The 72,089-nt window shown below is 40.9% G+C and overlaps 1 protein-coding gene and 1 non-coding gene across 2 annotated transcripts; one reads left to right on the top strand and one right to left on the bottom strand.

The window, feature by feature from the left end:
• The first annotated feature begins 22,598 nt into the window (after positions 1-22,598).
• On the top strand, positions 22,599-22,701 carry LOC133793229 (small nucleolar RNA R71). The gene has a single exon (XR_009874684.1). It is a non-coding gene; the product is annotated as a small nucleolar RNA R71 (small nucleolar RNA).
• Positions 22,702-38,450: 15,749 nt separating this feature from the next.
• LOC133788508 (carbamoyl-phosphate synthase large chain, chloroplastic) lies at positions 38,451-44,408 on the bottom strand. The gene is made up of 3 exons (XM_062226021.1): positions 42,798-44,408; positions 40,454-41,146; positions 38,451-40,293 (listed from the first exon to the last, which is right to left on the bottom strand). Exons 1-3 carry the CDS (start codon positions 44,133-44,135, stop codon positions 38,734-38,736), a joined length of 3,591 nt encoding a protein of 1,196 aa, XP_062082005.1. The 5' UTR covers positions 44,136-44,408; the 3' UTR covers positions 38,451-38,733.
• Positions 44,409-72,089: the final 27,681 nt, after the last annotated feature.

Here is a 72,089-nt window from a genome sequence, read left to right as displayed (position 1 = left end):
TTACTCATCAGTCACTCATCTGGTTTATGTTAATGACTTACTCATTAGTCACTCATCTAGTTTATGTTAGTGATTTACTCATCAGTTACTCATCTGGTTTATGTTAGTGACTACTCATCAGTCACTCATCTGGTTTATGCTAGTGAATTATTCATCAGTCACTCATCTGGTTTATGTTAGTGACTTACTCATCAATCACTCATCTGATTAGGGCTTCATGCCCCAACATGATTATCAGAATCTCAAAGTGTTAATCACTCATCTTATCAGGATTGACTTGATAGTCATCCATACAAAGGGCAGGGTCCACAATCATTATCTGGACTTATTTGCATGCATGAATAGGGCTATTATTGCTAGGCATGCACATTGTGATTTAGTAACATGTTATTGCTGTTCATGAGCATATTGAGTTTTCTTGCTGAGCTTCGGCTCACGAGTACTATGTTGTACAGGTAAAGGCAAAAGAAAGTTGGACCATCCTTGAGTTGGAGAGCTTAGGTGACGATGTGTACATATGCGGCTGCTCGACCGCCACGGTCGAGGGTTTAAAGAGGAACTCGGGTTAAACCCTATTTTGCCGCTTAGGTCGGCTGATTGTAAATCTTTTGATGTAATTAATCTCTAAATTATATTTTTGGGATCCAAATGTATACAGTAAACGTTTTAGTAAAACGTTGTATCTTAACCAAAAATTTTAACCCTAAACCACTAATCATACTTAGTTACACGATTATGGCCAAATGACTAGATTAGCGAGTTTAGCACTATTTAAAATGCACACCGTAACGGTCCTTGGATAGTAGGGAGTTACAACCTCATGGGTGATAGGCCGACCACCCTATAGGGGACATGGCTAGGAATCTCCTCACCAATGCATTTTTTGGTTTTGTTTTTTTCACTTTCGGAACATATGTTGAACAAATGTCCTAGAAAAACTTGAGCTTGCTTAGTACTTAAGGTCATGCCCTCATTTCTTGTGTATACCCCGATCGGTATGTATTAGATGCCCCCTAAGTGATCATGGGTTTTAAAAGCCTTGGTCACTTGCTACCTGACCATGCCTTGCTTCGAGCGTTTAGACACATAGTACTATCCTTTTCATCCAATGATGCAAGCAGCAAATGCTTGTCCCTCCTTGGTAGTCAGGTGATGGTTTCATACTCAGTAGTAATGATACCTATACACAGATGCAGATTGTGTAGCAAGTGTCGATCACGATCTACATAATCTCTCATGTACTCGTTATAATGATTGTAGACAGAAGTGTCTAAGTTGGACCAACCGGGTCTAGATGGGCTAATCGAACCTGTAACGAGTCTTAGATCAAATTATCGATCAGTACTTCAAGGACCAGATTTGATTATGATATGATGATGGCGACTAGTCCTCAGACCAGTCTCTTTTGTTGATTGTATGGGCTGATAGGTTCCTCAAGAACCAGGATCGAACATAATCAAGAGATTTAGCGACAAGGTCCTAGGACCTGTCTCTTATTTGGATCGTATGGGTCGATAGGCTCCTCAAGAACCAAGATCGAACATGATCCATAATTTGGCGACAAGGTCCTTGGACTAGTCTCTCGTTTGGATCTTATAGGTTGATGGGCTCCTCAAGAACCAATATCGAACATGATCCATAATTTGACGACAAGGTCCTAGGACCTGTCTCTCTTGTTGATCATGTGGGTTGATAGGTTCCTCAAGAACCAGAATCGAGCATGACCAAATAGTTTGGCGACAAGGTCCTTAGACCAGTCTCTTATTTGGATCTTATGGGTCGATAGGCTCCTCAAGAACCAAGATCAAACATGATCCATTAATTTGGCGACAAGGTCCTAGGACCTGTCTCTCTTGTTGATTGTGTGGGTTGATAGGTTCCTCAAGAACCAGGATCGAACATGATCAAATAGTTTGGCGACAAGGTCCTCAGACCAATCTCTTATTTGGATCTTATGGGTCGATAGGCTCCTCAAGAAAAAAGATCGAACATGATCCATTAATTTGGCGACAAGGTCCTAGGACCTGTCTCTCTTGTTGATCATGTGGGTTGATAGGTTCCTTAAGAACCAGGATCAAAAATGATCAAATAGCTTGGCGACAAGGTCCTCACACCAGTCTCTTATTTGGATCTTATGGGTCAATAGGCACCTCAAGAACCAAGATCGAACATGATCCATTAATTTGGCGACAAGGTCCTAGGACCTGTCTCTCTTGTTGATCGTGTGGGTCGATAGGTTCCTCAAGAAAATAGTTTGGTGACAAGGTCCTAGGACCTGTCTATTGTTTGGATCGTATGGGTCGATAGGTTCCTCAAGAACCAAGATCAAACATGATCCATAATTTGGCGACAAGGTCCTAGGACCTTTCTCTCGTTTGGATCGTATGGGTCGATAGGTTCCTCAAGAACCAAGATCGAACATGATCCATAATTTGGCGACAAGGTCCTAGGACCTGTCTCTCGTTTGGATTGTTTGGGTTGATAGGTTCCTCAAAGAACCAAGATCGAACATGATCCATATTCTAGCGACAAGGTCCTCGGACCTGTTCCTTTTTTAATGTAATTTAAAAAATTAAGAGAAACTTAAGAAGTTAAATTCATTCATTAAAGCACAAAGACTGTTACATAGATAATTTGAAAAATACTACATTTGCAAATTAAAACTTGTGTCGCTGTTGGACAGCTTCACTGATAGTATCGGCGGAGGTGTTCGCCATTCTAGTAGTTTTTTATTAGTTCTCCATTCAATCGAGCTATCTTGTACGTCCCTGGTGGGATCACCTCCTCCACAAGGTATGGCCCTTCCCAGTTAGGTCCTAGTACCCCTGCTATAGTGTCCTTAGTGTTTAGGAACATTATCCTGAGTACTAAGTCCCCAACTTGGAATTTTCGATCTTTCACTCTGGAGTTGAAGTATCTGGCCACTTTTTGTTGATGTACTGCTACTTTGAGACTTGACTTTTCTCGTCTTTCTTTGATTAAATCGAGAAAATCTTATATTAGTTGATGGTTCCTCCCCTGATCGTATGTCTCTCGTCTATGTGATGGAGGAGTGAGCTCAACTGGCAACATGGCTTCATACCCAAACGCCAAGGAGAATGGAGTATGCCCTGTCATCGTTCGATGTGACCATAGGACCTCTGGAAGTAATTCTGGCCAGGCTCCTTTGGCTTGTTCAAGGCGTTTCTTTAGAGTTTCTTTGATAGTCTTGTTCACTGCTTCTACTTGGCCATTAGTTTGGGGGTGTGCTACCGAGGAAAAGATCTTTGTGATTCCATGCCTTGTACAAAATTCGGTGAACATATCACTGTTGAATTGCGTCCCATTGTCCGAGACTATCTTCCTTGGTAGGCCAAATCGACATATGATTTTCTTTACCACAAAGTCTAAGACTTTCTTCGAGGTTATGGTGGTGAGCGGTTCTGCTTTAGTCCATTTGGTGAAGTAGTCCACAGATATAACAACAAATTGGACTCCTCCCCTTCCCGTAGGTAGCTTTCCGATTAGGTCGATCCCCCATACAGCAAAGGGCCAAGGGCTTTGCATTTGTGTTAATTCGTTAGGTGTCGCCCGGGGTATCTTGGAGAACATCTGGCACTTGTGGTATCTTCTGACATACTACATCGAGTCTTCATTCATCGTTGGCCAAAAGTATCATTGCCTTAGGATTTTCTTTGATAGGCTCTGCCCCCCAGCGTGATCTCCACAAAACCCCTCGTGTACCTCGTTCATTAACAGCTTTGACTGGTCGGGTATAACGCACCTTAGCAGTGGTAGGGAGTACCCTCGTCAGTACAGTACCCCTTCAACTATCATATATCGTGCAGCTTGTCTTACCAACTTCCTTCCTTTGTTTTGATCACTGGGTACTACTCCTTGGTTGAGATAGTTAATAATAGGGGTCATCCATGTATCTCCTAACTCAACAGGTAGTGCCTCCTGATCGGTTATGCTTCTTTCCTCCAAGTATTCAACGAGAGCAAAATTTAGGGTGTTTGCATCTTTGGCACTGGAAAGCTTGGCTAAGGCATCGAAATTGGCATTCTGTTCTCTTGGGACTTGTATAATTGAGTATTTCTTGAACTGTGCCAACAAGTCCTTCACCTTGTTCAAGTACTGCACCATCCTTAATCCCTTAGCTTGATACTCCCCCAAGTCCCTGGTACACCACTAGCTGGGAATTGCTGAGTATCTCCAGGGACTGTGCATTTACATCCCAAGACAAGTGTAATCCTACTAATAATGCCTCGTATTCAGCCTCGTTGTTTAAAGTGTTGAATCCAAATCTGAGAGTGCAATGGATCTGATGATTCTCCAAAGTGATCAGTATGATTCATGCACCTGAGTTGTGTTCATTGGATGCTCCATCAACATATAGCTTCCATACAGGAGTATCTCCTTCCTTCTCCGTATCTCCATTTTTCGATTGGTAGGAAGGGTCTTCAAGGTTGGTGTCTTCGACTATGAAGTCTGCCAATGCTTGTCCTTTTATCGCCATCCTCAAATGATAAGTGATATCAAACTATCCTAGTTCCACTGCCCACTTGAGTAATCGTCCCGAGGCCTCTGGTTTTTGAAGAACCTGTCTCAGCGCTTGATCAGTCAAGACTCGGATCGAGTGAGCTTGGAAATACGGACACATCCTTCGAGAGGCAATTACTAAATAGTAGGCTAGTTTTTCAAGAGGGGGATACCTAGACTCCGCACCTACCAGCCTTTTACTGATATAGTATATAGGGTGTTGTACCCCGTTCTCTTCCTTTACCAAAGCAGCACTGATTGCATGCTCGGTGATTGCCAAATAGATGAATAATACTTCACCACATATTGGCTTCTCTAGGATGGGAGGTTAGGCGAGGTGTTCCTTCAGGGCTTGGAAAGCTTCCTCACATTCCTCGGTCCATTGGATCTTCTCGTTGCCCCTTAGTAAGTTAAAGAAAGGGACACATTTGTCCGTAGACTTTGATATGAACCTACTAAGGGCAGCTACTCTCCCGGTTAAGCTTTGCACTTCTTTGATTGTGGTAGGTGACTTCATGTCGATCAATGCTTTGATCTTCTCGGAGTTAGCCTCGATTCCACGTGAATTGACTATGTATCTGAGAAACTTACTAGAGCCAACTCTAAACGAGCACTTGAGAGGGCTTAACTTCATGCTATTTTTTATTAAGTATTGCAAAACATTCCTCTAAGTCTTGAACATGCCCTCCAGTTTCTTTGGACTTGACCAACATGTCATCGACATATACCTCCATATTTTTTCCGATCAAGTCTCGGAACATGCCATTCACTAAACACTGGTAGGTGGCTCCTGCGTTCTTCAAGTCGAATGACATCACCTTCTAACAGTACAATCCCTTGTCTGTCCGGAAGCTGGTATGTTCCTCGTCGAGAGGGTGCATACTTATTTGATTATACCCAGAATACGCATCCATGAATGAGAGTATTTCATGTCCTGCCATTGCATTGGCCAGTTGGTCTATTCTTGATATGGAAAGAAGTCTTTGGGGTAGGCCTTGTTCAGATCTGTGAAGTCCACACATGTTCTCCACTTCCCATTTGGCTTTGGGACCAGCACGGGGTTTGATACCCAATCTAGGTAGTAGGCCTCCCTTATAAAACTATTTTCTTTGAGCCGCTCGACCTCCTCCTTCAGGGCTTGCGATCGGTCATTATTAAGCAATCTCATTTTTTGTTGCACTGGTGGATAGTTCTTGTCTATATTGAGAACAAGACTTATCACGGACGGAGAAATTCCAACCATGTCCTTATGTGACCAGGAAAAGACGTCCTGGTTTTTCTTCAAAAATTCTACTAAACGTGCCTTAACTTCCACCTTTAGCTCCTTCCCGACTTTGATTACTCTAGTCGGGTCCTCCTCATCTAGTAGGACTTTATCAAGATCTTTGACTGGTCCTACCCCCATGACATCATCCCCAAAGTGAGGATCGATGTCATTTCCCTCGCTTTGGGAAACTTGCTATAATAAAAAATCTTTGTTAAAAGGAGCCCTCGACTCCAGTAGAGTGTTTCTTTCAACATCAACTTCCACGTTGACAACCTCGGTTCCTTCATTCACTTCGTAGCATGTTACTATCATGTTGTTTACACATGGTCCTTTCTTTGCCTCGACCACTGACGCATTATAGCATTCCCGTGCCTCCCTTTGGTTTCCTTGTACGTATCCTTGCCCTGCGCTTGTGGGGAACTTCAAAGATAGATGCTAGATAGATACTGCTGCGTGTAACGCCATCAGGAGGGGTCTCCTGAGCACCACATTGTAAGTCGATGAGAAATCTACCACCACAAACTTTGTCATCACAGTCTCGTGCCTGGGGGCATCCCCCACCATGACTGGTAGTCTGATAGTTCCTGCTGGTGCTAGGCATTCTCCCGTGAACCCATGACCGTGAGCTTCATCTTCTCGAGGGATGATTTGTAGATGATATCTAATGAACTACCCGTATCCACCAAGCATCTCTTCACTCGGGCATTGGTGATTTGAATGGTAAGGACCAGAGGGTCATTGTGGGGGTACCTCACATGCCTGGCGTCATGAGAGTTTCACATTCATACTTTGGATTTTTTGGAGACTACTCCTCGACTGCCATACACTGGGAAGACTCCCCTACCTCATGTTTGAGGGTCCTTGCATATCGCTCACGAGCATTGTTACTATTGCCTGCTATGTGGGGCCCTCCACATATGGTATCCAGTGTGAAGTCTACAGCTGCCGGCTCCAGTCTTGGACTCATCGACCTTCAGAATTCTGGATTCCTGCTTGGGGTTTCGGTCTTGCCTCGGTACCTCGAGAGTTTTCTTGATCAGAGAAGAAACTCTATCTCATCCTTCAATTGTTTGCACTCGTTTGTGTTGTGCCCATAATCATTATGGAAACGACAAAACTTATTCTTGTCCTTCTTTCCTTCTGAACACAAGGGTGGTGGCTTTCGGTATGGTACCTCCTGGTATGCTGCCAACTAAATCTCAGCCCTTGACGTGGTCAGGATGGTATAATTGGTGAACCTGGGCTGGTATGGCTGATGCTTAGCTTGTTTGTCGGTGGGTGTTGACTTAGCGCTCTTTTCTCCACCCTGCTCGGCCCCTGAGGTATTCCTCTTCTTACCGTTGCCCCCACTGCCACCCTGAGGGTTTGTGCCGTTCTTATCTGCCTTGACAGTGGTCGAATGGTTTATGTCTTTTTCTTCCTTCATGATAGCATCATCTAGCTTCATGTATTTGTCGACTCGGTCCAGGAACTCCTGCAAGGTGTTGATAGGGTTCCTGTGTATACTATCCCACAAGGGACTACAATAAATTATTCCTACTGAGATGGCAACGAACTTCCCTTCATCTCCTACCGTGGATTCTCGGTTTTCCTCTCTCATGAATCTTTGAATGTAGTCTTTCAGGGATTCATCTTTCCCTTGCTTGATGTCAGCTAACTGATTGGCATAAACTGGTTGAATCCGCTCGGCACTAAAGACCTTGTAGAATTCTTTCCTGAACTGCTCCCAGGAAGTGATGGATCCAGGTTTGAATTTCCAATACCATTCCTGAGCCGAGTCAGAGAGAGTGGTAGGGAATACCCTGCACCTATAATCATGCTCCACACCGAGTAACTCCATTTGATCCTCAAACTTCCCAATATGTTGTACTGGGTCCTCCTTCCCAGTGTATGTTGGGAGTTTCAGGGTCTTGTATTTCGGTGGTGGTTGAGCAGCTTGGATATTACCACTGAAGGGACTCCCACTTCTATGTGGCAGCTCGATATTGGAAGGTTTCTTTGTCAGACCCTGGACAGCCATGACGAGTGCATCTATTTGAGAGTGCACTGCTGATGGATCACTGCTCCAGGTAGGGTAGACGTCCTTGGTACCCCTTCCTGCACGTTGGTCCTCCTATTGATGACTTCCCTCAGATCCTGAGGTTGTGCGTCTTTCCCGAGCCTATCGAACACCGTATTGGTGTTGTTCATTGGTTCCTTTCCCTTGTGAGACTGAGGGTGTCAAGGTGGCAGGTCCGCCTTGCTCTTATTGGTGCGACCCTACCCCCGAGCCTCTCCTCCTACATGACTTTGAGATTTTGAGTGGCCATTGCCATTCCTGTCACACCTCTCAGATGTTTGACCCTCATCTCCTGCGTTGTTTTGTCGGTCCCCCTGGGAGGGGCCTTCGGGTTGGTAATACTCCTACTCCGAGATGAAGTGTTATTCTTCTTAGTCATGGAGGAGGCAGTCTTGGACTGCGCCTCTTCATCCGGTCTCTGGGAAAGTGGTTTTGAGAGTGTCCTTGGGGTCCTACTCCTCCCTTGGGACTCTTTGTTACTGTTGTCTCGCATTCTTGCTGCTTTGGCTTGAGCCTCCCTCACCACCTGAGCAGCAGCTTCAGCGTTAGCTCAGGCTAACTGAGTAGCCGCCTCCAAGGCCACAGTAGCCTCCTGGTGTCTCCAGTCAGCTTCCTTGTCCCTCTGGATCATTCTCTAGACCTGCTCATCTATCTCCCGTCGTTGTCATTCCATAGTCGTCCTCTGAAGGGAAATTTCTGCTACAAAGGCCTCCTGCCTCGCCAGAAATTGCACCATCTCCTCTTGGTGAGCGTCCCGTGGATCTTTCGCATCAGGTTGATCTCCAACCTCCACATGAGGTTTGTTAACGGGATCTATGGGATCCTGGGTGGTGGAATCCCTAGGAGCAGTCTTCTTGGTCTGACTGGATTTTAGAGGCATCATAAAAATGATGAAAGTGTGTTTCTTAATTTCGTACTCTCAATGAAAGCACCAAAATGTCGACCTGTGAAATTGGCCAACGGTCGTATGTATAGTATACGACACCTTTTGAACGAAATAAATATAATAAACGACAGAGTATTAATATCTTAAACAAACACCAGAAATTTTATAGTGGTTCAGCCCTATTCTAATGAACAGTAATAACCTAATCCACTGAGCTTTTAGTATTGAATCACTCAACAATTACATTGATGAAAAAAGGTATTCACTCGTTTCTGATTTGCCCATAATTTCTCCCCAAATTTTCTTCAGATCTCAAAAATTTCAAAAAAGCGATCCTTTGAAATGAAGCCTTGGGTCCTTTATTTATAGTACCCAGGGGCTGTTACATGACCAGTCTTACTGGGATCATGGTTTGGTACATGATTATCAGGTAGTGGAGATATGTGTCCGCCTCCCCATGATTATGAGATTGTGGGTATTCTCGTTGTTTCTCTAGATCGTGGTGGATAATGCACGATAGAAACCTCTAGGAAGATGTTAAGTCTCTGTTGGTATATGAGACTTAGGTGCTAGGTCTGACGACCTGAGCTTGGGTGCTAGGTCTGTGACCTTTTGGGTGCTAGGCCTATTGATCTCAGTTTGAACGAGAGTAAGTATTTCTCAGTGAAGTGTACTTGGGGGTTTAGGCTGACCACCCAGGTGGTTCTTGAGTATGTCAGGCCGACCACCCTAGGGGTTGGGGTCAGGCCAACCACCCCTAGGGGTCCTTGGGCATACTGAGGCCGACCACCCTTGGGGTAGGGATCCGGTCGACCACTTCTAGAGGGTCTTGGACACACTGGGGTCGACCACCCCCGAGGTAGGGGTCATGCCGACCACCCCTAGGGCTCTTAGGCCTACTTAGGCTGGCCACCCCTAGGGGGTTTAGGCTTGGTTGACTTCCCTATAGGTCTTGGACCTATCTTTTTTGTCTGTCGGTCTTTTCTCAATACTTTGTTGTTTTTCCCCGATTTGTGATGTCACGTGTCGCATTTTATTCGCCACGTCATCCTCGTATTTTTTAGGGATAATAGATATAATGCATGACATAAATGTATTAAAAAAATTAGAGCAAAACATTGTCTATAATTTTAATAAAAGCTGGTTCATTTTTAAAATATATATATAATAGAATGAATTATAGTTCTACTGTATATATACATATTTATATCAATAATCTCAACATATATGTCATATAAACACAATATTGACATAGATATATATTTTCATGGCTACATGACATATATATAAATTACAATAATATTCAAAAATAAATTATTAATAGAATAAAATAATAATAGAAAAAGTCATAGTGTATAGTAGTATATATGTATCAGCTATTTTTAGTTTGTAATATATCTCCCAATGTCCTTGATGAATTTGATGAAGAAAAAGAGCTTCAATCACTTATAAAAAACAAACTTCCACACAAATTTATAATATAAAAAAATGACATGTATGACTTTATTTTTTAAAAAAAATCAATATGATTTAATTATTTAAATTATGATAAAATATCCTTAAAATATTATATTTTAATTCATTTATTTATTTATTTTTGTTTAAGTTTATGCTTGTTCTAGTTTTAAATTTGACAGTGACAACAAGAGATTATATAATATATGTTTAATAAAATATTAATATTATATGTCAATTTTTAATTTAAGTTTGTTGACGTGGTTCTTCGCCAACAGGTAATTAAGAAAAGAAAAGAAAGGGATTAGTGCTTAGGTTGAACCGAAACGGATATATGATCTTTGAAAATGAAATGGTGACTCAAAGTACGTTTTTTAAGTGGTTCAAAGGTTAAAATCCTTCTACTCCACTAGTCAGTATTATTACTATATACTGGGTATTTGATTACAGGGTATTTCTTACAATCGAGAATCCAACCCCCTATTAACTCCCAAGGTCTCCATATTTATAGGAGAAGGCACCTGGGAGTTGGTAAGAAGGTCATCCCGTGATCTTCTTACCTATCATGTCAACTCTGTGACATTCATGATTAATTCCTAAACCTGACACATAAGTGTGGTCAAATCAATAGGTAAGGGGATAATGGGCCGCATGACCAAACCAGTTGTGGGAATTTGAATACGCACGTTCCTACTGCGTGTCCGAGAAGTCAGGGATATATCCAACATGTGATGTCTGATATATGCACGTTTACCTTGCGTGGTTGACTTTATAAGGGGTCACAGCCTCCAACTCCAGCTCGTATCACGAGCTGGATCTTCACTCGACCTGCGGCCTTCCGAGTCTAGACTCAATCCTTAGGCAATCTTGGCGAACCCTTAGGGTACCCCGAGCTAAGGAGGTAGGACCTTACGATGGCAGCTCCGGTCCTGGGGATTTCTGCCTGGTAATCATGATTAGGCCGTACCTCAGCTCGCTAATCAGCCCGTGGGAAAATCAGGGCGTACATCTGCCCCCCAAGCCCTTGCTCGTGGTACACGACGTCGTGTAAGGCCACAGTAGGGGCTTTTAGGCTTCCCCATGAACTCTTCACATTCCACCTTTTACGCAGGCGCCTAATACGTGGAGCATCATGGTTGGGGACGGTACGTCTTCCGAGAACCGCATTTAATGGCCTGGCCTATACCCAGCCGTCGTTTCGTATATCGAGTGGAGGGCCTTGGATCCCACATCAGGGCCATCCAATGACCCTCTTTATGTGACCCTTCACGTATATAAAAGGGGTGGCCACCCTACGCATGGGACACCCTTTCATTTGAAATTTCTCAGAAATTCTCTTCTTCTTCTCTCTTCATCTCAGAAGAAAAACCCTCTTTTTTCCGTCTGCCACCCTCAGCGTTCAAGAAGCTCAGGTGCAAGGACTCCTTCGAAGCTTTGGAAAAAAATACTTCGACGAAGCTCCAACCTAGGCGACTCCTACACCCACTTTCCAACCAAACACTCTGTAAGTCTCCTGACTGTGCATGTTTTGAAAATATTTTTCACTGTAGCTTAGGTAAATATTTACTGTAGCCGCATGCAAGGGTTTACTGGTTTTTGTGGGTATGAAGGGTGAAAGCCTTTTAGGTTAGGGTATTTTTGCAGTAGGAAATCATTTAGGAGTATGGTTTACAGGATGCCCTTTCTGGGGAAAATTTATGGGCAGGATTTTTGGTATTTTGGGTGCAAAATCGGGTAGCTTAGGGGACACGCTTCTCAGGCGGTTTTACCTTTCATGCCTATTGGAAATTTCCCTCCAAGGCAACATTTTAACCTAACTCTCCTGACACACGAATTCCGAGTAATCGGGGATCTGTTGGGAGCACAGGCGCGTGTTCATAGAACCGCGTGGTCTCACTCTCCATGAGCTGGGCATACATCAGCTCGTGCAAAGAACATTTGATTTTTCCTCATGCTTGGGTCGCCTTTTCTGAAATCTTTTCTTTTGTTTGCTAGGCGACCAGATGGCACCGAAGAAGAATGCTCCAAAGAAGACCGATGGTAGCTCGTCCTCCCAGCAAGACAAAGGAAAAGCGGTGATGCCCGAATCCCCGATCCCCAACTTTGGGCTTGCGGTGGAACAGGAGCTCGAGGTGGCTCCTGGCGCGTTCATTGAGGCAGAGAGGATCGTCTCAAAGATTACCGACCAGACGAAGGTCAACAAAATCTTCCTCTCCCACAACATCAGGCTGGGGAGAGCATCAGTGATTGCCCGACCTCCTGCGGAAGGCGAGCGGAGTTGCGCGCTGCTCGACGAGGCATTCGCGGCCTAGAGCGACGAGCACTTCAAGGCGGGGGCCTTCCTCCAGTTGGACCAGTATTTCGCTGACTTCCTCAATTTCGTGAGGTTGGCCCCATTCCAGCTCCCCCCCAACTCTTATCGGTTGTTGGCGGGGTTACGATATTTATTCTTGAAACACGAGTGGGAGGTCCCCACTCCTGCGGATATTTTGTACTTTTTCTGCCTCAAGGCCAGCCCGGAGTAGCGGGGGCGAGGCGACGAGTTTTATTACTTAACCCGATTCCCCAACACGGATGCGGTCATCGAGCTGCCCAGCCACCCCAACGACTTCAAAGATCAATTCTTTATGTCGACGGGGTTCAGAAACTGCGAGCTCCACTACTTCAATCGTCCTCGTAAGTGCTTTTTAACCTTAGCTCGTAAGTTAAGTGTCGTTTAGCTCCTCCTGTATCCCTTTCTGACTTAGATTAATCCTGCAGCTATCTTCACGAGGACAGAGAAATCTGTGACCCTCGGGGCCCAATACGAGACACTGGCGGGCTTGCCCCCCAGTGAGAAGGATTACCGCGTGCTCGTAACAGACGAGACGATGGTGGCCTGCAAGCTGATTTTCCCCAATTAGACTTTGAACCTAAGGAGGCCCCGGGGGCTTCCCCCAGCTCGCGACACCAGACCCACCATCGTAGAGGAGGTCGCGGGAAATGAAGATGAGGAGGACGAGGTTCCCCTCATGAGGAACAAGAAGCGGGCGTTGGAGGTCGCCCAAATAGCGGGCGAGGAGCGGATCCGGTCCGGAGCAGTCACGGGTCCTTCTGGCCAAGGTAACCCTTACATGTTTAGGAATTTAGATAGGGTCATTGCTGACCCCCGGCTAGCTAGGTTCAATCCCAGACAGATCGTTCAACGTCACCGAAGGGATCCGGGCCTGGATACAACCCTGCTCCACTGTGTCGACCAGCTCGTGCTGGACTACCAAGATAGTCGGCCTAGGGGTACCGTAGTAGTAGATAACACCCTAGCCTTTAGGTCGATCCTATTCGAGGAGTATGGGACCAACCTTCGGTCATGGCCATCACTCCAGAGGGGTGCCGTAGCTCCGGGACTTAGGCAATATGTAGAGGAATCTAGCCCAGAACCAGAGTCGGATCCAGAACTTGCACCAGCTCGGGAGATAATCGACTTAGATTCTCCCGCGGAGCTCCGGAGCCGATGGTCATAACCATAGGTTCTTCTAGCTCGGGGGGTAGGATCCCTTTTAGTATATATAAATACGCTTGAATCTCTCTTTGCTTTGCTTTTGAATGGCTGTTAACTTTTGTACTCACCTTATCTTTGTTTTGACAGAAGAGATGTCTCAGCCCGACGAGAGTCTGCGAGGTGCGTTCGCCGGGGGGAACCCCTCAACTGGGGCCTCTGGGCCAAGAATGAAGAGGCTCCGGACGTCTAAGCACACCGCTGGGACCCCCACCAAGTCTCCTGCAAAGGAGAAAGAGCAACCCCCGGCTGCCCAGGTCGTGGGAACGGTTCCTCCTGCTACAGGGGGAAGCAACATGCCCCCACCCCCTCCGCGAGCTCCGGCCCCCACCCGGGACGCAGGGGCGGAGCTCGAGGCTTCGGTGATTGTACCCTCCGAGGTACGCATTCCAGCCAATCCCCAGGACCTGGAGAAGATTCTAGAGGCCTTCCGGGGAACAATGTATGAGTCGGCGAACTACGCCGTCAGCCACATATACAAGTTCAACGAGAAGGAGCTTCGGGCCATTGAAACCAGGAGCCCGGTGGGCGTGCTGGAGTCTTCACTGGGCATGGCCATGACGGTAAGCTCACCTTACCCTTTTGTGGTTTTTGATTTTTACACTTTGCCCTGTTTTTTCTTTCTTCCTTCTCTTTTTTCTAAGGCAATTGCCTCTCCACTTTCACAGAGTGCCGTTGCCCTTCATCGGAGCATCGCCAGGACCAAAACTCAGCTCGAGGAGATGAGGAACGAGCACCAGACGGTCGTGGCCACCCACCAGGCTTCTCTGTAGGCGGCTAAGGATGCCTTGGCGGCGTCGCAGGCCGAGCTGGAAGAGACTCGCCCGAAGCTTCAAGAGCTCGAGACCGCCCTCGCCACTGCGCGGGCAGACCTAGATGCCGCGAAGGCAGAGGCCAAGGCCGAGCTGGCGAGCGAGCGGGCAACTTCAGAGGCCGCCATGGAAGACATGTTCTACCATTGCTGGGCTTATAACCAGGACGTCGACTTCTCCTTCCTGGCAGCGAACATCTGGGAGCGCTTGCTGGTGAAGTTTCAAGCTCACCTCAATAAAGAAGCGCCCTCCGAGGCCGGGGAAGGCTCCGGCGCAGCCGAGCAGGGCGAGACGGTGACCTTCAAGGGGCCACCTGGTGGAGCTTAGGGCCTTCCTCTCTCATGCCCTTTCCTTCAATATTTTTTAATTTTTTTGTGTAACCTTTGCATGAGGTGCTTCCACCTCGAGACAATTTAACTCAATTTTATTTTTAATTGATTTACTCCCCTTTGCCTCTACGCATTTTAGTTACAATTTTGAAAAACTTAGTTCGCGTTAATCTTTATCTATATCTCGAGCTCTTTAGGAAGAACAACGATCGATAGATTTAAATTAACTTCTAAGTTTTTTGACCTGGTTTTATCCAAGAGCTTAATTTGAAAACTTAGTTCGTGTCAATTTTTATCAATATCTCGAGCTCTTTAGGAAGAACAACGATCAATAGATTTAAATTAACTTCTAAGTTTTTTGACCTGGTTATATCCAGGAACTTAATTTGAAAACTTAGTTCGTGTCAATTTTTATCAATATCTCGAGCTCTTTAAAAAGAACAACGATCAATCGATATGAATTAACTTCTAAGTTTTTTGACCTGGTTATATCCAGGAACTTAATTTGAAAACTTAGTTCGTGTCAATTTTTATCAATATCTCGAGCTCTTTAAAAAGAACAACGATCAATCGATATGATTCAACTTCTAAGTTTTATGACCTGGTTATATCCAGGAACTTAATTTGAAAACTTAGTTTGTGTCAATTTTTATCAATATCTCGAGCTCTTTAAAAAGAACAACGATCAATCGATATGAATCAACTTCTAAGTTTTATGACCTGGTTATATCCAGGTACTTAATTTGAAAACTTAGTTCGTGTTAATTTTTATCAATATCTCGAGCTCTTTAAGAAGAACAACGATCAATCGATATGAATCAACTTCTAAGTCATTAAGGGAAAGGGTCTTTCGTGGTTACTTTAGATTACACTTGAAAAACATGTACAAACATCAGTATGGCGGAGGAGGTGGTGGAGGTGGCCACTGGTATGGAGTGTATTGGGGCGGAGGAGTGAAGTAATTCTCATCAGCGGAGCTCATAGTCCACCTCGTCACTAACGCATTCAACTCCTCAATGTGAACTCGCCCGTACTCATTTTGCTGCACCATGAAGTCATTATAGTGCTGATTTTGTGCATGATGCGATTGGATTAAGTATTGATTTTGCTGAATAAGGTAATCCAATCGATCATGCGTGCGCTGTGTGTGCTCATCAATCGGTCCACCAATTGCCAAATTCGAGGGCGGGTTACTAGGAGCGGCTTCATCTGCTTCCCCCTCCTCAGCTGGATCAATGTCCACTGGTTCATCAGCCCGGCTACGCTTGTTTTGCTGGCTAGAGTTAGGTGGCGTTAGAGAGGCCGAAGGGAATGCCGTAAACATAGTCTGATTTATTGCCCCCATTGGTCTCCGGACTAGATTGCTGTTGTAGACTGGTACCTCATAAGTGTTGCAGAGGGTCGAGAGGAAGGTACCATGGGCAACACCAGCTGTAGTATTGAACCTGCTGATGTTGCGAATGCTATAGCGAATAATGCGACCCACATCAACTTTCATTTGAGTCATGATAGCATATACCAACAAACAGCGCTCTCTATCAATAGAAGACAGATGAGAAGTCGGCAGTAAACGGGCACTCACAAAATAAACCCACGCCTTCGCAATTGGGTTTAGCTGCCACCTGTACAACTCTTTGGGCTTTCCATTATGATAATTGAAACGTGCCCCTTCCATACTCAAAACGGCAGCCACAGCGTCATAGTATAACTCCTCAAAGTGGGCCAACTGCCAATGCTCATCCTCTTGTGCAGACAATGAGGGAAGGCCCAGTAATTGGTTAAATGCATAAGAAGTTGTAGGCACCAATTTACCCCTGATAAAATTGTTCTGTTCTGCATCTTGATATGAGAAATTGGCAAAAAATTCATATATCTGAGAGCAATTGGCTAAGCCCACATAAGTTGAGTCACATAGGAAACCCCAATTACGGCGTACTATTTCAGCTTTTATCATGTCATAAGCAGGGTTTTGTACAGCAGTGGCCTCATTAAGCTCAAACCCCCTTTCCCTTACCACCGATCTCTTATGAATTTTTTTAAATAAATCAGCTACGTCCTTATTGACAAATAAATTCGTGTCATAATCAGCTGGGGCAGGTGGTGTTGGTGGTGGTTGAGTGCGCGAGGAGGAGACTTTCTTTGAGGAGGTACCTCTAGGGGGATTTCTCTCGGGACCCATAGTTTCTTTCAAACAAGAATAAACAAAACCCCCAAAAAGGTTTTCAAGACTTTGAGTTCAATTTTCCTTAGGTGTCACTCCCCCAAAACTTATGATTAACACAATCAACAGCACAAACACTAATTCCCAGATAAACAATCGACAAACCCCTTAAACGTCTCACAAGAAAAGCACAGAGCAATCCACAATACCACAATGCAAACTATTCTCCAATCAAAATCACTAGAATAGGTAAGATACACTTACTTGAATGGCACAAAAGTTCTTCTTTTTATCTCCTTGGCTGATGGAAGTCTCAAGAAATAGAGAGAAAAAGATGTTTTGAGTAGGAGAATAGTTTCTGAAAGTGAGAATGAGTGAGAATGTGGCCAAATTAGGGCTTTTTATCCCAAATTCGGACTCGGGCCGCGACATTACATTGACCATGCCGCGGCCCGCATAAAATCTCCAGGGTTCAATGCCGCGGCCCTCTCATACCTATGCCACGGCCCGCCTTGATATTCTGGGAAAACTGGGGTTCAATGCCGCGGCCCTCCTCATCCATGCCGCGGCCCGCCCCTATACTTCAAAAATCCGTGGGCCTCTGGAACCCCCAATGCCGCGGCATCATATGGCTATGCCGCGGCCCTTAAGGATTTTCTATTTTTTTGATTTTTTTGATTTTTTTTTATTTTTAAATTTTTTTTTTATTTTTCATGTTTTTCACGATTCTAAAAGTCCAAAAATAAACCAAATATCCAATGTTTACAAATACAAAAATAAAATAAATAACAAGTAAAACATAGGATGCCTCCTACAAGCACTGTCGTTAACGTCATTTAGCCGGACGCTGAACCCCTCTTCAGAGAGGCTTCAGAAGGAGGATAGACTTCGCTTGATCAAAACTACCACCCAAGTATGGCTTCAATCTCTAACCGTTGACTTTAAAGGAATCACCTGAATTGCCCCGAACTTCCACAGAACCATATGGAAAGACTTGGACGACAGTGAATGGCCCTGACCATCTTGACTTCAATTTGCCAGGAAACCGTCGCAGTCTTGAATTGAAAAGAAGTACCTGCTGCCCTGGTTGGAACTCCTTTCTGATTAAGTTCTTGTCATGCCAAGCTTTTGTTCTTTCTTTATAAATCTTGGCATTCTCATAAGCCTCATTTCTGAACTCGTCAAGTTCATTCAGTTGCAACAACCTTTGATCACTAGCGGCATTCCAATCAAAATTCAACTTTTTCATAGCCCAGAATGCCCTATGTTCCAATTCAACTGGCAGATGACACGCTTTACCAAACACCAACCTGTAAGGAGACATGCCTATTGGTGTTTTGAATGCAGTTCTATAAGCCCAAATCGCATCATCTAACTTTTTCGACCAATTTTTCCTTGAACTGTCAACTGTCTTCTCAAGGATGCTCTTTATTTCTCTGTTTGAAACTTCAGCTTGCCCATTTGATTGAGGATGGTAAGGCAAAGCTTTTCGGTGATAAACTCCATAACGAGCCAACAATGCATCCAATTGCTTATTCACAAAGTGTTTCCCTTCATCACTAATCAGAGCTCGGGGAGTGCCAAATCTAGTAAAAATATGTTTCTGCAGAAAATTAAGCACAGTTTTACCGTCATTGGCTCTAGTTGCTGCAGCCTCCACCCATTTGGATACATAATCCACTGCCAATAGAATGTATTCATTGTTATAAGATGGTGGAAAAGGCCCCATGAAATCGATGCCCCATACGTCAAACAGTTCCACCTCAAGAATCCCCTGTAAAGGCATTTCATTTCTCCTCGAGATATTACCAGTTCGCTGACACCTATCACAAGCTTTGACAAAAACATTGGCATCCTTGAATAATGAAGGCCAATAGAAACCACTTTGTAATACCTTGACTGCTGTTCTTGATGCTCCAAAGTGCCCTCCGCATTGTTGAGTATGACAGTGATTAAGAATGGACTGCATCTCTTCTTCAGGAACACACCGTCTGATAATCTGGTCAACACCCTCCCAATAGTAGTGTTTCACCTCAGAAAAGAATTTCTTTAATTGCTGCTTTGACATTTCAGGAGGCACAATCTTGGCAACCAAGAAGTTCACTATGTCTGCAAACCAAGGGACAGCTAAAGTGTCACTTACCCCAAACAACTGCTCATCAGGAAAGTAGTCATTGATTTGCACTGCTTTCTTATTTTCAGTCTCCTCCAACTCAAGTCTAGAGAGATGATCAACCACCACATTCTCGCTGCCCTTCTTGTCACGAATCTCCAAGTCAAATTCTTGAAGCAAAAGAATCCATCTAATCAGACGAGGCTTGGCATCCTTCTTCGACATCAAGTATTTAATGGCGGAGTGATTAGTGTAGACAATCACTTTGTTACCAATCAGATATGGTCTGAATTTATCACAAGCAAACACGATAGCTAGCAACTCTTTTTCTGTAGTGGCATAATTTAGCTGAGCATCATTTAGAGTCTGACTAGCATAGTAAATAGACCTGAACACCTTGTCAATCCGCTGTCCCAGAACTGCCCCCACTGCGTAATCACTGGCATTGCACATCAACTCAAAAGGCAACTCCCAATTCGGAGCTATCACAATTGGAGCAGAAATAAGCTTTTCTTTCAAGAAATTGAACGCCTTCAAACATTCATCATTAAAATCAAAGACAACTCCGTTCATAAGCAGATTTGAGAGAGGCTTGGACACCTTAGAGAAATCTTTGATGAATCTTCGATAGAACCCAGCGTGACCAAGAAAACTTCTAACTCCTTTGACTGAAACTGGTGGAGGCAGCTTTTCAATGGTAGAAATTTTTGCTCTATCTACCTCAATTCCCTCACTTGAAATTTTATGGCCAAGAACAATCCCTTCTTTCACCATAAAATGGCATTTCTCCCAATTCAGCACCAGATTTGCCTTCTCACAACGACACAACACGTTCTCCAAGTTACCCAAACAGAGGTCGAATGATGAACCAAAAACAGAGAAATCATCCATGAAAATCTCAATACACCGGTCTACCATGTCTGAAAATATGGCCATCATGCATCGTTGAAATGTTGCAGGGGCATTGCATAGTCCAAATGGAATTCTCCTGAAAGAAAATGTGCCATAAGGACATGTGAAGGTTGTTTTCTCTTGATCCTCTGGTGCAATAGCAATCTGATGATACCCAGAGTACCCATCCAAGAAACAGTAGTAGCTATGGCCTGCCAGTCTGTCAAGCATCTGATCAAGGAAAGGCAAAGGAAAATGATCCTTTCTTGTGGCCTTATTGAGCTTGCGGTAGTCTATACAAATCCGCCACCCCGTTACAGTCCTTGTTGGAATGAGTTCATTCTTCTCATTTTTCACCACAGTCATTCCACCCTTCTTAGGTACCACTTGCACAGGGCTCACCCCTGCGCTATCATAAATTGGGTAGATTACCCCAACATCCAACCATTTAAGAATTTTCTCCAACACTACTTCCTTCATAGCTGGATTGAGTCTTCTCTGGGCCTCTATGGATGGCTTGCTATTCTCCTCCAACAAAATTTTATGCATCACTGTCGATGGGCTGATTCCTCTAATATCTGCCAAGGTCCACCCAATGGCCAATTTATGCTCCCTTAGAACCCTCAACAGTTTCTCCAATTCTACCTTTGACAGGTCAGCAGACACAATGACAGGTAAAGTTTCATTCTCTCCCAGATAAGCATAGCGCAAGTGATCTGGGAGGACCTTTAATTCCAACTGCGGTGGCTGCTGAATGGAGGTTAGTGGTTTATCAGTCGCATCTGCTAGTTCTTGAAACTTCTTCCAATATGGTAAGAACGAGTTGATCTAGTTTACACATTCTCTTATCTCAGCATCATCATCATCGTCGCCCTCATCACCCAATAATACTGCCTCTAAGGCATCACTGCTCACCCTTCTCTTGGAGACTGCCTTTTCTATCACATCCACACTAAAGCAACTGTCACTAGCCACCGGATACTTCATAGACTTGAAGACATTAAAGACCACCTCATCTCCTTGAACTCTAAGCTTAAGCTCTCCTTTGTGAACATCAATAAGAGCTTGGCCTGTGGCTAGAAATGGCCTACCAAGAATAATTGGGACATCTGTGTCCTCCTCCATGTCTAGAACAATAAAGTCAGCTGGAAATATGAACTTATCCACCTTCACAAGAACATCCTCAATGATACCTCGTGGATGTGTTAACGATCGGTCTGTGAGCTGTAAAGTGACAGTTGTTGGTTTTGCCTCCCCCAAACCAAGTCTTTTAAACACAGATAAGGGCATCAGATTGATACTTGCCCCCAGATCACATAAGGCGTGCTTACATTCAAACTTGCCAATGGTGCAAGGTATGGTGAAACTCCCCGGATCTCACAGCTTTTGGGGTAATTTCCTTTGTAAAATAGCACTGCACTCTTCAGTGAGCGCTACAGTCTCATAGTCCTCCATTCTCCTTTTCTTTGACAGAATCTCCTTCATGAACTTAACATAACTGGGCATCTTCTCCAAGGCCTCAGCAAAAGGAATGTTTATGTGCAGCTTTTTAAACACCCCAAGAAACTTAGAAAACTGTTTATCAAGTGTAGTCTTTCTAAGCCTCTGAGGGTATGGAACTCTAACTGGCTGCTCAATAACAACTGGCGGACTCTGTTCTGACTGTTGATGGTCTTCAGTAACCCTTTCTGAATCAGACTGTTCACCCATCCCTTTATTCTGAACCACTGCCTGTGGAGATCTAGGCTGCGTAGTTTGCTTCCCACTCCTTAGAGTAATTGCCTGTACTTGCTCCTTGGGGTTTACTTCAGTATTACTAGGCAAGTTTCCCTGGGGTCTGTTATTCAGCATATTGGCCAACTGCCCAACCTGTGTCTCAAGGTTCCGAATAGAGGATCTGGTCTCAATCATAAATTGAGTCTGAGTATTAGTAAGAGTCAACAAGGCAGCTTGTAGTTCATTAGGCCTCTCAGGTTGAGGCATTGATTGTTGAGGCCTAAACTGTTGTGATAATGAAGCTTGATTCATAGGTGGCTGAGACATGTTATTATGAAATTGGCCTTGAAACTGAGGTTGTTGGCCTTGATTATTCTTCCATGAAAAATTGGGATGATTTCGCCACCCAGGATTGTAGTTGTTGGAAAATGGATTATTGAGTGGCCTTTGAAAGTTTCCCACCGCTTGAACTTGGGCATGATCCATTGAGGTGTTATTATTTATACAGATAGGGCACTGATCGACAGAATGAGCACCACCACACATTTCACACCTCACCGCCATCTGAACCGCATTAGCAGATACACTGCTCTGTTGTAACTGCTTGGTCAGAGAGGCTACTTGCGCTGTTAGAGCAGTGATTGCATCCAGCTCATGCACCCCAACTACCTTTCTGCCTCCAGATGATCTTTCCTCAGACCATTGATGGTTGTTTGTAGCCATGTCCTCTAACAGCTCATAAGCTCCAGTTGCACTCTTGCTCATAAAAGTGCTACCTGCTGCAGCATCAATAATAGTTCTGGTTGTTGGACATAAACCATTGTAGAAATTCTGTACTAGCATCCACTGTTCAATGCCATGATGAGGACATCTTCTCAGGAGTTCCTTAAACCGTTCCCAAGCTTCATACAGTGACTCCCCATCATTCTGTGCCATCTTCACAGAATTCTGGGCCTCTCTCTTGTTCTTTCTGATTTGATTGCAAGATTTTTCAATCTCGGGATTCAGAGGAACAAGTGTGGCTTTTCCTTTTCTACCACGCATATACCAAAATTCACCTGAGAAAGAAAAATTAAGCACTAAACAGATTAGAAACAAGATAAATAAAAATCAAATTAGAATAAAAATTAATTAGACTGATATTGATAATTATTTTCAGTCCCCGGCAACGGAGCCAAAAACTTGTTGCGATATTTTTGCTATGCAAGTGCACACAGTCGCAAACTTGTAATAAAATGGTAAAACCAAGTATCGTCCTCAAGGACTGATTTATCAATTACCAGTCAATTAATTTCTCGTTCTATTTGATGAATTGAAATTCTTGATTTTTGTAAATACACCAAAAGAAACTATAAATTGCAGAAACAATAATTAAAAATTGAATAACAACTAATAGAAAAACTTTTTAATTTAATCACTGAGAAACAATTAGGATATTTAATCTCATCAACTATCCTCCCTATTATTCCCTAATGCAAAGTGTGAATTCTTCTTCTTTTGACCTAATTCAATTAACAAGTTGATATAGCAGCCTATAATCATACTATGAATTATAAACTCAACCTAGGTGACAATTTTCTATATTTCTATGGTAAATTGAACCACACAGATAGCATTAATCTCACAACTTAATAACAGTTACACAATTAATTCAGATACTTTCGTTCTAAATTAGAATTATGTCCAATATAATCACAGCATAATTAAATCTCATTTCTCAGATTTTGACTTAAAAACATAAGTAAATGACTAAAGATGGCCAATCAATAATCAATCTATAAGAACAGGTTATATGGAATTGAAGAAGATTGAAGAAGAATAATATAAAAATTGCATTAGTTCATAATAGGGATTCAAATAATTCAATTAAACATCCTAAACAGAAAATTAGTTCCTAGCCATAGTGCTAATCACAACAGAAATTAAAGATAACACCAAGAAGAAGAAAAACATGTAAAAATACTCTAAGCTTGAGCCTTCCAAATCAGTCTTCTATCCTTTCGTCTGTACCCCTTTCTCTCTTCTTTTTCCCATCTTAAAAACCTAAGATTTCGAATTTTAAAGAGGTGGGCCGCGGCTCTACATACACTATGCCACGACCCGTGTCCAAATTCCTGGGCAAAAAGCCCTTTCCATGACGCGGCCCTCTGAAGCCATGCCGCGGCCCGCACTGACGATTTCTGGGCAAAATGCCCATCTATGCCGCGGCCCGAGGACTTCCTAGAAAAACAATGCTTCTGTTTCCCCCCTAGCCGCGGCTCCACTTTGCTCATGTCGTGGCTCTTAAGGGATTTCTCAATTCTTCAAGTTTTCATCCCAAAATTTCACCAACACTTCCAAATTGTGTTGAGAACCCTTCTTTATCAAAATATGATGAAAAACTTGATTATTTCTTCCCTTTCTTTGGCATTTTCTTCCACATGCTCAATTCTTCCTGATATTCACAAAGACAAACAAAGAAAGCATAAACCCGCACTAAATGAAAGAAAAACGAAATAAAAGACTACTAAAAACATCACCAAAACATAACAAAAACTAGACTCAACAGCGACCTGAATATATCCAGGTACCATATGCCCCCCCAAGTAACTGGGAAAGGGTCTTTCGTGGTTACTTTAGATTACACTTGAAAAACATGTACAAACATAAACAAAAAGTTGATTCTCATTGCGTAATACATGAAAAAGGGCCTTTCAGGCCTTACAAGTGAATCATTGATAATATTTCTTTAAATGGATGGCGTTTCAAGTCTGTGGGACTGCCCCTCCATCAAGCCGAGCTAACTTATAAGTTCCCTCCTTAATGACCTCGATGACTTGATATGGTCCTTCCTAGTTCGGTCCCAAGACTCCATCTTTGGGGTCCTTACTGGCCAAGAAAACTCTCCTGAGGACCAGGTCGCCAACGCTAAAGGCGTGATTCTTGACTTTTGAGTTGAAATAACGAGTGATTTTTTGCTGATAATGTGCGAGCTGGAGCTGCGAATCTTCTCGTCTTTCATCAATCAAGTCTAGGGAAGTGCAAAGTAGCTCGTGGTTGCGATCTTGGTCGTATGCCTGGACCCTATGCGAAAGCACCTTAATCTCCACAGGTAGGACTGCCTCACTCCCAAAGGTCAAGGAAAAAGGAGTATGACCTGTAGGAGTCCGATGCGAGGTCCGGTATGCCCAGAGAACCTGGGGGAGCTGTTCTGGCCAGACCCCCTTCACTTCATCCAGTCTCTTCTTGAGGCTCGCCTTGAGAGTCTTGTTGACAGCCTCGACCTGGCCGTTCGCCTGAGGATAGGCCACGGAGGAGAAACTTTTCACAATTCCGTACCTTTCGCAAAATTCGGTAAACAGGTCGCTGTCGAATTGAGTCCCATTGTCGGAGACAATCTTCTTGGGTCGCCCGAATCGGCAGATAATGTTCTTAATCACGAAGTCAAGGACTTTTTTGGAAGTTATCGTTGCCAAAGGTTCTGCTTCAGCCCACTTCGTAAAGTAGTCGATGGCCACCATGGCGTAACAGACCCCGCCCTTTCCACTAGGGAGGGCGCCAACTAAGTTGATCCCCCAAACTACAAACGGCCATGGGGAAGAGACCATCTTCAGCTCGACTGGGGGAGCTTGGGCAACTGTGGCGAATCGTTGGCATTTGTCGCACTTCTTCACGTATGAGATTGAGTCTTTGGACAGAGTTGGCCAGTAATATCCTTGCCTCAGGACCTTTAAGGCCAAGCTTTGCCCCCCAGTGTGATCTCCGCAAAAACCCTCATGCACTTCCTGTAGGATGGCCTTTGCTTCGCTTGGAAGAACACATCGTAGGAGAGGTAGGGAGTGCCCACGCCGGTATAACACCCCGTCTACTATCGTATACCTGGGAGCTTGATACAGAACTCGCCGCGCATCATTACGCCCTTAAGGTAGCTTTCCTTCGACAAGATACTCAAGGATGGGAGTCATCCAGGTCGGCTTGGCGTCGATCATCTCGACCTCCGCCCTGGCTTCCTCTATACTTGGTTTCTCCAAGAATTCTATTGGCACTAACCCCAGGGTTTCTGTCTCCCCAGAGGTGGCGAGCTTGGCGAGAGCGTCTGCGTTAGCGTTCTGCTCCCGAGGTATCTGTTCGATCGAGCCCCGCCCGAATGCGGACAGCTCAACCTTTACCTTCGCTAGATAGGCAGCCATCTTAGGTCCCCGTGCTTGATATTCGCCCAGAACCTGGTTTACCACGAGCTGGGAGTCACTGAAGCACTGGACGGAGCTCGCCTTTAGCTATCCTTAGCCCGGCCAGCAAAGCTTCGTATTCGGCCTTGTTGTTGGAGGCCTTGAACCCGAACCTCAGCGCCGAGTGGAATCTATGTCCTTCAGGGGATATCAAAATGATTCCAGCCCCGGAGCCGTTCTCATTGGATGAACCATCCACAAATATTCTCCACGACGCCTTGGCCGAGGTGGCCTGGGGCGAGTCTTCTACAGGATCCTCCCGGAATCCTGTGCACTCGGCTACAAAATCGGCCAGGGTCTGACTCTTTATAGCAGTTCGCGGAGTGTACAAAATTTCTAACTGGCTAAGCTCAATTGCCCACTTTAACAAGCGTCCCGATGCTTCAGGTTTTTGCAAAACTTGCCTTAAAGGCTGATCGGTCATGACGTGTATTGAGTGGGACTGGAAGTACGACCTGAGCTTTCGCGAGGCCGTGATAACGCAGAACGCCAACTTCTCCATCAACGGGTACCAGGATTCAGCTCCGAGAAGTCTCTTGCTGATGTAGTAGACTGGCTTCTGAATCCGGTCTTCTTCCCGGACCAACACGGCACTGGTTGCGTCCTCTGTGACAGCTAGGTAGAGAAAAAGAGGCTCTCCTGCTTTTGGTTTGGATAGTACGGGTGGCTCGGCCAGATGTGCTTTCAGGTCGAGGAAAGCGCTTTCGCATTCTTCTGTCCACTCGAACTTCTTATTTCCTCGGAGCAGGTTGTAGAATGGCAAACACTTATCGATGGACTTGGAAATAAACTGATTGAGGGCTGCCACTCTCCCTGTCAGGCCTTGGACATCTTTTCGAGCAACGATCTGATCTTGTCGGGGTTTGCCTCGATTCCTCGGGTATTGACTATGAAACCCATGAATTTTCCTGATGCGACTCCAAAGGTGCACTTCTGTGGATTTAGCCTCATGCCATACTCCCGTAGGATCTTGAAGCATTCTTCCAGGTCAGAAACATGGTTATCGGCAGTCTTTGACTTGACTAGCATGTCATCGACGTACACTTCCATGTTTTTTTTGATCTGGTCTGCGAACATTCTATTCACCAACCTTTGATACGTAGCCCCGGCGTTCTTCAGCTCGAAGGGCATGACCTTGTAACAATAAACATTAGTTGGGGTCATGAAACTGGTGTGCTCCTGGTCCGCCGGATTCATGGCGATCTGATTGTAGCCTGAGTACGCGTCCATAAAGGACATGAGTTCGTGCCCCGTCGTGGCATCCACCAACTGGTCAATCCTTGGCAGTGGAAAACAATCCTTGGGGCAGGCTTTATTCAGGTCGGAGAAGTCGATGCAGGTCCGCCATTTCCCGTTGGGCTTCGGGACCAGCACGGGGTTGGCAACCCAAATTGGAAACTTGGCTTCACGGATAAAGCCGCATTTTTTGAGCCGGGCCACCTCTTCCTCCAAGGCTTCAACTCGGGTCGTTCTTAGGCGTCTCTGCTTCTGGGACTTTGCAGGAACGCACTTATCCAGATGAAGTGTGTGCATGATGACACTCAGGCTGATTCCCACCATGTCCTCGTGTGACCACGCAAACACATCCAGGTTATCCCGCAGAATTCTGACCAGCTCCAATCTGTCCTCGCCTATTCGGGGGTCAATATCCTCACTTAAGATGATATTTTCCCCTTCGGCGTTTTGAGGTTTTTCAATCTCAGGATCAGCTAAGGGTTCCCGAGATTCCTCTTCACCACCTTGGATGGCCATTGCCAACTGCCCGGGTTTAGATTTTCCTTTCATGGAAATGCTGTAGCATTCCCTGGCAGCGAGCTGATCGCCCTGGACAGTGCATATTCCCGTGGAAGTAGGGAATTTCATCGCGAGGTGGCGAATGGAAGTGATGGCCTCAAAAGCTATGAGCGTAGGTCGTCCCAAAATTGCGTTGTATGCAGCGGAGCAGTCGATGACCACGAACTCGAGAAGTTTGGAGACTGTCCAAGATCTTTCTCCCAGGGTTATCACTAGCTCGATCGTTCCTATTGCTGCTGATCCTTCTCCCGAAAAACCGTACAGCATCATGGAGGTCTTCTTCAGCTCGGCAACGGTCAAACCCATCTTCTCCAATGTGGACCGGAATAGGAGGTTCACAGAGCTCCCATTGTCGATCAGGACCCTCCTGACTCTACGATTGGCGAGCTGAACTGCCACGACCAGAGGGTCATTGTGAGGGAACTGGACATGGCCCGCATCTTCCTCTGTAAAAATGATCGGTTGCCTGTCCAATCGCTGCTGCTTTGGCTGACGCTGCTCTGGGACGAACTCTACTCCGTTGTGTGCCTTAAGTTCGTTGACGTACCTCTTCTAGGCACCCCTGCTTGTGCCAGCCATATGCGGTCCTCCAGAGATGGTGGATATCTGCCCTCCTACCACGGGAGGGGGGACGTCCTGATCTATCCGAGACCCGGGCTAACTGGCCGGGACTTCTGGAGCAGGTCGACTTGCTGGGACCCTATTTCATGCGTATTGAGCCAAGGGGCCGGCTTGGATGAGAGTCTCAATCTCATCTTTTAGATGCCTACAATCATCAGTATTGTGGCCAACATCGTTGTGAAAGCGGCAAAACTTGGAGGTGTCTCTCTTCCCCTTTTGGTGCTTCAATGGCTCTGGCCTCTTCCAGGGGAGGCGAGTAGAATTAGCTAGGAAAATATTCTCCCTAGACTGGGTGAGCTCTGTATAAGTCGCGTAGACAGGCTTGAACTTGTCCACGGACTTATTCTTCTTTTGGTCGTGCTTGCTGCCTTCACCATTCCCCTTTCTTTTGCCTCCACCGAGCTAGTTATTCTGTGTGACGTTTTGGGTCGCTGCCACGACCTCCGTCCCCACTCCAGTGGGCTGATCAGGGACCTGGCTGGTTCCTACGGCTTCGGCTTCCTCCAAGTTGATCCATTCCTGGGCCCTGTTAAGGAATTCATTAACTAAGCTAACTCCCTTTCTTTGTATGTCTTTCTAGAGATCCCCTCCGACGAGGATTCTAGTTCTCATGGCCATGAGCTTGGAGCTATCATCCGTGTCTCTGGCCTGAGCAGCGACGTTCGCAAATCTGCTCAGGTAGGCCTTCAGAGTTTCCCCGGGCTACTGCCTCACGTTAGCCAGAGAGTCGGCCTGAACGCGGGCAGCCTGGGAGGCTTGGAATGCCCTTTTGAAATCTGCCGAGAAAGTCTTCCAGGAGCTGATTGACTGTCTTTTACCTTGCTTGAACCACTGCCTGGCAGGTCCAGTCAGTGTGGAAGGGAAGACTAAACATCTCAGCTCGGGGCCAATGTTGTGGGCCATCATCAGGGTGTTAAACATCCCTAGATGATCCGACAGATCTCCGTCTCCATTGAACTTGGACAGGTGCGGCATACGGAAACCAGGTGGGTACGTCGTTGCTGCTATGCTGGGGACGAAGAGCTCCATCTCGTCCCCTGAATCATATTCATCTTTTACTTTTTCTGACAGGAGCTTCCTCATCAGCTCCTCCATCTGGGCCAGGCGCTCGAGGGTTTGGTCCTGATGTCCTTGGTTATTTCAGGGCTGTTCAACAGCTCCGGATCCATTGTACATATTTGGTGGATTATTTCCCCTCCTATCTTGAGATAGGTTATTTGGGGCATTCCCGCCGTTACGTACTTCGGACAAGGCCCCCCCCCCCCCGAGCGAGCATGGCTGTCTCCTCCTGTTGGCTCCCCTCTATGAGAGTTAAGGCGATCTCGCAGATCGCCTCCCCAAGTGGCTTGTGGGCTTTGTGCCGAACTTAGACGTTGACGCAGGTCCCCGCCAAAAAGGTCACTCCGGCGACTGCCGGTCCAGTAGCTCCTGCTAGAGAGGCTCGGAGCTCGCCTTTGGTGTTGAGGATCTGGGCTTTCCCTTGGCGCCCTGCTACGTCAGGAAGGTCCGGCTGATGGCGGGTTTCTCCTGCTACTCCCATAGGCTGGGATATCTCGGACGGGCCGAGGAGGAGATGGATATCTGATTGGAGACAGAGGATGTCTAACCAGAAAGGCCATCCTGGTTCCGTCAGGACGGATCAAGTTCGGTGGGGGCCTTTCGGCCCTGCCAACCTGCTGGTCCCGCGCCTGGCGATCTGGACGGGGCGCAGGACAATTGTTGGGGACGGGCTGATGCTACGAGCCCTCCCCGGACCTCTTTCTGGAATTTCTTCGAGCTGCCCTGGGAGCGCTCGAGGCTAGTTCGGAGCTAGGAGTCAAAGTTTTGACCGAACGGCTGTACTGCTGTTGTCTGGCTCCAGGCACTTCTTCAAAGTTTGCCTCTCGATGGTGTGATGAAGGAGTGGAGTTGGCTGTCAGAGGTCTGTCCGAGAGGCTATGCCTGAACCGGTTACCCCAGCGAGACTTGGGAGCCTCGCCTTGCCTCTCTCCGACGTTAGCGTCGGTTGCGAGAGGGGGTAGTCGGGCCAGCACATCTTTGATCTGCTGGTTAGCTATTGCTAGCTGGCTCCTCAGCTGAGCATTCTCCATCTCCACCGCAGTGTAATAACACGAGTTTGTATTAGGTGGCCGGGGCGCCGAACTTCCGGTGTCATCTTGGCCCGCCGGCTGTTTTCCTGGCCGCTGCTAGATTTCAGGAACTTGTTCACCAGGAATGGCGGTATGATGAGCCTCCTGCCCATCATGTTGTTCTGTCTCGTTACCGTGCCTGGATCGAGTAGTCACCATAGTTGGATGTTTGCGACAGTACTAATCGAGCTTGCTATCAATGAAAGCACCAAACTGTTGACGCGGTTCTTCGCCAACAGGTAATTAAGAAAATAAGAGAAAGGAATTAGTGCTTAGGTTGAACCGAAACGGATATATGATCTTTGAAAATGAAATGGTGACTCAAAGTACGTTTTTTAAGTGGTTCAAAGGTTAAAATCCTTCTACTCCACTAGTCAGTATTATTGCTATATACTGGGTATTTGATTACAGGGTATTTCTTACAATCGAGAATCCAACCCCCTATTAACTCCCAAGGTCTCCATATTTATAGGAGAAGGCACCTGGGAGTTGTTAAGAAGGTCATCCCGTGACCTTCTTACCTATCATGTCAACTCTGTGACATTCATGATTAATTCCTAAACCTGACACATAAGTGTGGTCAAATCAATAGGTAAGGGGATAATGGGCCGCACGGCCCAAAACCAGTCGTGGGAATCTGAATACGCACGTTCCTGCTGCGTGTCCGAGAAGTCAGGGATATATCCAACACGTGATGTCTGATATATGCACGTTTACCTTGCGTGGTTGACTTTACAAGGGGTCACAGCCTCCAACTCCAGCTCGTATCACGAGCTAGATCTTCACTCGACCTGCGGCCTTGTGAGTCCAGACTCAATCCTTAGGCAATCTTGGCGAACCCTTAGGGTACCCCGAGCTAAGGAGGTAGGACCTTACGATGGCAGCTCCGATCCTGGGGATGTCTGCCTGGTAATCATGATTAGGCCGTACCTCAGCTCGCTAATCAGTCCGTGGGAAAATCAGGGCGTACAAAGTTTGTTGCTAGATTTTTTAAAAAAAAAAACAAGTTTGTTGCTAGTTGATTGTAAATTATATTATATTATATGTTTAATATGATATTATCTAATATGTGAAGTTTAAGTTTAATTAAATTATATTTAAGTTATAAAAAGTATGTGTTGACGCCGTTTTTCGTCAACTTAATATGTAGAGCAATTAAACAATAGGAACTATGACGCAGATGAATAATATGGTAGAACAACAAGAATTTTACGAGGTTCAGCAGTTAACTCTGCCTAGTCCACGGGTCTATTTTATTAAGACTTGGAGTTTTCTGGAAATCCTTCAGGGATGAATTCTCCAGAGTTTCTCTCAAGATATCAAAAGATCGGTCCCTTACAAATGTTCATGGACTCTCTATTTATAGAGAGTTTTCAGAGTTCATTTCCACATATTTCGGGAAGATACTTCTGCTTATTAATTAAAATAATTATATTAAATACTGTAATACCTATATACAAGGAAACGTCCCCTGAAGACCAGGGGCGAATACTAGACCTGTTAATATTTCTTTAATGTTGGGATGTTACAACAATAAATATCTTTAAACGTACAGAACGCGTTACATCAGATGACTCATTAAATCTTTCGAGGTCAGCAACCAGCATCATGTCGGTCAAGGTTTATTGATAAGTTACGAGCTAGCCGCCTTATTCCAAGACCAGCTCGGACCCGATAAAGACCATCGAGGCTGTTACATTTCGAGCTTGTACTCTTTAAGCTCAGGCTACTTGATCCGAAGACACCCAACAACGGATATATCTCGGTGCTACATTCTTTCGATCTTAGAAATAATTTCAAGGTTAAATGTCTTCGAGGTTGCCATTTTGATTCGAGGGTTTAACATCTGGACCACGAACGTGCATTTTATATATCTCAAGCTCACACTTGACGAGTCCAGCTTTCGAGGTCACAATCTCAGGTCTCGAAATCTGGGTGTAACAGTATAGTTTTATTATTTTTAAATAATTATCATTGTAAAATATCTAAAAAATATTCTATTTTAATTTGTTTAATTATTTATTTATTTTATTTTATTTAAGTTTAAATCATGTACTACAATCTATAATTAAATATAAGAACATTCTATTAAATATAAGAATATTTCGTTAAAATTAACGAAAAAAATAAAAAACGGCTAAAACAAAAAATTTCTTATAGAAGAGATATAATTATACATCAGATTTTAATTTTTGTTTTTGTCTAAAATGTTGCTATATCGTTAAATGTAAAGTGATGAAGTGATTTGGTATGAAATTAACTTTCTCAAAAAATTGCTTTGAAGGCGATGTCTATTGCAAGTCCTCTTTCTTTTACTCCTTTTGGAACCTTTTTCTAATTAATGGTTTCACATTAAAATTGAATTCCCACTTCCCAAGTAGATTTCTTCTCAAATTTTCCTTCTTAATATTATTCTCATTTATATTATTTTTTCAACAGTAATTTTATTAAAATGTAGTCACCTTGCTTATCTAACACTTTTTATATATTTTATTTACGCAAAAAAAGTCACTATCCTTAAATAATTATGTAGAAGAAAGTTTATGTTTATCACCGCAAATTTCATGCTAATTGCCTAACCTTTTTTTTTCTTAGCTTTTAACGATTTAATGGAAGAAAATGGGAACTATCTCACTTTCATTCACTCCCCAATTTTCTTGGACTAATCTTCAGGCTTAATTTCAACCAATGCAAACAAAAAATGTTGTGTTCTAACGATGCATCTCTAGAAATTTAGATAAGAAAAGGTTAAATATATAACTAACTTTATGTGATATGGCATTAAGCATAAACTTTATTCAAATCACATTTTCTTTTATACACTTAAAATTATGTATACATTTCCTCATAAATATATTCGATTTAATCTACACAATGACATCATAAAAAGTTTGATTAAAATTTTAAATATGAATACAAGAAAAATGAATTGATCGAAGTCATTTCTTTTCTTTTATTATCTCTTCTTTTAATAGGCCCTACAAAAGGACTAAACTTTTCATGATTCTTTCCACCATATATATATATAAGGGTAAATAAACTCCTAAAAAATGATAATAATTGAAGAATTAGGTTGAAAGTCACTTTTATTGTTAGGGCCTTCTGTTTAGACAACAATTTATAGTTGTAAATTTGTCAGGTAATTTTTCTTTTCAAATCATATAGCTAAGTTTTAGAAATCATTATTTTTAGGATAAATTTTTTTATATCAATTGTTAAATCACAATTATTATTATTATTATTATTTGAAATTGGCATTTCGAAGAATTGGAATAAGAAGTTTAATTAGTGTGAAATTAAATACAAAATCCTCCACTCTCTAGTGGTCCACGCATGAAAGTAATGATTTTGTAGCCTTTAACAGTATGCCACGTGTGATTTGGGTTTAGCTAAATCAGTTAAAAAGAGTACAACCCTCATTGGTCCGGAATTGAGCTTTCTTTTGCTGCCTCCTTTGAGACACTTGACAGTGCAACCTTTCTACTTCTCTAACTACCACCCAATGAGCTGCCTACCCAAAAAATATAAACCAATGAGCTGCACATTTATTGAGATTGACCCGGTAATATTTTATTAATATTAATATTTAAGTAAATTGCTTAATATTTTAAAATGTTATATTTTTATACTCCATTTTTTTTCTTCTTAAATATATTTAATATTTTTAAAATATTGTATTTTTGTACTCAAATTTTTTTTGGTAAATATATTCAATATTTTAAAAATATTACACTTTTATACTTATTTTTTTATTATTTTGAGAAATATTAAGAAAATAAAGAAAAAAATATAGATTTTTTAATTATTTTTTAAATAGTAAATTATTTCCTTTTTCTTATTCTTTATCAAAATAAATATTTTAAATTAAAAATTAATAAATATTTTATTAAAATTAATAAAAAATGATTTAAAATAATTAAAAACTTATACTTTTCCATCAATTTAAAATATGAATTCTTAAAAAAAAAAGTGAAGAAAAAATATAAATTTTACTTATTTTGATTCATTTTAAAATCTTAATTTTTTTTTTATTATTTTGAAAAAGAATAAGAAAATGAAATTAATTTAAAATTTAAAAAATAACTATAATCATATATTTTCCATTTATTTTCTTATTATTTCTCAAAATAAAAAATAAGTATAAAAGATGAACTTTTCTAAGACATTGAGTATATTTATATTTTGAAAATCTTAGATATTTTAACCGTAATTTACTCTTAATATTAAAGAGCAAATACTACCACACAATAATTAATTTCAATTATATAATTTACAAATATATATTTTTAATAAAAATATTAATAATTAAAATTAATTATATATAATTTTCATGTACCTAACATTATTCATAATTACATATGAATATTCTTTTTACATATACAAAATATATATAAAAAAAATCACCCATGTCATAAGATATTATAATAAAAAAAATAGTGAAATAAAATTTACTATGAACTTTCATTATTAGGTGATAATCTTCTTGTATTAGTCCGTATCATATTTTATGTTAGTGATACTATTAGATTATGTTTACGACCACATTGACTTTCATACTTAACAATTTTTTTTAGATATTTATAGTATAGTTAGATATGTTTGAAGAGGAAAAAATTGCTGTTGGGGAGTCGGCTTTTGAGTTTTTTTCCAATAATATTAACAAGTTGAAATTTCTTCTATATAATAAGTGTGTAGATAACGAAAATTCTTAATTTTAACAGTTTTTTATTTTTTTAATGTTAATTTTAACGAAATATTCTTATATTTAACAGAATATTTTTATATTTAACGATAGTTTGTAAATACTTAAACTTAAATAAAATAAAATAAAATAAATAATTAAAAATTTTAAAATAGGATATTTTTAAGATATTTTACAATAATAATTATTTAAAAATAATAAATAATTAAAAAAAGATATTTTTGAGATATTTTACAATAATAATTATTTAAAAATAATAAAATCATATATTTTATAACTTAAATCAAATTTATTTAAACTTAAACTCACTTATTAAATAATATAATATTAAACATATAATATAATCTACTGTCAATTAGCAATAAATTATTTTTTTTTTTAAAAACTAGCAAGAAACTTAAATTTAAAATACAAGTATAATATTTAATATTATATTAAACATATAATAGTCACTCTCAAATTAAAAAATTAGAACAAACATAAACTTAAACAAAAATAAATAAATTATTTAATTAAAATATGATATTTATTTAAAATTGATACGACATTAATACAAATTTAATAAAATAATTAATAAATTCTATAAATAAAACTAAACAAAGATGTATAGTGCATGCTGCTTAGTTATCATAAATGTATGTACTTTGTACAATTGTATTAATGAATAAAATTTAGTTTAATTCAACAAAAAAATATATCATTTAAAGTAAAATTTAGCCAAAATTCCGTTACTATATATTGAATCCATAAAGTATTTTGGCTTAAATTTCCTAGATTTGCAAGAGTTGAATAGAGCTTCAGAAACAAACAAAAGGAAAAAGATAATATAGAGATTTTTGAGGTGGGGCAAGGTGGGTGAGAGCCGGTCAGCTCGTTGCGCGCATGAAGTAAGAAAACTCTGCTTCATTTTAAGTCCAAAGTTGCCATTGACGATTTGCAGCCCTATTATTCTTATACATTTATAGGAATTTTCTTTATCTGATTAATAAACAATCTTATTAGGATGGGATAATAACACCATATTCTTCCTAATAAAATAATAATAATAAAGTTGGCAACCATTCTTAATTTTTAGTTTTTGGCCAAGTTTTCCACCCATTGGAAAATTAGAGAGAAAAATAAAGAGCTTCAACTTTGCGGTGGAGGCAGTTGGACTTGTGTTTTTCATTCTCTCACACTGAGCCCTTGATTCCTCTCCAAAGAGTCTTTTGCGTGTGGACCTTGATAAATAGAAAAACAAGCCAATCCTTTGAATGTATCTTTTTTATTTTTTATTTATTTTCTAACTTCTTCTCCACTTACAGAAAGATCTATATTATTTATTTATTATTTTCTTCTTCTGAAAAATAAAACCCCGTTCATATTGATACGAGTAAAGTTCAGTTACGTTCAATCCCGGCAGAAACCCACCCCACAATCCCATCATTAGATTTATGACAAAAGGATTAAGTCACACAAAGACATCAATAATATATAGTTATAGTTATCGAAGAAAACTAGTAAAGAAAAGTTGAGTTGGCACATTGGCAATGTTCTAGTAATGGCTAACATTTACAAACGTCGTAATCAGTTTGAATGGTCATGGTGGTGGCGATAATCATACAAGTGCACTAGAGTAATACGGCACTGGTACTTGATCAGTCACCAATTGGTCATGTTGATCAGTTTCAATGGTCTCTGTCTTTCAACACATTCAAGAAGGCTTTCATTAGCTTTTTTTGCATACTTAATAAATGCAATTTCAGCACAATCCATAATTGAGATACTTTTTTTATCAAAAAATGAAATCATCAAACTGTTGGGAGAAGCTTATGCAGTCCCTATACTTACTCCCCCATTAAGGGGTAATCTGATCATTGATTACATATTTATGCCATGTGTGTTTATCAATATATATGACCATGACCAATTCTGAAGACTTTGACCCAGAATTTTCAAACCTTTTTTGTTGAATCAATGATACAAACCTAAGTTGTACACCTCACAAATGTGCAGAGAATGTAACATAATTGGGAATAGATAAACACGAGTGGAAGAACAACTGACCCTTTTAGTGGATTTGGAACTGAAAAATGTGCAACAATTTCAAAATAACATCATCCTAAAATGGATGCAAGTTGTCATTTTTCTAGAGCCTCTTTGATCTTAGGTTCCTATTTCTATATTCCAAAGCACAGTTTGGTTTCAAGAAAAGGTCCACACGGTTTTTTTCCTAAACATATAGTAGCAAGGTCTTTGCTACAACCAGTTTCCCACTCAAGACCGCTAAGAGTAACCTTATATGATCCTAAAATTATTGCTCTGTTTCCACTATCAATGACTTTAGGCCCTCCAAATTAGGTGTGTTAATAGTAATTTGAGATCTTGAGTGGAAGTTTGAGCCCACTTGCCTAGTGTCATTTTCCTCTTGAAGGAAATGGATTCATGGCATAAGCAAGAACGGGCTACTTGTTGAAACTGTGGAGCATGTTTCTTCTATAGCTTATGGGGAAAACAGAGGCAAACTTAACCAAGTCTTGCCACTAAAATCAAAGACATGTGCCAAAGTAAGATGGTCTTGGAATGTTTCAGCAGAGGATGATGGATACATAAGCCAAACATTCCTCTTTAGCTTCGTATGAGGAATGAAGATTTAAGAAGCACATTCTTACTTCTAACCACGTAACAGTAATAACTGTCGTAAAGGGTGGGATGGAACATCAAGAGTAGGTAAAAGGACACAACATATTTTCAACGATATCTAAATATTGATCAGCTAAAATTAATCGAACGCTTGATTTATGTGGATAAGAAGAACAAAATCTGCTCCAAAGTAAAAGATTTAGGTAAGTAAACAGGCAAAATTGTTTGTGCTCCAAACTACTATTTAAAATAATAATAATAATAAATAAGAACCCTCAAAAGGTTAGCAGAAGACATAAAATAATGCTGGGCAGTGTACACGAGGCATTAATGTAGACTATAGTTTATTCTATATTCACATACCAACCAACAGCATTAGCCTAATAATTAACGATGTGGCACCAATAATTAATTGTCATTCTAGGGTCTCTGGAAAGTCCTGCTAATTTAGTTGAGGTAGGTTTGGATTGACTACAATGTACAAAATAAGATTAGGAGCTTAGTCGTAATAGTCTTTGCTTAGACTTCACATTATCCCATAGTTACCAAATGCCCCTAAAAAATCTATAGAGCATATTAAATTTATTTTTGTTAGGCTGTGCTGGGGTGGTGGCGATGAGAATCCAATCTAAGAAAATATTTTATTTTATATAGGGCAAATGTAAGAATTAAGAACAATCTCTTCTAGCAAAAATGTAAGACCATAAACTCATACAGATTGGTACTCTCGTGCATCACCTTCAACTCAAAGTGATTATACAGAAAAATGGACAATCATAATAACCATTTGACAGATTACCAGGAAAATATATAGACATGAAAATCATTCATTAGTCACTAAAAGATTCAAGCTACTTAACTTGAGACAACAAACTAAATGTCTTTTCCAATTAAGGAAGATGCAGTTATCACTCACTGGGCACTAGTGGCACTCTGTACAGTAGAGAAGGTCTTACTATTTGCAGTTTCCGACTCGACATTAAAGAAGTCCTGCAGCGCGATCATCTTAATAGTATTGGTCTTCAAACTCTTGATTGCCTCTGCAGTTGCCAAAGCTCCAGCGACGGTTGTTATTACAGGAACCTTGTAAGCTAGAGCCATTCTCCTCAACTGCCGTCCATCTATCTGATCTAGTGCATCACCTGAACTTGTGATCACCATTAACTGGATTTGCCCATTAGATACCATATCACCAGCATGCGGTCGCCCCTCATGCAACTTTAGAACTCGTTCCACTGGGATGCCTGATAATTCAAGGACATGAGCTGTTCCTGAAGTCGAAACAATCTTAAAACCAAGCCCTTGGAAGGCATTTGCAATCTTTTCCAGATGGGGTTTGGTCAAGTCATTTAAGCTCAGGAACACTGTGCCAGATAGTGGTGGCTTCTGTCCAGCTGCAATTTGCGCCTTGGCAAATGCAATGGGAAACTCAAAATCAATACCCATCACCTCACCGGTGCTGCGCATCTCAGGCCCTAGTAATACATCACAACCTTGAAACTTCTCGAATGGAAGAACAGCTTCCTTTACAGACATGTGAGCAGGGATTACCTCTTCCGTGAAATTTAGGTCAGAAAGAGACTTTCCAGACATGACCAGTGCAGCATATTTAGCCAATGGATGTCCAATTGCCTTGGACACAAAAGGAACTGTGCGAGAAGCACGAGGATTCGCCTCAAGTAAGAAGACATCTCCAGACACTGTAATGGCATACTGACAATTCATGAGGCCGCACACATTAAGTCTCTTAGCCAATTGTATAGTCCATGTCCTGATTGTCTCCAAGCAAGAAGATGGGATGGTTTTTGTCGGAAGTGAACATGCAGAGTCACCAGAATGAACCCCAGCCTGCTCAATGTGCTCCATTATTCCGCCAATGACAACATTACCATAAGAGTCAGCAAGTGCATCAACATCAATCTCAATGGCATCCGACAAATACTTGTCAATAAGCACGGGAAGTTCTGGGTCCACCTTTACAGCATTTTCAAGGTAGGTCGCAAGCTTTTCATCGTTATAGACAATTTCCATAGCCCGGCCACCCAACACATATGAAGGCCGGACAACAACTGGATACCCAATGTCCACTGCAATAGCAAGAGCATCAGCTTCGCTTTTGGCAATTCCTCCTTTAGGCTGTTCAACATTTAACTCCTTAAGAATTGCATTAAACCTTTCCCTGTCCTCTGCTGCATCTATTGAATCTGGTGTGGTACCCCAAATGCGTACATTCCCAGCACCACTAGCACATTTAGGCTTGCACTCATCTAGGTACTGCTGAATTGGTAGAGCCAGCTTTAAGGGTGTTTGACCTCCAAACTGCACTATGATGCCATCAGGACGTTCCAAATCAATAATGTTTAGCACATCTTCAACAGTCAATGGTTCAAAATAGAGACGATCACTTGTGTCGTAGTCTGTAGATACAGTTTCAGGATTTGAATTCATCATAATTGTCTCATATCCTGCTTTCTGGAAAAAAAGAAAGGGACAAACAAAACATTTACAAATTCAGATACAACGGAAAGTCATAATAAGCATTTCTTCAAAAAAAAAAAAAGTCAAAATAAACAAACATAGAAGGCAGCCACAAGTACAATTGTCTTAACATAATTGAAAAAAGAGCACAAACCTGAAGGGCAAAGGATGTGTGACAACAGCAGTAGTCAAATTCAATCCCCTGACCAATTCGATTTGGTCCACCACCAAGAATCAAAACCTTCTTGCTTTGGGTGGGAGCTGATTCACACTCAAAATCATACGAAGAATACATGTAAGGGGTATTGGCCTCAAACTCAGCGGCACAGGTATCCACTCGCTTGTATGCTGGAGTAACACCTAGAGATATCCTCTTCTGCCGAACTTCTATCTCAGTCGACTTGGTGGCAAAAGCTATCTGCTTATCACTGAAACCTCTTCTTTTTACTTCAAAGAAATCATCCTGTGTTAGGTCAGACAAGCTCCGAGCCAAAAGGAACTGCTCTACATCTACCAGCTCCTTAAGCTGGGTGAGGAACCATTTGTCAATGTAACTCAGTTCATAAATGTCATCTATCTTCATTCCCTTCTTCATTGCAGCATATACAGCATGGATACGGTCAGGGTTAGGAACACGTAAGCTATACTTCAACTGGTCTAAGTCCCAGTCAAGTTCCTTGATCTTACCACAGCCCCATCCAGAGTGGCCACATTCCAAGGATCTCACTGCTTTCTGGAAGGATTCTTGGAATGTTCGGCCTAGTGCCATTGATTCACCAACAGATTTCATTTGTGTCGTCAAAATTGGCTGTGAACCAGGAAACTTTTCAAATGCAAACCGAGGGATCTGCATGATTAACATTGGAGAAATAAGTGAAAAAGAAAAAGATGAAAAGAATCAATAAGATATTGATGTGCGCCTCCAAAAAGATGCAGTAGTAGTTATTATCCAAAATTTGGAGGACTGTAATGTCTAGAACCACCAATCACAAGCTCATGACAATAACCATTAGTTTGAAAACAGAATCTCCAAAGTTAGAAGCCTATAAAAATAATTTATAAAACCTGAAGGGAGACAACGTTTATTCAAAAAAGATATTTTTTAACGAAAATAAAAATAAAAATCTATAGCAAAGAAAACCAAAAGCCCCCCTCAAGTACGCTGTGGATAAAATAAAATGTTAACTTCAGTAATAATTAAGGGTAAAAACAGAGAGAGCAAGTAGGGTTAAAATTTGTAGCCCATTTATGTCAGTGGACTTTGGAGTCTGGACCTCCAAAGGCAGCTATCATAATTGCAAACGAGAGAGTTTACTAAAACTACTGACCGATGTCAAGGCCCCTGCTTGTCAAAACCAAATTACAAGAAAAATCAACTCCACTCAACTAACAAAGTGCAGAAAGACACCAAAGCTATACAGAATAGACAACCATTCCCAAAAAACATGTTAAGCGTGAAATAACATGAGAAACAATAAAATAGCTTCAAACACGTACAAAAAAGAGACGTGAAGATATCAAAGTATATTATACTCCCATTCTTGACGCATACATAATAGTATATAAAGCAATGTGCAATATTTCACTGTTAATATTGAGCTTGAGCCAGAGCCAGAGCCAGAGCCAGAGCCTTTTTGTTACATATATGCATACACATAAATACATATAGAGAGAGAGAGAGTTAGACAGACTTCAGACTAGAGAATTGTTTTCTATTTATAAGCATTAAGATCTGAAATTTTGCTCACATTTTCAATGCAAAAAAATGAGGCTAACCCCACCACTATACTGTCTAATCTTAAAATAAGAACTACCAATTACAAGTTAACTATGTCAAAACAGAGTCTACTCTACTATGAAATGAAAAACATGAGCATTGTTGTAGAAAAAACATCAGGCATTTAAAATTAATAAAGTAGCAACGGCAGCACAAACACAATACAAGTTCCAGTTTACACAGAAGCCTCGTTCAATATCACATGCAGTCTCAACAGAAGAGCACCCCCAATATTTAGAATATATATCGTAAAGTCAATATATCTACATGTCTGTGGATATCTATAAGAAATCATACGAAAGAGATGTTATTATTTTTGTTTAGCTCTAAGCAATTGATTAATTACTCCTAAAGCTTTACATCATAATAACACTAGTTGATGAGGGTTTACTTCGGAAACAAAAAAAAAAACATGAAAGCCAAATTATTGGGGGATAACTCTAATTACAATAAAATGCAACTAGATCTAGTATGAGTTGGCGATTAGACCAGACCGAATATGGATAGAACTTATAGCCGATTCATTAAAGAAGTAACACAACTAAATAGACCCTATTGAAATTGTTTATGTTACAAGCACATCCTAAATGATTGTTGTTAGCAGCAAAGTGAAAAATTTGTTCGGCCAAACGGTTTAACCACAGGAATATTTGAGTGAATGTTGATAAAAAATATACATACAGCACACATATGTATAAAAATAAGAAGAAATTATACTTGCCTTTGTTACCACATAATCTATGGAAGGCTCAAAACTAGCTGGTGTCTTCTTAGTGATGTCATTTGGAATCTGATCTAATGAATAACCAACTGATAGCTTAGCAGCCATCTTTGCAATAGGAAAACCAGTAGCCTTAGATGCCAAAGCTGATGAGCGAGACACTCGTGGGTTCATCTCAATCACCATCACCTCGCCATCGATGGGATTAACAGCGAACTGCACATTAGAGCCACCACATTCCACTCCAATTTCCCTTATTATAGCTACTGAGTAGTCTCTCAGCCGCTGGTACTCCTTATCAGTCAAAGTTTGAGCTGGAGCCACAGTGATCGAATCCCCTGTATGGACTCCCATTGGGTCAATATTCTCAATAGAACATATGATAACCACATTGTCCGCCAAGTCTCTCATGACCTCAAGCTCATACTCTTTCCAACCCAATAAGGATTTCTCAACCAACACTTGAGAGGTCAAGCTCGCCGCAAGCCCTGCCTTGCAAATGGTTTCAAATTCCTCCCTATTATAAGCAATCCCACCTCCAGTGCCGCCCAATGTGAACGCAGGCCTTATAATCAAAGGAAACTCTCCAATGTCATTGGCAATTTCAATGCAGTCATCGAGTGTTGTGGCAATCCCAGATGGCGGCGTCTTAATGCCAATGTTCTTCATCGCCTGCTTAAACAACTCCCTATCCTCAGCCTTCTTAATGGCTTCAAGCTTCGCTCCAATCAACTCAACCCCATATTTTTCAAGTGCACCACTCTCGGCCAACGCCACGGCCAGGTTCAGCGCGGTCTGGCCACCCATAGTGGGCAACAGTGCGTCGGGGCGCTCCTTTTCAAGAACTTGCTCGACCAACTCCGGCGTCATCGGCGTAATGTAAGTCCGGTCAGCCAGGTCCGGGTCGGTCATAATCGTAGCCGGGTTGGAATTGATTAAAATCACTTCATAACCCTCTTCCTTCAGAGCCTTACAAGCCTGAGTACCCGAGTAATCGAACTCGCAAGCTTGCCCAATCACAATCGGTCCGGCCCCCAATATCATAATCTTCTTCAAGTCCGTTCTTTTGCCAACATTGGGTGATGGCGCTGCCGCCGTCACCTTCTCATCCTGCTCACTTCGGACCAAGTTAACTCGGTGAGTCAGCTTCTCCAGTCGAACAAATTGAGCTGGCCATGGTCGCAGCTTCAAAGCAGCAGGGGAAGAGGCCTTTCTTGCTCCGAGCCTGCTGGAGCTAAACAATAATCGAAAGCTGTTCGATTTCGAGGAATTCAGGTTCGATGAGAAGAGGGTCGACCTCGAAGATAGATAATCGCAATGATTCACACAATGCCCCATTGTCACCTTTCTCTGTGTAAACTGTGACAATAGTAAGATAATGAACAAGAAACTCAAAATCAAGCCCTAAGCTCAAAAAGAAAGAGAATATTAATTTGAGGTGGATAGTTAACGTTAATGCGGGTGTTAAAACAGGTGGTAATGGTGAAGAGAATAGGTTCCTGTAGCTGAGTGTTCCAGCTGCACTACTACAAGTGTAGAGCGTTTGTTTTGATTGTGTAGTTTGAGTTAAGTGGTACTACTACACAAACAGCACAGACAGCACAAAGGTGGCCGACTTGGCCGTACTTGGCATTTTAGATTACTAGGGTTTTTCTTTACTCTCTCTCTCTCCTATTTTGGTTTTGTTTTGTTAGGCCAGATTGGGCCTCTTACTGTTTATGTGGCCCAAGTTATTCTTCCGGACTAAAACAAGGAAAATTTGGTAAAAGTTGATAAATACCAATTTTTAAGGGTAGATACTAAATATATTTAGTTAAGATATACTCATTATTATTATTATTATTATTATTATTATTATTAGACTTCCCAAATTATCTTTATATGAGCACATAGTTTTAAGTGTTGTTATAGTATCATTATATGTGTAATATTATAATTAAATTAGAAATGCATTCTAATTATAAAGTTTTATATATAAGTGTGACAATTATATTTATAGGATTGTATTAAATCTATAAAAAGTTATTCTTTAAAATGTAAGCAAGACTTAAAATCTAAATCACAACTCTTTAAAATTTAAAACACAAAATTTAAAATGTAAACAATAATCATTTAAAATATAAATCTCAAGACATAAAGTCTAAATCACGACCCTTTAAAAGTTCAACCTCAAGACTTAAAATCAAAACCAAAACTCTTCAAAATGCAAACCACAAAACTTAAATATAAACTACAAAGCTTAAAATTTAAACCACGACTATTTAAAATTTAAACCATAAGACTTAAAATTTAAACCACAACTTTTTAAAATTAAACCACAAGGCTTAAAATTTAATCCATGACTTCTTAAAATTTAAACTACTAGGCTTAAAATCTAAATCACGACCATATAAAATATAAATCATGATATTTTAAAAGCTAAACTACGACTCTTTAAAATTTAAACCACTAGTTTTTTAAATTTAAACCACAATGCTTAAAATTTAAATCATGACTCTTTAAAATTTCAACCACATGCTTTAAAATTTAAATCATTACTCTTTAAATTTTGAATCACAAGCTTTAAAATTTAAATAACGTCTTTTTAAAATTTAAACCACAAGGCTTAAAAGTTAAACTAATAGGCCTAAAATATAAACCATAAACATATAAAATATAAATCATGATCCTTTAAAATATAAACAACGACTTTTTAAAATTTAAACAATTGGTCTTTAAAATTTAAACCACGACATTTTAAAATTTAAACCACAAGACTTAAAATTTAATCCATGATTTCTTAAAATTTAAACCACAAGACTTAAAAGTTCAACCACTAGACTTAAAATCTAAACCACGACCATGTAAAATATAATTCATGACCTTTTAAAATCTAAATGATGACTCTTTAAAATTTAAACCATTAGTCTTTAAAAATTAAACCACAAGATTTAAAATTTAAACCACGACTCTTTAAAATTTAAACCTTAAGGCTTAAAATTTAACCCACGACTTTTTAAAATTTAAACCACGATGCTTAGAAATTATATTTGTACGCCCTGATTTTCCAACGGGCTATTAGCGAGCTGAGATACAGCCTAAACTATATCAGCCACGTGGATCCCCCATGACCGGAGCTGTTGTCGTCAGGTCCTACCACGTTAGCTCGGGATATCCAAAGGTTCACCAAGATTACTTAAGAACTGAGTCTGGACTTCGAAGGCCACAGGTCGAGGGAAGCATCCAGCTCGTGGTACGGGATAGAGTTGGAGGCTGTGACCTTTTATAAAGTCAACCACGCAAGGTAAACGTGCATATATCAGACATCACATGTCTGATATATCCCTGACTTCTCGGACACGTAGCATGAACGTGCGTATTCAGACGCCCACGACTGGGTTGGGCTGTGGGCCCATTATCCCCCTTACCTATTGATTAGACCACACTTCATGTGTCAGGTTTTAGGAATTAATCATGAATGTCACAGAGTTGACATGATAGGTAAGAAGGTCACGGGATGACCTTCTTACCAACTCTCAGGTGCCCTCTCCTATAAATATGGAGACCCTGGGAGTTGCAAGAGGTTGGATTCTATTGTGTAAAGAAATACCCTGTAAAAGAATACCAAGCATATAGCAATAATATTGGCTGGTGGAGTAGAAGGATTTTAACCTTTGAACCACCTAAAAAACGTGATTGTGTCACCAGTCCATTTACAAAGATCATTCATCTATTTCGGTTCAACATAAGCACTAATCCCTTCCTCTTATTTTCTTAATTACCTGTTGGCAAAGAATCGCGTCAACAGTTTGGTGCTTTCATTGAGAGCGAGTTAGATTGGTGCTATCGCAAACATCCAACAATGGTGACCACTCGATCAAGACACGGTAACGAGACGGAACAACATGATGGGCAGGAGGCTCATCATATCGCCATCCCCGGTGAACAAATTCCTGAGATCAGCCAAGCGGCCGGGCAAACAGCCGGTGGGCCAAGATGACACTGGAAGTTCGGCGCCCCGGCCACCTAATCCAAACCTAGATTTTTACACTGCGGTAGAGATGGAAAACGCTCAGCTGAGGAGCCAACTAGTGAAAGCTAATCAGCAAATTAAGGAGGTGTTGGCCCGACTACCCCCTCTTACAACCGACGCTAATGTCGGAAAGAGGCAAGGCGAGACTCATAAGTCCCACCAGGGTAATCGGTCCAAGCCTAGCCGCTCGGACAGACCTCCGACATCCAACTCTATTCCCTCATCGCACCGTCGAGAGGCAAACTTCGAAGAAATGCCTAGAGCCGAACAACAGTATAGCCGCTCGGTCCGAACTTCAACTCCTAGCTCCCAACCAGCCTCGAGCGCGCCCAGGAGAGCTCGAGGGAATTCCAGAAGGAGATCCGGGGAGGGCTCACAACGTCAGCCCATCCCCACCAGCCGTCCTGCGCCTCGTCCAGATCGCCAGGCGCGGGACCCGCAGGTTGGCAGGGCCGAAAGGCCCCCACCTAACTTGATCCGCCCTGACGGAACCAGGATTGCATCTCCGGTCAGGCATCCTCCGTCTCCAATAAGATATTCGTCCCCTCCTCGGCCCATCCGAGATATTCCAGCCTATGGAAGCAGCAGGAGAAACCCGCCGTCCGCAGGACCTTCCCGACGTAGCAGGGCGCCGAGAGAGAGCTCGGATCCTCACCCCCAAAGGTGGACTCCGAGCTTTTCTAATGGGAGCTACTGGACCGGCAGTCGCCGGAGCGATCTTTCTGGCGGAGACCTGCGTCAACGCTTAAGCTCGGCGCAAAGCCCTCAAGCCACCCAGAGGGGCGACCTTCGAGATTGCCTTAACTCTCATAGAGGAGAGCCAGTAGGAGGTGGCATCCATGCTCACTCAGGGGGAGGCCTGTCCGAGGTGCGTAATGGCGGGAACGCCCCAAATAACCTATCTCAAGATAGGAGGGGCAATAACCCACCAAACATACACAGTGGATCTGGAGCTGTTGAGCAGCCCCGGAATAACCAAGGAAATCAGGACAAAACCCTCGAGCGCCTGGCTCAGATGGAGGAGCTAATGAGGAAGCTCCAGTCGGAGAAAGAGAAAGATGACTATGATTCGAGGGACGAGCTGGAGCTCTTCGCCCCCAGCATAGCAGCAACGGCATACCCACCCGGTTTTCGTATGCCGCACCTGTCCAAATTCAACGGGGACGGAGACCCGTTGGATCATCTGGGGATGTCCAATACCCTGATGATGGCCCACAACATTGGTCCTGAGCTGAGATGTTTGATATTTCCCTCCACATTGATCGGACCAGCCAGATAGTGGTTCAAACAAGGCAAGAAACAATCAATCAGCTCCTGGAAAACTTTCTCTGCAGACTTCAAGAGGGCATTCCGAGCCTCCCAGGCTGCCCACGTCAAGGCCGACTCTCTGGCTAACATGAGGTAGCAGCCTGATGAGCCTTTGAAGGCTTACCTGAGCAGGTTCGCGAACGTCGCTGCTCGGGCCAGAGACGCAGATGACAGCTCCAAGCTCATGGCTTTGAGGACTGGAATCCTCGTCGAAGGGGGACTCTGGAATGAAATACAAAGGAAAGGAGTCAGCTCAGTAAATGAATTCCTGAATAGAGCCCAAGGACGGATCAACTTGGTGGAAGCCCAAGCCTCAGCTGCAGGAACCAGCTAGGTCCTTGAGCAGCCCGATGGAGTGGGAACGGAGGTCGTGACTGCGACCCAGAACGTTACACAGAATAACCAGTTCGGTGGAGGCAAAAGAAAGGGGAACGACGAGGGCAACCAGCACGACCCAAAGAAGAATAAGTCTGTAGACAAATTTAAGCCGGTCTACGCGACTTATACAGAGCTCACCCACTCTAGGGAGAACATATTCCTGGCGAATTCTGCTCGCCTCCCCTGGAAGAAGCCGAAGCCATTGAAGCACCAAAAGGGGAAGAGAGACACCTCCAAGTTTTGTCGTTTTCACAACGATGTTGGCCACAATACTGATGATTGTAGGCATTTGAAAGATGAGATCGAAACTCTCATCAGAGCCGGCCCCTTGACTCAGTACGCGCGAAACAGGGTTCCAGTAAGTCGACCTGCTCCAGAAGTCCCGGTCAGTCAGCCCGGGTCTCGGATAGATCAAGACGTCCCTCCTCCCGTGATAGGAGGAGAGATATCCACAATCTCTGGAGGTCCGCATTTAGTTGGCGTGAGCAGGGGTGCTCAAAAGAGGTACGTAAACGAACTCAAGGCGCATAATGGAGTAGAGTTCGTCCCGGAACAGCGTCTGCCAAAGCAGCAGCGATTGGAGAGGCAACCGATCATTTTTACGGAAGAAGATGCGGGCCATGTCCAGTTCCCTCATAACGACCCTCTGGTCGTAGAAGTTCAGCTCGCTAATCGGAGGGTTAGGAGGGTGCTGATCGATAATGGGAGCTCGGTAAACCTTCTATTCTGGTCCACACTGGAGAAGATGGGTTTGACTGTCGCCGAGCTGAAGGCGACCTCCATGATGCTGTATGGTTTTTCGGGAGAAGGATCAGTGGCTATAGGGACTATCGAGCTGGTGATCACCTTAGGAGAAGGGCCTCGGACAGTCTCCAAACTCCTCGAGTTCGTGGTCATCGATTGCTCCGCTGCGTACAATGCTATGTTGGGTCGACCCACACTTATAGATTTTGAGGCCATCACTTCCGTTCGCCACCTCGCGATGAAATTCCCTTCTTCCACGGGAATATGCACGACCCGTGGCGATCAGCTCGCTGCCAGGGAATGCTACAGCATTTCCACGAAGGGAAAATCAAAACCCGGGCAGCTAGCAATGGCCATCCAAGGTGGAGGAGAGGAATCTCAGGAACCTTTAGCTGATCTCGAGATTGAAAAACCTCAGAGCGCCGAAGGGGAAAATATCGTCTTAAGTGAGGATATTGACCCCTGAATAGGCGAGGATAAGTCCGAGCTCCAGGCCATCGAAGAGCTCGAGGAAGTAAGCATCGATCCACAGAACCCTTCACGGATGGTCAAGCTCGGGAAAAACCTCTGTAACAAGAGGAAAGTGGAGCTGATCAGATTTCTGCAGGATAACTTGGATGTGTTTGCGTGGTCACACGAGGACACGGTGGGAATCAGTCCAAATTTCATCATGCACACCCTTCATCTGGACAAGAGCGTTCCTGCGAAATCCCAGAAGCAGAGGCCCCTGGGAACAACCCGGGCTGAGGCCTTAGAGGAAGAAGTAGCCCGGTTCAAGAAATGCGGCTTTATCCTTGAAGCCAAGTTTCCGGTTTGGGTCGCCAACCCCGTGCTGGTCCCGAAGCCCAACGGGAAGTGGTGGACCTGCATCGACTTCTCCGACCTGAATAAAGCCTGCCCCAAAGATTGTTTTCCCCTGCCAAGGATTGACCAATTGGTGGATGCCACGGCGAGGCACGAGCTCATGTCCTTTATGGACGCGTACTCAGGCTACAATCAGATCGCCATGAATCCGGCAGACCAGGAGCACACCAGCTTCATGACCCCAACTAACGTTTATTGTTACAAGGTCATGCCATTCGGGCTGAAGAACGCCGACGCTACATACCAGAGGTTAGTAAACAGAATGTTCACCAACCAGATCGGGAAGAACATGGAAGTGTACGTCGACGACATGCTAGTCAAGTCAAAGACTGCCGATAACCATGTTTCCGACCTGGAGGAGTGCTTCAAGATATTACGGGAGTATGGCATGAGGCTTAATCCACAGAAGTGAACTTTTGGAGTCGCATCTGGAAAATTCCTGGGTTCATCGTCAATACCCGAGGAATCGAGGCAAACCCAAACAAGATCAGATCATTACTCGAGCTTCCCTCACCCAGGTCGCGCAAAGACGTCCAAGGCCTGATAGGGAGGGTGGCAGCCCTCAATCGATTTATTTCAAAATCCACCGATATGTGCCTGCCATTCTACAACCTGCTCCGAGGAAACAAGAAGTTCGAATGGACAGAAGAGTGCGAAAGTGCTTTTCACGACCTGAAGGTACATCTGGCCGAGCCACCCGTATTATCCAAACCAAAGGCAGGAGAGCCTCTTTTTCTCTACCTAGCTGTCACAGAGGATTCAGCTAGTGCCGTATTGGTCCGAGAAGAAGACTGGGTTCAGAAACCAGTCTATTACACCAGCAAGAGACTTCTCGGAGCTGAATCCCGATACCCTTTGATGGAAAAATTGGCGTTCTGCCTTATCACGGCCTCCCGAAAGCTCAGGCCGTACTTCCAGTCCCACTCAATAGACGTCATGACCGATCAGCCTTTAAGGCAGGTTTTGCAAAAACCTGAAGCATCGAGACGCTTGTTAAAGTGGGCTATCGAACTCAGTCAGTTCGAGATTTTGTACACCCCACGAACTGCTATAAAAAATCAGGCCCTGGCCGATTTTATGGCAGAATGCACAGGATTCCGGGAGGATCCTGTAGAAGACTCACCCCAGGTCACCTCGGCCCAGGCATCATGGAAGATCTTCGTGGATGGTTCATCCAATGAGAATGGCTCCGGGGCTGGAATCATTTTGATATCCCCTAAGGGCCATAGATTCCACTCGGCGCTGCGATTCGGATTCAAGGCCTCCAACAACGAGGCCGAATACGAAGCTTTGCTGGCCGGGCTAAGAATAGCCCAGGAGTTGAAGGCGAGCTCCGTCTAGTGCTTCAGTGACTCCCAGCTCGTGGTAAACCAGGTTCTGGGCGACTATCAAGCACGAGGACCCAAGATGGCTGCCTACCTAGCAAAGGTAAAAGTTGAGCTGTCCGCGTTTGGGCGAGGCTCAATCGAGCAGATACCTCGGGAGCAGAACGCTAACGCAGACGCTCTTGCCAAGCTCTCCACCTCCGGGGAGACGGAGGCTCTGGGGTTAGTTCTAGTAGAGTTCTTGGAAAAACCAAGTATAAAAGAAGTCAGGATGGAGGTCGAGATGATCGATGCTAGGCCGACCTGTATGACCCCCATCCTTGAGTATCTCACCGAGGGGAAGCTACCTGAAGGGCGTAATGATGCGCGGCGGGTACTGTACCAGGCCCCAAGGTATATGATGGTAGACGGGGTTCTATACCGACGTGGGCACTCCCTACCTCTCCTACGGTGTGTATTTCCAGGCGAAGCAAAGGCCATCCTGCAGGAGGTGCATGAGGGTTTTTGCGGGGATCACACTGGGGGGCAAAGCTTGGCCCTAAAGGTCTTAAGGCAAGGATATTACTGGCCCACTCTGTCCAAGGACTCGATCTCGTATGTCAAGAAGTGCGACAAGTGCCAGCGATTCGCCACAGTTGCCCGAGCTCCCCCAGTTGAGCTGAAGATGATCTCTTCCCCATGGCCATTTGCAGTTTGGGGGATCGACTTGGTTGGCGCCCTCCCTACTGGAAAAGGCGGGGTCCGTTACGCTGTGGTGGCCATTGACTACTTTACGAAGTGGGCTGAGGCAGAACCTTTGGCGATGATAACTTCCAAAAAGTCCTCGACTTCATGGTTAAGAACATTATCTGCCGATTCGGGCTGCCCAAGAAGATCGTTTCCGACAATGGGACTCAGTTCGACAGTGACCTATTCACCAAGTTTTGTGAAAGGTACGGAATTGTGAAAAGCTTCTCCTCTGTGGCATATCCTTAGGCGAATGGCCAAGTCGAGGCCGTCAATAAGACTCTAAAGGTGAGCCTCAAGAAGAGACTAGACGAAGCCAAGGGGGTCTGGCCAGAACAGCTCCCCCAGGTTCTGTGGGCATACCGGACCTCGCACCGGACTCCTACGGGTCATACTCCTTTCTCCCTGACTTTTGGGAGTGAGGCGGTCCTCCCCGTGGAGATTAAGGTACCTTCGCATAGAGTCTAGGCATATGACCAGGACCGCAACCACGAGCTACTTTGCACTTCCCTTGACTTGGTTGATGAAAGATGAGAAGATTCGCAACTCCAGCTCGCACATTACCAGCAACAAATCACTTGTTATTTCAACTCAAAAGTCAAAAAGCGCGCCTTTAGCATTGGAGACCTGCTCCTCAGGAGGGTTTTCTTAGCCGGTAAGGATCCCAAGGATGGAGTATTGGGACCGAACTGGGAAGGGCCATATCAAATCATCGAGGTCATTAAAGAGGGAACTTACAAATTAGCTCGGCTCGATGGAGGAGCAGTCCCATGAACTTGGAACGCCATCCATTTGAAGAGATATTATCAATGACCCCCTTGCAAGGCCTAAGGGCCATTTTTTATGTATTAAGCAATGAGAATTAACTTTTCGTTTATGATTGTACATATTTACAAGTGTAATCTAAAGTAACCACGAAAGACCATTTCCTAGTTACTTGGGGGGCATATGGTGCCTGGATATAACCAGGTCGCCTTAAAGACTTAGAAGTTAATTCAAATTGATTGATCGTTGTTTTTCTTAAAAAACGCGAGATATTGATAAAGGATTAACGCGGACTAAGCTCTACCCTGGATATAACCAGGTCATAAAACTTAGAAGTTAATTTAAATCGATTGATCGTTGTTTTTCTGAAAGAGCACGAGATATTGATAAAAATTAACGCGAACTAAGTTTTCAAACTAAGTTCCTGGACATAACCAGGTCATAAAACTTAGAAGTTAATTTAAATCGATTGATCGTTGTTTTTAAAGAGCACAAGATATTGATAAAAATTAACGCGAACTAAGTTTTCAAATTAAGTTCCTGGACATAACCAGATCATAAAACTTAGAAGTTAATTTAAATCGATTGATCGTTGTTTTTCTTAAAGAACACGAGATATTGATAAAAATTAATGGGAACTAAGTTTTCAAACTAAGTTCCTAGACATAACCAGGTCATAAAACTTAGAAGTTAATTTAAATCGATTGATCGTTGTTTTTCTTAAAGAGCACGAGATATTGATAAAAATTAATGGGAACTAAGTTTTCAAACTAAGTTCCTGGACATAACCAGGTCATAAAACTTAGAAGTTAATTTAAATCGATTGATCGTTGTTTTTCTTAAAGAGCACGAGATATTGATAAAAATTAATGGGAACTAAGTTTTCAAACTAAGTTCCTGGACATAACCAGGTCATAAAACTTAGAAGTTAATTTAAATTGATTGATCGTTGTTTTTCTTAAAGAGCATGAGATATTGATAAACATTAACGCGAACTAAGTTTTTCAAAGTAGTAACTAAAATGCGTAAAGGCAAAAGGAAGTAAACCAATCAAAAGTAAAAATTGATAAAACCGATTGTCTCGAGGTAGAAAAACCGATTGCAAAGTTACACAAAAAAAAAGAGAATATTAAAGGAATGGGTGCGAAACAGAAAGGCCCTAGGCTCCACCAGGCTGCCCCGTGGAGGTCGCTGTCTCGCCCTCCTGCTCGGCTACAACGGATGCCTCCCCGGTTTCAGAAGGTGCCTCTTGCTGGAGGCGAGCTTTGAACCCCTCCAGGAAGACCTCCCTGTCCGCTCCTAAGAAGGAGAAGTCCCCATCCGAGTTATAGGCCCAGCAGTGGTAGAGCATGTCCTCCATGGCGGTGCTGGAAGCTGCCTTCTCCATTTCCAAGGCGGCCTTAGCCTCCTCGGCCCCGGCCTTCGCAGAGTCTAGCTCGACCAGCGCGGCAGCAAGGGCGGCTTTGGTAGCCTCAGCCTCTTGAAGCTTGGGACGGGCTTCTTCCAGCTCGGCCTGCACAGCCGCCAGGGCATCCTTGGCTTCTTTTTCTTTCTGTTGGGCCGTCTGCAAAGAAGTTTGATGGGTGGCCACAACCGCCTGATGCTCGCCCCTCATATCCTCGAGCTGGGCCTTGGTCCTGGCTATGCTCCAGTGAAGGGCCAAGACGCTCTGCAAAAACGGAGAGGCAACTGCCTTAGAAAAAAGAAAAGAAAGGAAAAACAGGGCAAGGCATGATAATCAAAAATCATAAAAGGGTAAGGTCAACTTACCGTTAGGGCCATGCCCAATGAAGATTCCATTACGCCCACCGGGCTCCTTGTTTCGATGGCCCGCAGCTCTCTCTCTCATTGAAGGGGTAGAAGTGGTTGACGGCGTAGCTCGCCGTCTCATACACCGTCCCCCGAAAGACATCTGGAATCTTCTCCAGGTCCTGGGGGTCCACCGGGATACGTACCTCGGGGGGCCCAGTTGCCGAGGCCCCGAGCTCCGCCCCTGTGTCTCGGACAAAGGCCGGAGCTCGCGGAGGGGGTGGGGGCATGTTCTCCACTACAACAAGAGGTGTAGTTTCCTCGGCCTGGGCAGCTGGGGTCTTCTCTTTCCCCTTTGTAGGGGACTTGGTTGGGGTCCCAGCGGCTTTCTTCGCCACCCGGAGCTTCTTCATTTTGGGCCTAGAGGCCCCAGCTGAGGGGTTCCCTCCGGTGAACATAGCTCGCAGATTTTTTCCCCCGGGCTGAGACATCTCCTTTGGCAAAACAAAGACAACATCAATATGTCAGTAAGCAGTCATGCAAAAACAAGGGGGAAAAAGGCGAAACTCAAGTATATATATACTAATAAGAATCCTACCCCCCGAGCTAGAAGAGGAATCTATGCTCACGACCATCGGCCCCGGAGCTTCTGTGGGGGAATCTAAGACAATTACTTCTCGAGCTGGCGCGGGTTCTGGATTCGAGGCTGTCTCAGGACTAGACTCTTCTACGTATTGCCTAAGACCCGGAGCTACGACACCCTCTCGGAGTGATGGCCATGACCGAAGGTTAGTCCCATACTCCTCGAATAGGACCGACCTAAAGGCTAGGGTGTTGTCTACAACTATGGTACCCCTAGGGCGGCTACTTTCGTAATCCAACACGGGCTGGTCGACGCAATGGAGCAGGGTTTCATCAAAGTCTGGGTCACTTCGATGGCGTTGGACGAGCTGTTTGGGATTGAACCTAGCTAGCCGGGGGTCTGCAGTGGCCCTATCTAAGTTCCTAAACATATATGGGTTACCTTGGCCAGAGGGACCTGCAGCTGCTCCAGATCGGATCCTCTCCTCGTTCGTTCTTTAGGCGACCTCCAGCGCCCGCTTCCTCGTCCTCACGAGGGGCACCTCGTCCTCCTCATCCTCATCCCCCGCGGCCTCCTCCACGGGGATAGGCCTCATCTCGCGAGCTGGGGGAGGCACTCGGGGCCTCCTCAGGTTCAGAGTCTGGCCTGGGGAGATCAGCTTGCAGGCCAGCATTGTCTCGTCTGTCACGAGCTGGCGATAGTCCTTTTCACTGGGGGGCAAGCCCGCCAGTGTCTCGTACTGGCTGCCGAGGATCACAGACTTCTCTGTCCTCGCGAAGATAGTTGCAGAATTATCCTAAGTTAGAAATGGATACAGGGGGGAGCTAATCGATATTTAACTTACGAGCTAAGGATAAAAGGTACTTACGAGGACGGTTGAAGTAGTGCAGGTTGCAGTTGCGAAACCCCTTGGACATAAAGAACTGGTCTTTGAAGTCGTTGGGGTGGCTGGGCAGCTTGATGACCGCAGCCGTATTTGGAAACCGGGTTAAGTAATAGAATCCGTAGCCTCGCCCCTGCTGCTCCGGGCTAGCTTTGAGGCAGAAGAAGTATAAGATATCTGCCGGAGTGGGGACCTCCCACTCCTGTTTCAGGAACAGATATCTCAACCCAGCCAACAAACGATAGGAGTTGGGGGGAGCTAGAAAGAAGCCAACCTCACGTAGTTGAGGAAGTCGGTGAAGTACTAATCCAGTGGGAGGAAAGCCCCGGCTTTGAAGTGTTCATCACTCCAGGCTGCGAACTCCTCGTCGAGCGGCGCGCAGCTCCGCTCACCTTCTGCGGGAGGTCGGGCGATTAGGGTGCCCCTCCCCAGTTCGATGCCATGGGAAAGGAATATCTTATTCACTTTCCCCTAGTCAGTGATCTTCGAGATGATCCTCTCAGCCTCAAAGAAAGCATCGGGCGCCACCTCGAGCTCCTGCTCCACGGCCGGCCCGAAGACAGGGATTGGGGAGTCCGTCATCACCTCTTTTCCCTTGGATTGTTGGGAGGATGAGCTGCCGGCGATCCTCTTTGGAGCGTTCTTCTTGGGTCCCATCTGGTCGCCTAGCGTACAAAAGAAGAAATTTTCAGAAAAGGTGACCTAAGCATAAGGAAGAATCAAGAGAAGTGTTTCCTTTGCATGAGCTGAGGTAATCTCAGCCCGTGGAGAGTGAGACCGCGCGGTTCTATGAACACGCGCCTGTGCTCCCAACAAATCCCCGATTACTCGGAATTCGTGTGTCAGGAGGGTCAGGATAAAAATTTTCCTTGGAAGGAAAGTTTCAGTAGGCAAGAGGTGCAAAACCGCCTGTGAAGCGTGTCCCCTAAGCTACCCGGTTTTGCACCCAAAATACTGGATATTTTAAACAAGCATACCAAAAATCCTACCTAGAAAATTTCCCCAGAAAATGCATCCTGTAAACTGTGTTCCTAAATGGTTTTCTACTACAAGAGATACCCTAACCTAAAGGCTTTCTCCCTTCATACCCACAAAAAACCAACAAAACCTTGCATGCGGCTACAGTAAATATTTACCTAGGCTATAGTGAAAAATAATTTCAAAACATGCACGGTCAGGAGACTTCCAGAGTGTTCTGGTTGAGAAGAGGATGAAGGGATCGTCTGGGTTGGGGCTTCGTTGGAGTAGTTGATTCCAAAGCTTCAAGGGAGCCCTTACACCTGAACTTCTTGAGCGCTGGGAATGGTAGCCAGAAAGAAGAGGGTTTTTCTTTTGAAGATGAAGAAGAGAGAAGAAGAAGGAAAATTCTGAAAAATTTCAAATGAACGGGTGGCCCATGCGTAAGGTGGCCACCCCTTTTATATACATGAAAGGCCACGTGAGAGGGGCCGTTGGATTGCCCTGATGTGGGATCCAAGGCTCTCCACTCGAAAGACGAAACGACGGCTGAGTATAGGCTAGGCCATTTAATGCAGTTCTCGGAAGACGTACCATCACCAACCACGATGTTCCACGTATTCGGCGCCTGCGTAAAATGTGGAATATGAAGAGTTCATGGGGAAGCCTAAAAGCCCCTACTGTGGCCCTACATGACGTCATGTACCATGAGCAAGGGCTTGAGGGGCAAATGTACGCCCTGATTTTCCAACGGGCTATTAGCGAGCTGAGATACGACCTAAACTATATCAGCCACGTGGATCCCCCATGACCGGAGCTGTTTTCGTCAGGTCCTACCACGTTAGCTCGGGATATCCAAAGGTTCACCAAGATTACTTAAGAACTGAGTCTGGACTTCGAAGGCCACAGGTCGAGGGAAGCATCCAGCTCGTGGTACGGGATAAAGTTGGAGGCTGTGACCTTTTATAAAGTCAACCACGCAAGGTAAACGTGCATATATCAGACATCACATGTCTGATATATCCCTGACTTCTCGGACACGTAGCATGAACGTGCGTATTCAGACGCCCACGACTGGGTTGGGCTGTGGGCCCATTATCCCCCTTACCTATTGATTAGACCACACTTCATGTGTCAGGTTTTAGGAATTAATCATGAATGTCACAGAGTTGACATGATAGGTAAGAAGGTCACGGGATGACCTTCTTACCAACTCCCAAGTGCCCTCTCCTATAAATATGGAGACCCTGGGAGTTGCAAGGGGTTGGATTCTATTGTGTAAAGAAATACCCTGTAAAAGAATACCAAGCATATAGCAATAATATTGGCTGGTGGAGTAGAAGGATTTTAACCTTTGAGCCACCTAAAAAACGTGATTGTGTCACCAGTCCATTTACAAAGATCATTCATCTATTTCGGTTCAACATAAGCACTAATCCCTTCCTCTTATTTTCTTAATTACCTGTTGGCGAAGAACCGCGTCAACAATATTACTAGGCTTAAAATCAAAACCGCGATAATATAAAATATCAACCATGATCCTTTAAAATCCAAACCACGACTTCCTAAAATTTAAACTACTACTCTTTAAAATTTAAACTACAAGGCTTAAAATTTAGACTACGATTCTTTAAAATTTAAACAACAAAACTTAAAATCTAAACGACAAGGCTTAAAAGTTAAACCAATAGGCTTAAAATATAAACCACGACCATAAAAAATATAAAACATGATCCTTTAAAATCTAAACCACGATTCTTTAAAATTTAAGCAACTACTCTTTAAAATTCAAATCACAAGGCTTAAAATTTAAACCATGACTCTTGAAAATTTAAACTACAATGCTTAAAATTTTAATCACGACTTGTTAAAAATTAAACCACAAGACTTAAAATTTAAACATCTAGGCTTAAAATCTAAATCACGACCATATAAAATATAAACCATAATACTTTAAAATATAAATCACGACTCTTTAAAATTTAAACTACTAGTTTTTAAAATTTAAACCATGACTCTTTAAAATTTAAACCACACAAGGCTTAGAATTTAAACCATGACTATTTAAAATTTAAACCATAAGGCTTAAAAGTTAAGTCATTAGGCTAAAAATATAAATCACGTCTCTTTAAATTATAAAGCATAACATTTAAAATCTAAACCAAAACTCTTTAAAATTTAAACCACGTCTCTTTAAACTATAAAGCATGACATTCAAAATCGAAACCACAACTCTTTAAAATCTAAACCACAAGGCTTAAAATTTAAACCAGTAGGCTAAAAATCTAAACCATGTCTTTTTAAACTACAAAGCATAACATTTAAATTTTAAACCACGTCTCTTTAAACTATAAAACATAACATTTAAAATCTAAACCACAAGGCTTAAAATATAAATCACTAGGCTAAAAATCTAAACCATGTCTCTTTAAACTATAAAACATAATGTTTAAATTTTAAACTAAAACTCTTTAAAATTTAAACCACAAGGCTTAAAATCTAAACTACGTCTCTTTAAACTATAAATTTAAAATATAGATTTACATTCTATAACTCATAGGTTACACTTTTAGAGTTGTAGTCCATATACAAGGATGGGTGGTTTACAATTTATATTGTGAAGTAAAAGAGTGAGGCAAACTCTCATCTCTTGTGCTACTCAAATGTTGGACCAAACAAAATTTTCTTAAAAACTAAGCCATATTCAGATGAAAATATACCTTTTATTAATTAAAAACAAAATCCAACTATTGTTTCAACCTTTCACATTCTAAATGAACAAATTGCAAAAGAAAAATTATAACGAGGATGAAATTCGTTACTTTTCCATGCTTAACTCAAATGAAATGCAAATATATACTATAGATAATCAGAATAGTTCTTTGTCACATTTAAATGCTCCAATATACCCGAACTGTAAAAATATTGTCACTCCATACACCAATTTGCTCTTTAACGGTCATCCAAGATTTTGTGACATAGACACTGTTATTCTTAGTCCCAAATTGTTGGCTCAAAGAGATATCTGAAGAAAGAGGCAAACCAGACTCTACTGGTTTGACTGAAGTTTGTGCTGCAACCTACTTAAGCATGGAAAGAAAAAGAAAAAGAAAAAGAAAAAAATACTTGAGAGAAAAGTTGGGCTAAAATCATTAACATTTCCATATTGTCAAGTAAACAAAAGACTTGAAGATGTTGAGAATCAATTAATTAGTATACAACAAAAACAAAGACCATGTTTCAAAAACTTATTAAAAAATTTGGGATGTAGGACAGCAAATTTTTTAAATAACTAAGATCAGACTGGGAAGAGAGATGGAATTACCTTATAATTTCATATATGCTTGAATGAAAATAATTTAGAATCTCCAGCACTAATGAGAAATTGATTTACCAAAAGAAAAAAAACTCAGCAAATGAGTTAAGCACCTAGGTATATTGCAGGAAGAGAGCTCTTCTCATACTTTCAATAAATTTTAGATGACAGAAAATAGTTTAAAAGAAAAAAAAAAGCTACTACTTTAAAAGCCACCAAGACAATCACACATACTAATTGGTAGTTTGATCTCATGTTCTACATATATATGAAAACTATTTTCCTAGTGTGTCGCTAAACCTAGTATGATATAACTCAATGTAGTGAAACAATATCAATGATTCCAGATTCTGTAGCAGCTCTATTTATTTTTAAAGAGACATATATCTGTATTAATAAGGAAATAATAATACAAGAACAATGTGAGTCAAAACATGCCAACATCAAACAAAAAACCAAAGGAAATTACAGAAACTAATTCCAGTCCCTAACTAGGTCAGAGAACAAAATGCCCTTAAACTCGTTTACATTATATGATCAAATTGTTATCCAATATCTGATTTTATCCCATAATCTCAACTTCTTTGAAAATCCTTCTATTTCTTTCTAGCCATAAAGCCTGGAAAGGTCTTTTTATAATGTTCCATGTACATTAGACACCCCAAAGACAGCAACAAGACAAAGCCTCTTAAATTTTCATAGAACTGAGGACTTTTCCCCAAAAAAAAAAATGCAAGATCTATTGAAAGCTCTTTTACATACCTAACTACAAATTGAAATTATAAAAACACCATGGTAAAATAAAACATAATAATCAAACAAGCAAAAACATGAAGTCTAGTTGAGAGATTTCATCAAACACATGAAGAGCATGAAAATCATTCAAGTGTACACATAAAAGAAATAATGAATCATCCCAACTACACTAAACGAACATGCAAAATTGTGAAAATGGTCATAAAAAAACATTAATACTCATAAACCAATGGGGAGAAAAAATAAAAAATGAAGAACATGTTGCAAGAATGATAGGAAGAGAAAAAGAACTAGAAATTGGAGGAAGAGAACATGAATGTGCATGGGTTTCTTTTGAATAGAATCGCTGGAGTGGTAGAGGATCACCAAAGTTGCTGGAGTGCTTTGAGCTGTGAATGTTTGAGGAGAGAAAGAGGGTCGAACGTGTGTTTTTTTAGGAGGGAAACCGTGAAATGATAGGGGTATAATAGGTATGTTGATTGTAATATTGGGTATTAATATAAAAAATTAAAATGGTGGGTGAAAATAAAGTGGTTGACTATAAATGGGTACTATGGTAATTTTCTGGGAAAATTTACATTTAACACTTTTTTTTATCATCTTAATTAGAAAAATATCTTCCCTCATCTTAACTACAAGAATACCATTATTTCTACCATTTTTTTGCAAACAATATAATATTATATTACTTTTCTCTCACTTTTCCACAACTTAAAAATAAAATTCTCACTACACCGTTGGTCGTTTAGGCTCAAAAGTGGTACCATCGCGACTATCGCTACCACAATTGTTTCTAGGATTCGCACATTATTTAAATCAGTAGCCCGTGTTAAGATTTTGGACTTTGTTGGGAATCAATTAGGGGAGCCCTAACTGTTATGTCGAGTTAGTAATTACGAGTTGAGTATATAAGTTGTACTGCTCTTACTCGAGCTGAACTAGATATAGTCTGCACCTAAATGCATTGATCCCTTTAACTTATTTTGCATCTTATTGTGTTGAAAGACTAGCAAATTGCTTATTTCGTACTTTCAGATATATACAATCTGAAACTATGTACCCCTTGCTAAATGTATATTTAGCTCAAATTTCAGAGCACAACATGAAAAATCAACAACAAATTAATGAGGTGAAATCACAAATTAAAATTGGGGATGTATACATTTTTGTCTAATTGATCAATGTTGATTCATTAAACCTAATGATCCAATTTTTTATAATGTTTTCTAAAAGATTCAATTGAAGAAATTCATTGTTTGGCCAAATTTTACACAATCAAACCAAAAAAGAAAAACAGGTATTCAAAAAAATATGAAAGAGTATATACTAGGTGAACATGTCTAAATAACTTTTGATCTTAAGTAAATTATTATGCATGTTAGTTGTTCTAGAGTATATATTTTTAATGCATATTGCTTAGTATATTTATATATCAAAACTATTTGTTGTATGTATATTTCTCAACATAATTGATTGTTGTGTTGTATTTTGTGGTAGTTTGTTTTAATAGTTGATTTATTTTTGGAAAATATATGAAATTGGGAAAAGAATATTTTAATTTGTTTTTACGAAACCATATATGGTGTATTATAATTAGGTTGTTGCTAGGTTTATTTAACTTATACCAGATGTAAAAATTTGAAACAACATCAAAATAATTGCCACTCTTAACACTTTGAATATGTTGGGTTTATGTTCTTTTGTAAAGTATAAAATCAATAGCGTCCTTATATCAAGTGAACCTTGAGTTGTGTTGATTTTCAAGCATGGGGAGTATTGATTCCAAATAATTGAAACTATGATAATCTTATTCAAAAGATATCAAGTGAACTCAAGATCAACCCAGAATCAACTACAATATAAAGTGAAGCAACGTTACCTAAAACTAAAGATATAAGATGATTGTAATATACTATTTTACATCAGTTGAAAAGAAATGAACCAGACTTTACAATGTATCATTTGTTTGTGAATACCTTAGAAGAAACATAATCAACCAACCCATTTTCCTTTTCAAGAGCATCAACAACAAATGAAGAAATACAAGAATTAAAAATGGGCCACCAACCTTAGAATCTACTGCAAATAAAACCTCATGCCTAGATGGAAGACATAAAACAAACATTGACATAATTGATTATGCAAAATTAGTTACTGAAGTAGTTGTGGAAGAACTTGAAGCCAATCAAAATCAAGACAAAGAAATTGATAATTTAGAAATAGATATTGCATAAATAAATAACGACAAAGAAACTTTGAAGTCAGTTCTTAGCTTCTTTACAATAGCCAATCATTTCCAATACACGGTACTTAATCATGCTCGATGGAATACACTATTATGTATTTAGATAAAATAAATTACAAATGGTACTTAAAAGCATCAGGAATGACAACACACAAATATTTATCGTCAAAAAGTACTACAAAATACACACAAGTTTGCTCAAAATTAGATTAAATGATTAACACCAAGCAACATCAACTTTAATAGGGGACTACATAAAGTCAAGCTACTTAAACATCAAAACATCATATACCCAGCAAACATTGCATGTGATATGAAAAACATATATGGTATTCAAATAAAATATACAATTTAAATTCAAATGTTAAATTCTTCACTAAAATTGTGGGCGATCATATATTGATAGATATTTTTGCATTTATTCTCCAATAACTATTTATTTTATTGAAAATAAATTTATAAATGATATTGAATAAAAAAGCTATTGATTTCACATTTCTCAAGCTCACGTGTGACTATCTCACATAAACACTATCAATGACCATTATTTTTTCAAGATTATTGCTTGAATCAAATGATATATTTTTCTCGTTGACTTTGAGATGACTAAACTTGTCAAGTACTTTTTCGATGTAGAGTGTTTGACTTAAGATGCATGCCTCATGATTTCTTCTAACTTTGATACCTAGAGTGATATCGACCTCTTCAAAGTCTTTCATTTAAAAAAGTAGAAGAAAAAAATCTCTTTGTTTCTATAATGCATTTCATGTCATTACTCAAAATTAACATATCATCAACATATTCACACACTAAGATGACATAGTCATCAGAGTCTTAGAATATAAATACTTGTGCGTATTGTTGTGTCTAAAACAATAACTTGATCAAACTTTTTATGTCATTGTTTAGGTGCTTGTTTCATACTATATATATAATGATTTGACGAGTCTAGACACTTTATGTTCATTTCCTTATACAACAAAATATTTCAGTTGTGCATGTGGACCTCCTCATCGAGATCCCTATTAAAAAATGTTGTTTTGGCATCCATTGGTGAACATAAATGTTATATATTGATAATAGAGCAAATATAAATCTCGTAGAAGCAGTCCTAGATATCGATGCATATGTGTTAAAGTAATATATTCCTTCTTTTTGCCTAAACCTTTTAGCTACTAATCTAGCCTTAAAGGTTTGTATAATGCCATCGGTGTGGTATTTCTTTTGAAATACTCATTTGCACCCAATTGGTTTGACCATTATAGAAGGTCAAATAATTTTCTGGTGTAGTTAGACATAATTGAGTCTATTTCATCATTTATTGCCTCATTCCAAAAAGCTAAGTCCCTTGAGGACATTGCTTCCTTGAAAGTGTTGGGATCATCTTCTACTTGAAGAACAATAGGATATCTCTATATGACTTCTTCAATATTTCTCTATACTAGGTAAAGTGTTTCTACTTGAGAACATTTCTTATTTGATTCTAATTCCTTAAGCCTTTGATTTCTTCTAGGCAATGTGGGTTGCTCATCAACCCTTAAAAGTGTCTCCTCTTGAGACTTTAAATAAGATGGGTTTTTAAGGATCATTGTCACTATACAACATATTCTTAAAGAACTCAACCTCTCTAGATTCAATTATTATATTAGACTCCAAGTCTAATATTCTATAAGCTTTGTTATTTGAGGCATAGCCAACAAATGCACACCTTATGGCCCTAAGGCTTAACTTGTATTAGGGATATTGGTGAAGATTTTTTTATTTGGTACTGGCCATTCATACACTTCATCCTTAGTTTTTTCCTCCAAAAGATTGCCCATAAACAAAGTTCCTTCACAACAAATGAAGATGGTAAGAATTCAATGGAAACATTATTAGAGGTACAAAATTGAGAAGATGATATTAAGTTATTTCTCATACTAGGAACACAAAGGACATTGTTTAATGAAAAATTAGTGTGAGGAGTTTTAAGAGATGTGGAACTAATGTGAGTAACAGAAAGACCCATGTCATCACCAATCATAATGTTGTCGGAACCAGTGTATGGTGCATGAAGATAAATGTTTCTTAGCTTAGAAGTCATGTGGTGAGACGCACCACTGTCCAAGAGCCATGTTGTATTGTTGGAAGCAGCTGCAGTAGAGTAGGCTTAGGGCTGCCTTGGTGGTTTTGAAGTGGGCACCGATGCATTTAATGAGTGGAATGGTTGATTGACGAAGTTATTTGTAATCTTGATAGTAGAATGCAAGCATTGTTAGGAGTATGTCCTAAAAACATGTAAAAGACATTTATTATTTCAATGAATAAATAAATACAATGGTCTATTATTGTTATATTTAGATTATTAAATTATTATTTAAATAATTTTTTTTTGTAAATATCAGAAAAATTCCATATTCATTATTGAGAATGTGATATTGTATTAGTACGAGAGAATTAAGATCACATGAATGAATAAAAATAGTCAACAACAAATTAAAGTTATGGAATTCTTTAATTAGGATTGTAAGTACGGTTTACTTAGTATCATGTTGATACAAATAATCTAGATTCAGATTATTGATGTGGTAAGACATTTCGGTAAATGTGCTTTATATAATATGATTATATATGACAATGATCGATATGAATAAAAGTCTTTATCCAAAAAACTATTTAATAATAAAGATTTATAATTCATATCATATCGGATGATCATTTATAGATCAACCTAAATCTTGAGTGTTCATGAACTCCTGTTTATGTTTATTAAATCATTTGATTCATTTGTTAAGGTCTCTTCATAGATTGAGGCTAATGACTTTTGTTTTGGAGATTTAATATAATGAATGGCTGGGAACATGTATCAACAATACAGAATCTAATCTTTCCTAATGGATCGTATATTGGTTTCCTTAAGGGTTAATTCTGAAACTGAATGATTTTGAGCTCAAATCTATAATTAGATTATAGATTAATTATTCACTAGTGAATTAATGGTACTTAAGGAATAAGAAGTAAATTAGAAAGGTAAAATGATAATTCTTCCATTCTAATTTATGAACTAATAAATTAGAGGGTTGAACTATTGTAAGATGGTTATATCAATGAACAACTTAAAATAAGATTTGTGTAAAAATATATCTATAACATAAAGAGTTCAATTTTGAATTTATAGTGGAGAAATATCAGAATTAATAAATTAACTATTATGATTAAAGAGTTTAATTATTTAGTTTTAATTTATTGGAGCTTAATGTTATAGGTCCATGATTCCCGAAATGTCTCAAACAAACACTGACAAAGATAAATACACAAATGAGCAAAATGACTTATTTGATAAGTAAAATATTTTTCTATGCACTAAACTTAATTATTGTATAATTATGTGTAATTAATTAATTATTTGATTTAACAAAAAAATAATTAATTTTGAATTAATTTATTTTTGGGATTTTTGGTATTTAAATAATGATGAAAATTGGGAAAATCACATGCCCTCCCTGGCATGGGTTGGGCGTGTAGCACAGTGCACAGACACTGTGCTACATGCACAAGAAGATTCCAAGGGAATCTTTGTTCAACAATTTTAGTTATTTAAATATTAAATAAATAATGAGATATTTTAATGTGATTAAAATATTATTATTTAAACAAAAATCTGATAACTGATTAGTTATTTTTAAATTGTTTAAAATAACTAATATTATTTATTTTAATATATATTGGATATATTAAATAAATGAGATCGGATTTTCAGAGCGATACTTTTTAGAAATAGAAAATATATCGTGAAATCTCCCTAAGAGAAATAGAACAGTGCTACAAGCATAGGTCACTGCTCTTAAAAAATTTAGGTCCAAACTTTATCAGATCTCATGTGTTGAGAACATCTGATAAATAGATTTTGCCTATTGTTTTGTATAACGAGCCCACACTCGTTCTTTGTGTGTTGAGAACATTTTGGAAGATCTTAGTGTGAGATCTCAAGGATTTTGCCATACAAAAAGATAGCAGCAAGGAAGGACTTGAGGTAATTTTTCTATTCATCTCTTTGATTCAATATATATATATATATATGCATGTGAAGAAGTAGATCTAGAAATCTTGTGGGGTTAAATTAAAAATTTTGGTTGTTGTTCCGCTGCATATAATCTCTGATTTGATCTAAAAATATCAACAAATAGTACCAAAGCCATCTTCACATATATATATTGAATATGTGTGGGTTTAGTTTTATGCATTTATTTATTTATGATGAATGAATGGATGGCTTAACATGATTGAATGCATGGGAATGTTGAATCGTTAATTGTATGGTGTTTTTAGGTTAGGATTTGTTCATGATTAGATCATTGTGTAAGCCATTAAGGGGCATAGGATTTATGTAATTTTATTTGGTTTTTGAAATCATAAAATTGTAATTCCGATCACACAAAGTCAAAACGGAGCCCAGGATTCATAATTCAGCCACCGTTCCTTCGAGGCCATCCTCCGAGCTGCTACTGGGGATGCCGTACGGATCCGTACAGTGGGCCCCGACAGCACATTTTAGTGCCACGTGTCCCCGTCTTACTAGTCCAGAGTTTTTTTTTTTTTTTTCTGAAATTAATCTGTTATTTTTAAAAAATTTTAAAATGTTAAATATCCTATTTGTTAGAAATTTGATATTTAAATAATGAGATATTTTTGTTATCCTAACAAACTTTTTTTTTTTTTTGAATATCTTATTTAAAAATTTATTTTTCAAAATAACAGATTTTAATTAAATTTATTTCTGTTTTTTAATTAAAAGTTGTTTTAATTAGTAGAAAATAAAATTATGATTATTTAAAAGTTTTGTTTTAATTAATCAAGATAATTAGAAAATTGTTTTCTTATTATTATTCTGGACCAACGAAACATATCCTACCAAAAGTAAAGTGAAGAAGCCTGATGGAGATCAAGGCGGTTTTTATTTTATTTTGATTTTATAAAGAGGTTGTAAAATTAGAAATACCCAAAAGCACCCAGTTCAACATTTATTATTTATTTATTTAAATAATTGTTTTCATGTGATTGATAATATGTTCATGTATTTTGCGCCATACATAAAAAAAAACCCACACAGTTATTATCATGCATCTCATTGGTAGAAACATGATTATTAGGATTGTCCTATATGTTTATATGATTTGTTTTGCGAAACCAATTGCATATAAATTACTTAGTTTTATTTTTTGAAAATTTGGTAAAATATCACACTGTTTTTTTAAGTCTTTATGACTTAATTTCTTTAAACCGACTTTATTTTAAAATTATTTTTTAGTAAAGTTTAGATGAATATAATTGGTAATTTAAAATTGGATATGGACCTAGAAACATGTTTTTTTACCAATTTTAATTATGTTCATAAAGTTTAAAGAATCTATAATTAATTTGGAATTAATTAGGTTAAAAACACTTATTTCAAAAATAGTGAGTGGGAGAGGGTTGATAACTCAACATAACCCGTGATCTCCATTATTAATATAACACCGTGAGATATGAATAGCGCCTCGCGACGACTTTGTTTCCGTCCCCCTAAGGAAGGTGTCTAGACATGTCAATAGCAATGTTATATTTCTTACAAAGATAGGAACTAATGATGTATTTTAGGTTTGACCGACCCTAAGGTGGCATGTCCTAAGTTAAGTTATGAACTCTGAAATAATGGGTTACACTCATAAAGTTATGATTAAACTTTTGCAGTGGATAATCATAACTTGACCAAACTAAGCAGTACTTTAATGTTTAAAAGAGTAATGAGTTATTTTAAGTTTTAAACAATAAAGATAAGAATGTCTTATAAATTCTCTAAGATTAATTTGACTGACCCTAAGGCGGCACTTTAATTGTTAGAAAGTTTTATCGTGGAAATTAAACTTTATTTTATGTGTTTTAATTGTGCTCATGCATCACGTTTAATTTATGATACTTTGATATTTATTTTTCTAAATATAATAATATTTGTATTTTTTATTTTATTAAAAAAATGTCGATCTCTGGTAATCCAATCACTGTTTTAATTGCACAAGAAAAATTAAATGGTGATAACTTCACAAAATCGAAATCAAATATGAATCTTTTGTTGGTTAGCGAAAACCACAAGTTTGTCCTAAATGAGGAATGTCTTGAAGAACCTGGCGCCACTGCCCCGAATCATATCCGGGACAAATAACAAAGCTAAGGGCTATATGCTTGTATGCATGGATTCAATCCAATAACAAAGCTAAGGGCTATATGCTTGTAAGCATGAGTGATGTCTTACGAACAAAGCATGAATCCATGGAAACTGCTTTTGAGATACTAGAATCTCTTAAGGAAATGTTTGGGCGCCAATCTGATCAAAGTCATCATGAGGCTACTAGAACCTACATGAATGCTAAGATGAAGAAAGGTCAATTTGTGCGTGAGCATGTCTTGAACATGATCAGTGTACTCCATGAAGCTGAGACGCACGGAGCAGTCATGGATGAAAAGACACAAGTAAGCATTATACTTGAGTCTTTAACTCCTGCTTTTTCTACATTCACAACAAATTATGTCATGAACAAATTAGAATTTAACATGACACAATTGTTGAATGAATTACAAACTTTTGAGTCTTTGAATAAGACAATCTCAAGTCAGGTTAAAGCAAATGTTGTTGAAGCCAATTCATCTTCTTCTAAGAAGAAGAAAAGGAAAAGCAATAACAATGACTACAAACCTAAAAAGGACAATTCGAAAAAGACAAAGAAGTCATCCAAGGCACCCGAGAACAAAAAGAACAATGACCCCAAACAAAAGGCACCCAAAGGAAAGTGTTTCCATTGTAATGTCAATGGTCATTGGAAGAGAAACTATCCAAAGTATCTCATCGAGCTGAAAGAGAAAAAGAAAGGTAAATTAGATTTACTTGTACTCGAAGCTTGTATGGTGGAACATGATAAATCATCATGGATAGTTGATTCTGGTTCCACTAACCATGTTTGTTCTTGTTTGCAGATGCTTGAGTCCGCAAAGCAGTTGGAGCAAGGAGAGATGACTATGAGAGTGGGAAGTGGAGCACTTGTTTCAGCTAAAGCATGTGAAACAGTCTGTTTAATTTTTAAGAACAATTTTCTAGTTTTGAATAATGTTCTCTTTATTCCTGAAATTACTAGAAACATTATTTCTTTATCTTTGTTACATGAACAAAATTTTGGCATTTCTTTTTATAATAATGTGATTTTCATTTCAAAGAATGGGAACAATATTTGTCATGCAAAACAAAAAGACGGACTGTACATGCTTAATCCAATTGAAAAATTGCTCAATAATTCTGAATTATTCAAAGTAGCTAATCCACAAAGTAACAAAAGACAAAAGGTTTCTAAAGAAAATGACACCCAATTAAATCGCTCCTTTTAAATTTGAATGAAAATGTTAGGGAAAATAAAAGCACCGCTGGCAAGAAAAAAAGAAATATTTTTCTATCAATATTTTCAAATGAAAAAAAATATCTTGAATTAGAAAACCAAAATCAAAGAGAAAAAGAATTCACAGTTTAAGAAAATTTGGACTCAACTCTGTCAAACCAAGGAAAAGATATTGAAGAAAATTATGCAGTATCAAAGATGAAAAAAAATAAAAAACAATACAAGAACAATATGGAAGCGGGGTTTGATTTCTTACTAAAAAGATATTTGCTTTACGTATCTTTGGCACTTAAGATTAGGTCATATTAGTCTAGATAGGATAAACCGGTTAACTAAAGATGGACCTTTGAGGGAACTAATAGTTGGAACCCTACCGGTTTGTGAATCCTGTTTATAAGGAAAATTGACAAAACGACCTTTCACTTCAAAGGGAAATAGATCCAAAGAACCACTAGAGCTTATAAAAAGTGATGTATGTGGTCCAATTAACATTCAAGCTCGAGGTGGTTATGAATATTTTGTCACATTTACTGACGACTATTCTAGATACGGTCACGTCTACCTAATGCTTAAGAAGTCAGAAACTTTTGATAGGTTTAAACACTTCAAAGCCTTAGCTGAGAAGCAATTAGGTAAATCTTTAAAGACACTTCGATTTGACTGTGGTGGTGAATATTTGGATTCTGAATTCAAAGATTTCTTTCTGGAGCATGGTATTCTATCCCAACTCACAGCGCCTGGAACACCACAACAAAACAGAGTTTCAGAGAGAAGAAACCGGACGTTGTTGGACATGGTCAGGTCTATGTTAAGCTACTCTTCACTTCCCTTATCGTTTTGGGGATATGCACTTCAAACAGCTAATGACATTTTGAATGTAGTTCCATCCAAAGCTATGACAAAGACACCACTAGAATTATGGAATGGAAATAAACCTAGTTTACGACATTTCCGTATTTGGGGTTGTCCTGCTCATGTGCTAAGACCTAAATCTAGAAAACTGGATTCAAGGTCTGAAGTGTGTATATTTGTGGGCTATGCTCCAGAAACAAGAGGCGGATATGTCTATAGTCCAAGTGATCAAAAGGTATTTGTTTCGACGAATGCAACCTTTTTAGAACATGACTATATGAATGATTTTAAACCTCGGAGCAAAGTAGTTTTACAGGAACTAATGACAGATAAAATTTCATCTCCATCTTCTTCATCAGTTAATGATAAAACAACCAAAGAAACCACAATTCCTGAAAAGGAAAAACCAGTGCAACGTCGTAGTGGGAT

This window comes from Humulus lupulus, chromosome 7 (genome assembly GCF_963169125.1).
Source record: "Humulus lupulus chromosome 7, drHumLupu1.1, whole genome shotgun sequence".
Taxonomy (NCBI): Eukaryota; Viridiplantae; Streptophyta; class Magnoliopsida; order Rosales; family Cannabaceae; genus Humulus; species Humulus lupulus.
The sequence above is the reverse complement of the archived record's forward strand: the minus strand, read 5'-3'. Positions and strand labels throughout refer to the sequence as shown.

Excerpts from the sequence above, each read along its gene's own strand:
- LOC133788508 (XM_062226021.1), bottom strand. The coding sequence starts at position 44,135 with ATGGGGCATTGTGTGAATCATTGCGATTATCTATCTTCGAGGTCGACC. Across the intron at positions 41,147-42,797 it reads TAGATTATGTGGTAACAAAG|ATCCCTCGGTTTGCATTTGA; the intron begins GCAAGTATAATT and ends TTAATCATGCAG. Across the intron at positions 40,294-40,453 it reads ACACATCCTTTGCCCTTCAG|AAAGCAGGATATGAGACAAT; the intron begins GTTTGTGCTCTT and ends CTTTTTTTCCAG.